This window comes from Etheostoma spectabile, unplaced genomic scaffold, assembly GCF_008692095.1.
Source record: "Etheostoma spectabile isolate EspeVRDwgs_2016 unplaced genomic scaffold, UIUC_Espe_1.0 scaffold00018490, whole genome shotgun sequence".
Classification (NCBI taxonomy): domain Eukaryota; kingdom Metazoa; phylum Chordata; class Actinopteri; order Perciformes; family Percidae; genus Etheostoma; species Etheostoma spectabile.
Window position 1 is genome coordinate 19,129 of NW_022604285.1, and position 72,089 is coordinate 91,217.

General features: G+C 41.8%; 1 protein-coding gene, 1 long non-coding RNA gene and 8 other non-coding genes across 10 annotated transcripts; 5 read left to right on the forward strand and 5 right to left on the reverse strand.

The window, feature by feature from the left end:
* Positions 1–16,465: 16,465 nt before the first annotated feature.
* On the reverse strand, positions 16,466–16,537 carry trnae-uuc (transfer RNA glutamic acid (anticodon UUC)). The gene has a single exon. It is a non-coding gene; the product is annotated as a tRNA-Glu (tRNA).
* Positions 16,538–17,651: 1,114 nt separating this feature from the next.
* On the reverse strand, positions 17,652–17,723 carry trnae-uuc (transfer RNA glutamic acid (anticodon UUC)). Its single transcript has one exon. It is a non-coding gene; the product is annotated as a tRNA-Glu (tRNA).
* Positions 17,724–19,307: 1,584 nt separating this feature from the next.
* Positions 19,308–19,379, reverse strand: trnac-gca (transfer RNA cysteine (anticodon GCA)). Its single transcript has one exon. It is a non-coding gene; the product is annotated as a tRNA-Cys (tRNA).
* Positions 19,380–30,194: 10,815 nt separating this feature from the next.
* Positions 30,195–52,576, forward strand: LOC116680796 (uncharacterized). The gene is made up of 3 exons (XM_032509531.1): positions 30,195–30,279; positions 30,401–30,765; positions 52,297–52,576. The coding sequence occupies exons 1-3, from the start codon at positions 30,205–30,207 to the stop codon at positions 52,574–52,576; spliced, it is 720 nt and encodes a 239-aa protein (XP_032365422.1). The 5' UTR covers positions 30,195–30,204.
* trnac-gca (transfer RNA cysteine (anticodon GCA)) lies at positions 31,147–31,218 on the forward strand. Its single transcript has one exon. It is a non-coding gene; the product is annotated as a tRNA-Cys (tRNA).
* trnae-uuc (transfer RNA glutamic acid (anticodon UUC)) lies at positions 32,805–32,876 on the forward strand. The gene has a single exon. It is a non-coding gene; the product is annotated as a tRNA-Glu (tRNA).
* Positions 33,975–34,046, forward strand: trnae-uuc (transfer RNA glutamic acid (anticodon UUC)). Its single transcript has one exon. It is a non-coding gene; the product is annotated as a tRNA-Glu (tRNA).
* Positions 52,577–53,011: 435 nt separating the features above from the next.
* Positions 53,012–53,508, reverse strand: LOC116680794 (uncharacterized). Its single transcript, XR_004329907.1, has 2 exons — positions 53,405–53,508; positions 53,012–53,265 (listed from the first exon to the last, which is right to left on the reverse strand). It is a non-coding gene; the product is annotated as an uncharacterized LOC116680794 (long non-coding RNA).
* A 5,895-nt stretch (positions 53,509–59,403) lies between these two features.
* trnas-aga (transfer RNA serine (anticodon AGA)) lies at positions 59,404–59,485 on the reverse strand. Its single transcript has one exon. It is a non-coding gene; the product is annotated as a tRNA-Ser (tRNA).
* A 12,332-nt stretch (positions 59,486–71,817) lies between these two features.
* On the forward strand, positions 71,818–71,900 carry trnal-cag (transfer RNA leucine (anticodon CAG)). Its single transcript has one exon. It is a non-coding gene; the product is annotated as a tRNA-Leu (tRNA).
* The last annotated feature ends 189 nt before the right edge of the window (positions 71,901–72,089 follow it).

A 72,089-nucleotide genomic window follows, 5' to 3' on the forward strand; every position in this document is an offset into this window, starting at 1 on the left:
CTTATTGGTCTACTGTTTGATCCAGAGAAAGGCATTTTCTTATTCTTTGGTATTGGCATAACTTTACATATCTTCCATGCTTGCAGACATATTTTCCATAAAACACATTAATTATATGAGCAATAGTAGGAGCAATGATTGAAACTATTGGCTTAATCCACTTATATTCAAGATAGTCCACACCAGGTGGTTTGTTTTACAATTCATCAGAAGTCATTTTACTTTCAAAACACTTACACTCTTAAATTTAAAACATGTTTTACTTTCCACAATCTTATTTATCAATGATTTTGACAAAGCCGTGTTGTGTAGCGGTGTAGTATTTTTAAGATTATTTATTTTATTGATAAAATAATCCTTGAGACACTTTGCTATATCACTTAATTTTTCTAACTAAAGGTCTATCTCTGTAGGGATCCATCCCATAATGTTGTCACACACTTAGAATAATAATCTGAGTCTTTCAGCACTTTTAGTGGATGGAAACGTTCTCTTATCAAGGAGTTTAAACACAGAAACGGCAGGAAGGATAAATCCACCAAATCAAGTCACAAATAATCAGCACGAGGCCTCGTTTTATTTCTTTTATTTTGTATTAAATTGTTCCACATTGCAAAACATTTAAAACAATTCAATCATTGATGTTATTTTACAAGTTTGCTTTCTATTTTCTGATTTTGTAAAACATCATCAGTGTCTTTTCTTTCAGTCTGAACAGACATCAACAGATTTAAAACCCCATTCAGTCACAGAAAATATGAAATGTCAGACAAAGATTATTAAATGAAATTCCACAAAGTAGGGAAACATGTTAAACTACAAAACATTAACTTGAGAGCGTACAATTAAAAATGGCCGACTTCTAGTATGTTGGTAATGATGAGAGGACCAATTTACACAAATATTGAATTTGCTCTTATTAAACTCACAATGCTCAAAGGTTAGAGTTTTTACCAACTTTTGGGAGTTTAGAAATATATAAGGGTAACAAAAATGTATTCCTGAAATGAAAATTACACTGACTCCCTGTCAACTAACATTTTTTTATTAAGTTTCTAGAGATGAGAAGAAAGTTTTTACGAAATAAAAAAAGTTTCAATCATGTCTACGTTTTTCAACCAAAATATCTCTAAACGTCTTAATGTTTCTCCTTTGGGCCTCCTCCTTCCCACTGGGGGTACATTGTGGTTAGGGTTTGGTACCGAAACCCGGTGCTAGTACGGCACCGGTGCCTTAACACCCGGTATCTATCGGACCGAATAGTAACGGGGATTTGGGGGCCTCATTTCGGTGCTACTGAAACACCAGCGCTGTCTTTTCCATCTAGTGGTTGTTTTTGTCATTTAGCAGCAATTTACTGGAGAAATATTACATTTTTTTTTACATTTAATTTAGACCATATAGTAATAAAGAAGCCGTTCTTAAATGTTGCTGTCTTTTTGTGCTCGTTAAAAAAATATATATATACATTTAAAAAAATGTATTTTTAAAAGGATGGGTTCAGGCACCGATTCTGGTGCCTAAATGATAAAGGGTTCTGAGGAAAGACAGAAAACAGTCCAGCTGATCCACAATAACATACATGCTGCTCAGAAGATAAAGTTACTGCTGGTCAGCCTTCAATGTGGAGAGAAGATCAGAATATAACAACACAGCTATCAGGGCATGAGGAGGAGGAAACAGCTTGGCTCTGAAACATGTTCACAACGAGGCAGTGTGAATGCGCTGGTGTCTTTTAAGGCTACTACTCTGAGAAAAGGTTCCCCCACATTGTTCACACCAGTACGGCTTCTCTCCAGTGTGAATGCGCTGGTGAGTTTTAAGGTGATGTGATGGGAAAATTACATGGACAATGATTCTCTACATAGGCAAGGACTGCTTATCTCTGTGTTTATTCATTTCCTACGCATTCGTAAAAGTAGATCTGTGTTTTAGGTTAAATCACCACAATGCCTCTTAACATGTGTATTTCACCCTTGCCTTATAAACAACGTGTCTGCTTCCTATGACACCTCCTGTTTTAGGGCCCTCAGTCCCCAGGGACAGCAAAAAGTGTGACTCTGTTTATCACCGGAATAAACAAATGGCAAACAGATCCAGGCGCCCAGGAGGTTGGTCAGGTCAGGTTGCCCAAACTCTAGGTCAGAAACGGAACTAATCTATGGAAAAGATAAATCTCTGAACTTCTAAGATAGAACGACAGCGACAGCCATCTGTTGACGCAATAACCATAAGGACAGAGACAACGACTGGCTCCGTCAAGTCTGAAGAATAAGATGAAGTGTTTTGTTTAGAATCAAAGGGTTTTTTGTCCAATCATGATAGAGCTTTCCTGTTGGGGCAGGAGAGAATATAAGGGGTGGTTTAGGGATACACGGACACCAGAATTGTGGTGTCACTCTGTTACTCTGTTTCATTGTGAACTGCCATTCTCGTCATTTTGTTTGATTGTTCTCTCGAGAAAATAATTAAACTCTTTCACCGAATATTTAAACTTTTTACCCAGTCTTCAGCCTGTCTTTATTTTTGTTTCAACAAGGTCTCTTCTTCATTCACAAATTCCTCCCTCGCTGAACAGAAACTTCCACAACAAACTTGGCGTTGTCGGCAGGATTTCAAGGAGGGATCAGAACGGGACTCCGCTGGTGACTGATGACAGCTAGCATCCAGGGATCTGAGGATCACCTGCCTCTAAACCTCGCCAAAACATCTTTGAGAGACAGAGGGTCAGAACCGCGGAGGGCTCGCTGATTCCACTATGAAATCCAAACGAAAAGGAAGCAATTTCAAACAGCGGGGGTAAGTTAGAATTTCAATTTTAAACAATTTGAATTGGATACCGAGACACCGTGTGAGACAAAGACTGACCAAGGTTTTCACTGGGATTATTTGGTGAAAGTTTTATCTTTTGTTTTGGGAAATTTTAGGTTTTTACAAAAACAAGAGAAAAAGGGTTTTATTCGTGGGTTTAAACATCCAGGTTGTTGAACAGAATAAACCACTAATTTGACATCATCTCATCAAACAAGGGAGTAGGACGGGGTGAAGGATAGATTTTGAAATCATACAGATAAACAGTCATCGTAGCTGCCTATCTGGATTTTCATCGAGCTAAAATCTATCACAGATAAACAGTCATTGTAGCTTAAATTAAGTTACAGCTGTTTTCAGGTTTTTTCGCAAAGTTTACCGAGAGACTAAACTGGGCCGTATAGTGACGATTATACGAAAAAGAAGTACTTCAATTAGCCTGCTCATTTCATATTTAGACATGGGCAATAAAGGCACAAAATCACACGTTCCTTCAGGCCCGTTGGTTGATGAGATGGTGAAACGATATGGTCCACAAACCTTAGATTGTTTGGTTTATTGGACCACTAAGCATGGCTTCCCTGAGAATGGCTCTTTGAGCACAGGGAAGCTTAGGATGCTAAAGCAAGATTTAGAAGAAGAAGAAAAATTATTGAGAGGGGGTAAAACAATAAGCACCCAGGATTTAATCCAAATAGAGAAAAACAAAGAATGTTTTAGTCAGTGGATGGAAGAAGCCACTTGTAGGGAAAGAAAACAGATAATGCTGTTGAAACACAGAAAGGAGAAATGAACACTGTCACTAATGCATTTTCCCTCTATCCGAGTCTTAAAGATGGCGATCAGCTGCTCAAACCACCACCCTACCCTCCTCCAGACATCCAGGCCGAAGGGAGAAACACCGTCCGTGTCTCCCCCAGAAGCAAGCACCAGGAGCGGACCAGATCCCACACAGCCCCCACCTCGCTGCACTCTCTCTCTACAAGCAGCCACGGCCTCTCCCCCACCTACATCTGACAATAACAGCAGCATCGGGTACCGTCATCCAATGCTACAAATCAGCCGAACAGGCTGACAAGAAGAGAAACAGAAGAAAAATAACTTTGACAGTGTCAACGTTGGCTGAAGAGGGGGGGGGCAGAAGCAAAGGCAGAGAGCTAGGTGGAGGGCAGGGGCCAGCAGTGGACCGAGACACATGTTTCAACTGTGGAGGAAGAGGTCACTGGGCAGACAAATGCCCATCCCCAAAACAAGAAGGGGAACGACAGCCGAGGGGTCCCCCAGCAGGGGATCGCACCTACAGCCAGCAACGGGTGGATGAAAGGGAGGAGGGGAACGGGAGTGGTGGGGAGTCTGAGCCAGTCTGCACCGGATAAGGGAAGTAAAAATGCAAAACACACACTAACTAACCTGCTTGCAAAGAAGTAAATGCTTTCACACGCTACAGCCCATAAACATCACACTCTTCCTCACACGATAGGGATAATTCTAGACGCAATATTGTCACCTAGAACAAAAAACATTTAGAAGGTATTCCTACTTATGTAATGTTTTTATCTGAGGTGTATAAATTGGCTGCTACAATTTTAAAAGGTGCATGGAAGGGATGTAGAGTTGGTTTAGGGGCATAATCTGTGGTTTGGGTTTGTGTTTAGAGTGTATGTAGTTGGGTTTTTTAGGTGCAATAAATTATGTGCTTCAAAAATCTTTATTTTTGAATCAAAAACTTTCTGGTGGAATTGTTCTGTGCAGGAGCGCAAGTGGAGCAGTTGTCCCAGAAAGATTTTCAACCTCATGATGTGTGTATATAGGGATCTAAATGATTCGGAGCAGGAGAGAAGGGCAACATGTTCGTTTTTGCTCTTTCCTGGGTCCTGTGAATTTGTTAGGTAGAGATCTAATGTTCGGCATAGGAGTTATCTCAAACTTCTACAGGTCTCAAGGTTGTGAGACTAGAAGTCACAGCCAGCCTGACTTATTGTTTTCACACACACACATCTCAGCTGATTTTTTCAGTGGTGGATCTCTCTCTGGGTCATGCTGCAAGCCTGCTGCATGAGGCCAGAGATGTGATTTAACCCCTTGCTGACTTCATGTCAGAACTAAACCTACATGGCACTTATTTTGTCTTATCAGGAAAAGATGACATGTTTGTTGAAGATTTTTTTTTTTTCCCAATGAAGAAGCAGATGAGCTTGAGTGTATTTACTTATACTGGCATGAAAACAAATGTGCAGTAGCTGTAAACTTGACTGAAAAACAGAGAGTGTTTTTCAGAGTTCGACATTCACGTGCTCATATTTCTTTGTCCAAATCTCCTACAGATCAGTGGAGAAACTTGGGACCATGTGTCCTAGACTGTGACCAGCTGACTGACTGACTTTGCTGGAACCGTGGAAGGGAACGTGTACACCTCCCCCTCCACGGGAGCTTATCGGAAGCTCCTGTCGCATCGGGTGACAGCCACACGCAGTGTGTTCCAGCGGAAAGAAGCTGAAACACACACACGCACGTTTTTTTTTGAATAATTCTGTGATTTTTTCACCCTCAGATATCTCTCCGTTGCTGTCCCAAGTGCCGAATCACCTGTGGGCAGCGCATAAGTATGACGTGGGGCTCATAAAAAATTGTCAGCCTGTCGTCATCACTCCTCGCTCAGACTTCAGGCCCAAAAAAACATCAGTACCCACTGAAACAAGAAGCAATTAATGGAATCAGGCCGGTTTTTAACTCTCTTTTGAAAGCAGGTGTTATTGTTCCGTGCCCTGATTCACCCGTTCGCACGCCTATTTTCCCTGTCAAGAAAATTTGTGATAAGGGAAAACCGGTCGAATGGCGTTTTGTTCAGGACCTCAAAGCAGTAAATGCAGCGGTCCACGCACGTGCTCCCAATGTGCCAAACCGTACACTAAATTCAAGGAATTCCAGTGTGGGGGGGGCACAATAATGTTCTGTTGTTTATTTGTCTAACGCTTTTTTTCAGTTGTCCGGTGAACAAAGACAGCCTTTCTGGGTTGCCTTCTTATGTGATGGTAAGGCCTACACATTCACACGTTTAGAATAAGGATGTTTTATTGACAGCCCAACTGTCTACAACAAAGCACTGAGAGAGAGCCTTGAAAGATTAACTATTACACTATTGCACTGTTGTGCCACCTGGCAGCAGAAGGGCACAAAGCTAGTTTAGCTAGACTGCAATTTGTGAATAAAGGAGTGCATTTTTTGGGTCAGGACATTTCAGCGTCAGGGAAAACATTGTCCTCATCTCGAATTGAGAAATAGTTTTTCTCCCAAAACTTGAAACAAGGAAACTAATTATGTCATTTCTAGGGATGTGTTCCTATTGTTATGTTTCATCCCAAATTATGCTTAGTTAGTTCAGCCTTCAGCTGACCTAATACATGGTAACAACTTGTCTTCAGATGACCATGTCACGTGGACGACCAAGGGGGACTAGGCGTTTGTAAGTCTTAACAAAGCTTTTCAAAGCCCTCCAACCTTAGGTTTGCCAAACCCTAAACTTCCATTCACTCAGACAGTGGGTGGACATTTGGGCTGCATGACGTTTGTTCTCTTGCAGCCTCACGGTGACAGGCTTAGGCCTGTGGCCTATTTTTGCTTCATTAACATTGTTAGTGCCACATGTAGTTTCTCTGATCCTTTTGGAGAACGACCTTCACATTTGTCTGCAGCACGATATCCATGGTATCACACATGTCTGCTTGATATGCCTAATGTCACTGTTAAACATTTTACAGTGCTTAACCCTGCTTCTCTTATGCCTATGCCAGGAAAGGGAAAGCCGCATGACTGTTTGGCTGAGTTGCAACACACCTGTGCTCCGCGCACAGATCTGACTGACACACCGGTGCCAAACTCAGATCTGGTTTTGTATGTGGATGGGTCAGCCTCACGCTGCCCTGACACCGGACAGGGACAGGTAGGGTTTGCTGTAGTATTAGACTTAGAGACCTTAATTACAAAATCTCTTCCCAAACACTTCTCTATGCAGGCTGCTGAACTCATTGCTCTCACTGAAGCATGTAAACTGGCTGAAGGTTCGTCTGTTACGACCTACACAGACTCCAGGTACGCCTTTTGGGGTTGTACATGATTTTGGGGCATTGTGGAAACACCGAAACTTCCTAAAGTCTTATGGTAAGCCCATTTTGCATCACCAATTGATCAGTGATCTTATTTCCATCTTAGCTAGGCTAATACAAATGTTCTGCACACACACAGTGCAGCTGACTGATCTTTCACTTGCAGAATCAGTAGCTGCCGAATACAGTGGAAAAGGGCAGAGTGCACCTTTAAAGAGGATGTCTGGCAGGGGCCGGATCCAACACCTTGCCTTCCACACCATTTGTTCACACATTTTGCAGAGTTGGCACATGGGCCCATGGGACCATGTGTCAAAGGGGCGAGTGCTATTATTGTTAAAGAAAACATGGTACACATGGTACACAAAGGGCTTCACATCATTTGCAGAAAAGGAAAATTTTGTAAAGCGGGCATTTGAACAGATCATGATGGAATTTGTTGATTTCACACCGTCACAGAAAAAAAAAAAAAAAAAAAAAAAAAAAAAAAGTTTTGTTTGGTGATGGTTGATCAAAATGGGTGGAGGTGTTTCCCGCTTCAAAACAAACTGCTTCAGTGTTAGCAAAAGCTCTAAATGACAGAAATTATTATTAATTATATAATTATATAATTTAAATTATATATAAGTCGGTTGTCAAGTGATAACGGCACGTTAAGAACAAAACTATGTACATGTGAATGAGGGTAAGAACGCGCAGTAACCTCAGTCCTTTTGAAATTCTCTTCGGCAGACCACCCAGTGTGGGGGTTAGAAGCTTCTAGAGCACCCCTTCCCTCATCAGCTCTGTGTGAGCATGATATGTCAGGGTAGGGTGTACAACTGTCTTCTGCTCTCTCTGCCATAAGAATCCAGGTTTCTGCTGCCCTGCCCCACCCAGCTGAAGGACCACTCCACACGCTGCAGTCAGGAGATTTCGTGGTCGTAACAAAACTACAGGAGGGAGAACTGACAATCCAAACGCTGGCAAGGTCTCTTCCAGGTTCTTCTGGTCACCCACAGCAGTGAAGGTTGCTGAGAGGGCTCCGTGGACCCACGCACCACACTGCAAGAGGGTTCCAGGACCAGGGGACAAGCCAGTCCCGCCAGACGCCCGGAAGTCCGTGGCCTGACAGACTAAGTTCTGTGCCACCAACGCTGTAACACAACTCACCAGAAACGAGGCAGTGGTAAAGACTGACTCCGACGGTGTGTCACGTGCTAGTGGACGAACCTCTGACACCGGAAGAAATCCACGGCACCAGAAGCAAGACTGCCTGATCTACAGCCCGGTACTGCATCGCCCAGCCACCCACACACACAGCACACCCTGAAGGGCGCAGCACTCGCTGTGACGATGGAAGAACACAGGAAGAGACAGACATGGTGTATGACACAAATGTATTCTTGTTCTCTGTTTTCTGTCTGTGTTTGTGGGGGTAGTATTTTTGTTGTTAGACAGATATGATAGAGATAAATCTGACATAATTTATTCTAACACCACTTCTTCTCCCATTAATGTTACTACAGACGTATTGATGCACAATACACACGCACACTCAGTTTTCAGTCATCAAAGGGTTAAAATGAGCAGAGCGCTCTCCACCTTTCTCTAAATAGTATTGGAAACAGGGGTAAACTTATATAAACAAATATATATATATGTTTATATTAAATATTATATATAAATATAAACAAAGCAATAACCTTAAGACAACAGACTTCATGGTAGTAGCTGATGCATCAACTACCTTTCTGTTGCAACCATGCGATTACTTTCAGTCCGAAAATGACAAAATCAACTAAAATGATTAACATTGTGTAAAATAAATGAGTTCTTTCTTCTGACAAAGACAATGCATTCATATTCCAACGTATGACTAGGTTCAATCAGCAAATTTACACGCGATGTAGGGATCAATGATTAATGTTGATTAATGATTAATTGTTTCCCCACTCACAGAAACGGGCTTCACCCATAAAACCACTCGTGCTAAACCTAATTAACTATTTGTACATTGACTGCATTTTACTTTAAGAGCTTAATGTAAAATGATGAGTTACAGTAGCAAATTTGTTTCAGGAATTCTTCCGTGGTAGGGTTTAGTTAATAACGCACATGATATTGATAAGATACATGAAAGTTTGGAAAATCTGACCGCCGTCATGTTTGCGGGGTTCAGCGATTTTCCTAAAGCCTTGTGAGCTATGCGTAACATGTTACTTTAGCACCAGATGGGTCTAGATTTACTGTTAGCAGCTCAGGCTCTGTCATGTATTAGGTGATCAATGCTGCACATTAATCCCAGACATTGCAGGTAACCTCACTGACACCGTCCATCAGCTAAACCAACTCGCCACTAGTCTTAGGGCTCAAGATGTCCCTCACACTTATTCTGGGGGGGATTGGGGCACTTGGATAATTGGGGAGGGGTCGAAGGCTTGGATGGGGAATATTGTGATTCCAGTAATCTCTGTGATCTGTTTCTGTTTTTGAAGTATTTGTTGTATTATCCCATTAATATGAATGATTATTTTCTTTGTTTTCTCTTAAGAAGGTTCAGTATCAAGCCTTACAACTCAAAGATGATGGTCCTGAATTGTTTCATTTGCCCTCTGACCATGAGGACGGTTGCAACTCGGACTCAGCTTCCGACTTTGAGTAGTTCCTGATTCATAGAATCCATTTGACTCCTCATCTTTCTTTTAGACTAGATGTAGTGGTAGCTTTTGCCCAGAGGCTTAAATCCCTCACAGAAAAGTGTTTTCCTTTTCTTTTTATTGCATGTATGCTTTTGGTAATTTTCAAATGTATGATGATTAAGGTTGTAATCAAAAGTGGGGAATGTGATGGGAAAATTACATGGACAATGATTCTCTACATAGGCAAGGACTGCTTATCTCTGTGTTTATTCATTTCCTACGCATTCGTAAAAGTAGATCTGTGTTTTAGGTTAAATCACCACAATGCCTCTTAACATGTGTATTTCACCCTTGCCTTATAAACAACGTGTCTGCTTCCTATGACACCTCCTGTTTTAGGGCCCTCAGTCCCCAGGGACAGCAAAAAGTGTGACTCTGTTTATCACCGGAATAAACAAATGGCAAACAGATCCAGGCGCCCAGGAGGTTGGTCAGGTCAGGTTGCCCAAACTCTAGGTCAGAAACGGAACTAATCTATGGAAAAGATAAATCTCTGAACTTCTAAGATAGAACGACAGCGACAGCCATCTGTTGACGCAATAACCATAAGGACAGAGACAACGACTGGCTCCGTCAAGTCTGAAGAATAAGATGAAGTGTTTTGTTTAGAATCAAAGGGTTTTTTGTCCAATCATGATAGAGCTTTCCTGTTGGGGCAGGAGAGAATATAAGGGGTGGTTTAGGGATACACGGACACCAGAATTGTGGTGTCACTCTGTTACTCTGTTTCATTGTGAACTGCCATTCTCGTCATTTTGTTTGATTGTTCTCTCGAGAAAATAATTAAACTCTTTCACCGAATATTTAAACTTTTTACCCAGTCTTCAGCCTGTCTTTATTTTTGTTTCAACAAGGTCTCTTCTTCATTCACAAATTCCTCCCTCGCTGAACAGAAACTTCCACAACAGTGACTACTATTAGTAAAGGTTTCCCCACATCGTTCACAGCTGTACGGCTTCTCTCCAGTGTGAATGCGCTGGTGTTTCTTAAGGTTACCACTATTAGAAAACGTTTCCCCACATTGTTCACACCAGTACGGCTTCTCTCCAGTGTGTATACGCTGGTGAGTTTTAAGGTTACCACTATGAGAAAAGGTATCCCCACATTGTTCACAGCTGTACGGCTTCTCTCCAGTGTGAATGCGCTGGTGTCTTTTAAGGTTACCATGCTGAGAAAAAGCTGCCCCACATTGTTCACAGCTGTACAGTTTCTCTCCAGTATGAACTCTCTGATGAATCTTTAAATATCCTGATGATGTGAAGGATTTGTCACACTGCTGACAGCGGTGACATTTGACTCCTCTTCCTCTCCGTTTCTATCAACAGAGAAAAACCAAGAGAGTGAGTTAGTGAGGTGCCATGCTGTAGAGCTCTATCTTAAACTAGAACCAACATATAGAGCTATGGAACATTGTTTGACCTTTCTTAATTATCTGCCAACATCACTATTATGGAGTTGCATTATGGGAAATGTAACATCCAGTGTTGGTTAGTTTGTGATAAATGAACTACTTTTGATCAATTTATGTGTGGCCTCCATTTTGTTGCCAGCCTTTTAGCCAGCTGTTTAGTAACAAATGGGGGATCATCCAGGATTTTTGTGCCGGGAAAGTTGTAAATGTAACATTTTACCACAGATTTTTAGCTTTCACTGGTATTAGTAGGGGTTACTGTGTTGTCTTCATGTTGCTGGAACAGCTCTACTCCAGTAAAGTAAATTGGAACAATTGTCCCTGATAGGCATTAGCAATTAAGTAATATGGTAGTATAATGTGGTATTGTCCACACAAGCTCCATTTCCTCAAGCCTTTGTGAAACTCATAAATCATATTTTTTCGTAAAAGTGATATTTCTACATGGCAAGTCATTTACTAGTAAGTGTTGTAGAGTCCTAGAAAACCAACAGTCATGACACGCATGCTGCTCATTCTGTGGAATTTAATCTGTAATTGAAAGGAGCATGTTCAAATTAATAGTTGTGTTGTGGTCAATTAGTGAGCTGATTGATTCTGTGAAGAAACAGGTGTCAGTTATGGCCCAAAATCAATCTATATACTGTATAAATATACATATTTAAGGAATGAAGGAAGCACATGTTGTGCATGTGGGTTATAGTGCATTTCACACAGAAATACTCTGCAAAATGGCTCGTTCGAGACATTGCTCTGAGCAACAGAGGACTTTCATTAAAAAGTTGATATGAGAGGGAAAAAAAACATTTAAAGAACTGCAGAAGATTATAAGCCGCTCTGCCAAAATGATTTAAAATGCCTTGAAATGGCATCCAAAGCCTGACCGACGTGGGAAACAACCTGAGGACACATTGACTGGCCAACGGAGAAATGGAACAACAATCTGGGGACGGATGAGAGGGAAACTGTTCTTTTTGGGTCTAGGAGCCACAGACAGTTTGTCCTCCGATACCCCTGCACTGAAATCAAGCCCCAGGCCACTGTGAAGACAGTAAAGCATGCTGGTTATGGGATGTTTCTCATACTGTGGTGTTGGGCCTGTTTATCACATACCAGGGATCATGGATCAGTTCCAATACATCAGAATACTTGAAGAGGTCACGTTGCCTTATGCTGAGGAGGAAATGCCTTTGAAACGGGTCTTTCAACAAGACAAGGACCCAAACACACCAGGAAGGAGCAAAGTCTTGGTTCCAGATGAACCTTATGGATGTTATGGAGCGGCCAGCCCAACCCTGAACCTCAATCCCAGAGAACACTTGTAGGGTGACATCATAAATGCTGTTTCTGAGGCCAAACCCAGTAATGCAGAGGAATTATGGGATGTAGTTCAATGGTCCTGGGCTGGAATACCTGTTCACAGGTGACTCCATGTAACACAGATATGAAGCAGTTCTCAGAAATAATGGTTATGCAACTAAATATTAGTGCAGGGATTAAAACCCTGACACATTTGTCAGTTTATACAGTAAACATTTGAGTTTGTAAAGAAAAATGCAAATACTGCTAATATTCCATTTTCTTAATTTCCTGTAAAGGTAGAACACAGACTTGATTCATGTTGGTCATGTTCTGATTTGGAAATGAACGGCCAGTGCTCCCATTGCATTGGTATTATGGAATTAAAAGCTATTCTAAGGATTTTGAGCACTATTCACTTCTTTAAAAACACAGCTCTTATTCTGAACACAACTGTATGTAAAGGTTTTGGATACAAAGATCTATTGATTGGTCGAAAGGGGGGTTGCCTCATGCACCCCCCCAACAACACATGCATGTCCATTGATCTGTGTTTGCATATCAACAGACAGAGTGAGTGAGTTAGTAAGGCGCCATGGTGTAGTAAGCTAAGTAAAACCAGAAGCATCGTTCACAGCATGTCTGTGTCTAAGTTCCACTGCTGCATAACCATGGTTACGCTCTGTGTGTGTGTTAATAAAGTTTGGGTTGATATATCTGTGTGGCCTTTTTGTTGGCGGCCTTGAGCCAGGCGGTAACAACCGGGGGATGGTCTGGGATTGGTAGTGCTGGAAACTTTTCTTTGTGGGAGTGTTTGACTCCCAGTTGAACTTGATCTAGTATCTGTAGGCTCATCAGCCTCTCCGACTCAGGGGATTGGTTGGCACTCTTTGTTTCTTAATTAGATCAAAAATCTAAATTTGATCAAAAAAAATAATACTCTACATGAGAACCATAATCCAGAAAAACAAAGCATGAATATATTGTTGAATCTGTTAAGTTAAATTGGTAGAAATGTACATTACGATAAACGTGACTGCACATTATATGAAAGGCACCGAGGAGATTATCCACACTGATTTTTCCCGGCCTTTATTTATCCATGTTGCCCCCCCGGCCACTATCAGAGGGACGCGGTTTAATTGACTACCGGTTTTTCTTTGAGGAATTACGGTATGATATATAAATCCTAAAAGACATTTGTGAAACCCTCTGTGTGTATTCATTAGTATTGAGATTAGATTTTTGGGACTCTTCAGTCTGGAGTACCCTCTTTCCTTCACTCACCTCCTCCTCCCTGACACCTTTCCTCTTGCCCTCCTTCTTCTTCTCCTCCGTCTCCTTGTGTTTCTGCATGTACTCGGTGATAAGGTCCAGGTCCAGGTTGTCTTGTGGCTCCCATGTGTTCTCCTCACTGGAAAGGTGAGTGCAGACAGAAGAACATCTCCTCACACTTTGTTTTTAGACAATCCATTCTCACTCTAATTATCATTCCTATTATTCCTTTTTCTATTGCCATCTTGTAAGGTTATTTGTGGGTCTGCAACCTAGTGTCATAATACCAAACCTTCAACTTTGAGGACATGATACCATGCTGACACCTATTTGCAATATGTATATATATATATATATATCTCAGGACCAAGAACACCAAGCATTAATATTATAGACTCATACTTACTCTGAGAACCCCTTCCATTTCAGCAGAAACTCTACTCTTCCCTTCACCACTCTGCGGTCCAAAACCTTCTCCACCACATACTCCTCCTCTTCCTCCTCCTCCTTCTTGCCCTTCTTTCCTGCTCTGGTCGCCAGCTTGCCGTCTGCTGAAGGTGCCTTTAGTAGACCCGAAGGGGGGGGGGGACATGCAGAGATAATGATACAAGGGTTAGAAGACAAGGCAGGCCTGGTCTCTTCTTTAAGGGAATACAGTGGGGTCCATTTGGGGCAAGTTTGAGGTGATCACAATTTTGGCTTCCCACGATGAAATTTGAGTAATCAAGCAATTTTTTTTTCATTTCATAGAACGCCCCGGGTTTTGGCAAAAGCCCATCTACCGCTCCGTAAACCACTGTCTGCTCATGAGTCAGTCAGAGTAGTTCCCCGCACCGCGCAGCTTAGTTTCTAGATGGAGACAGTCAGAGAGGACAGAGTAACGGGAGGAAAACTCCACAGATAACAGTCGGCTATACGGCGGTCTCAAGGTTTTCCAGTTTACCAGTAAACGCAACATTTTGTCCCATCTTTGTTATTCAGAGAACAGCAGTGACCAGTGCTAGTTGGTGCTAGTTAGTGTCTGTTAGCTCACAGATCTCTAGGGTGCTACTTAGTGTCTGTTAGCTCACAGATCTCTAGGGTGCTAGTTAGTGTCTATTAGCTTACACGGCTCTTGGGTGCTAGTTAGTGTCTGTTAGCTCACAGGGCTCTAGGGTGCTAGTTAGTGTCTGTTAGCTCACAGAGCTCTAGGGTGCTAGTTAGTGTCTGTTAGCTCACAGGGCTCTAGGGTGCTAGTTAGTGTCTGTTAGCTCACAGAGCTCTAGGGTAAGGCTGCACAATTAATCAATTTTTAATAGCGATCACGATTTTGACTTCCCACGATCAAATTTGCGTGATCGAGCGATTTTTTTTAAAGGCGTCATTTCATAGAACGTTTCGGGTTTTTTGCATAATCTCTTGATGCATCACCCTTTCAGAGTGTCTTCCATTGTGTCACCAGCAAAACCAAGTTAGCAGAGGATGGTATTGATCCATCGACCACTGGGTTATGAACCCATCATGCTTCCACTGCAGCACTCTGCTGAGAAACTCCCCAGACGGGACATAAACCCACAATCCCTGGCTTAGGAGGCCAGTGCCTTATCCAGTTCAGAGATATTGCATTCACAAGAATTGGATGGACAGACATGAGGATACAGTCACTTTGACATTGAACCTTTGACCTCCAAAATCTCATCAATGGATTTTGGTTCGCGAGTTCATGTGAATGTGTTTGCAAAATTTGAAGAAAGTCCCTCCAGGGGGTCCTGTGTTATCACATTCACAAGAATGGGAAGTGCATACGTATGTAGAGATGGTCGGACAACCCAAAAGCAAAATACTTCTAGCAACAGCTGGCGCCGAGACACAACAACAGACAAAAGATGTGGAATAATGCCAAGTGTGACCAGAAGAATTGGAAAAAAAACTAGAACTATAAAGGAAAAACATGTCTTAAAGAAGACTTTATTGTGCTCACATGGGCCCTCATTTATGAAACGTGTGTACGACCTAAAACAGGTGTGGGACGGGCGTACACCGCAGCTCTGGCGAGTCATTCCCCAGTGTCTTTTGTTCTTTTTTCCCCAGCATGTTTCCTTGGATCAGGGAGGCTCCAAAATCATGCTTGCAGCTGTCGCCGTGGTCCTAATACGAATCATGCAATGCCCTGTTACATCCTGCTACGCTCTGCTTTGCCTTGTGATACCGTGAAGTACCCGGCTTTGCCATGAACTACTACAAACTACTATTTCTATGGCAGGTCATTCCCCTGAGTCCTTATGTTCTTTTTCCCCCTGCGATCAATAAAGTAATTGGATGTCATTGTAATCACATTTGGATCGTGTCAAATGGAGACACTGATGATTACTGTGTTCATAAGTGCTTCTCTTTGGGGTTGTCTTGGTAGTGAGTTCATCATCAGACATATCTCTGAACAAAATGCAGAGACAATCTATTTCACAATTCTTCCCAACACTAGTAAAATGCATTCATCTGGCACCAGAACTACCCAAACACAAGCACTGACTTGAGTTTTGTATGCAGTAAGTGCTACTTGTTGGGGTAGTTTTGCTGACCTCTGAAGTCCAGGATTTCCACCATAAAGAAATGTTTTAAAAGGATATTCTCCATTACTGGTTGAACAATTCTGAAAATTTATTTTATAAAGATATTTTATTTTTCCATTTCATTTCTATGCTTCTATAACATGAACTAACAATACTGCTGTGGTTTTCCAGCAGACCATTGCAAATAAAAAAAAATACAGTAAATCACTGTAAATGAAATGTTACTACCCATAAGGCAATGTTCATGACAGTAATGAACTGGAAAAGAAAAACTGAACTGGAAAGAGTCAGAGATCATACAGGTCTTTCTGCAGACCTTCACCAGCTAAATACCAATTCCCATACCGGGAGTTGAACCCGGGCCACCTGGGTGAAAACCAGGAATCCTAACCGCTAGACCATATGGGAATGGCTACATATTAATAACAGGGATTTCATGAATCAATTCATAGTCTGGCTGGAAACAGGCCTTCTCTTGAACGTGAATGAAGAAGCTTCTTAAGTAAGTTTTATCTTGAAGCTTTTGAGTGTTCTTTAGGTTTTTATCTGCTTTAACTATTACCGGACAGCGGGGGCACGGAGCAGAGCGGAGCGGCCGTTAGGGAGGAATCCTCCTCCATGTTCAGCTCCATTTTGAATAATGTGGTCATTAATGTAATCAGAAGGAGCTTCAAATTTGACAGTATTGACTGGAAGTGATAGGCTTTGAGTTACATGGGGGATACACACTTTGAATTCAGTCTCGTAATCATCATAAAAATTAGGTATCACTGAAATCTGAACTTGTGTTGCTGCAGTCAGAGTATACACTATATATATATATATATATATATATATATATATATATATATATATGTATAAATATATAAGTTGTGGGTTCAACTCCCGGTATGAGAATCAACATTCAGCTGGCAAAGACGGACTCTAGTCCTGCATGAATAAAAACTGTCCTTCTCTGCCAGTGCAGGTTCTCCCAGCAAACAACCTGCTCTAACTCCATGTTATCTGCCATTGGTCCACGGTTCTCCTTACTATTAGAAGTCTTTAGGAGCAGCACCCAAGACCTTTTGGGCACCACTTAGGCCAAATGATTGTAAAACCAACCTAACTGAAAGCTTTCTCAGATCTACTGATTGTAGTCCCCAGAGGACTCCTTAATAATGTGTGTAAAGGTTATCTAGGCAGAATCCAGACTGCTAGACCCTATGGGACTGACACGTTGAATAATAACAGTGATTTTATGAATACATAAATATATATGATATGCCAGGAACAGGGTACATAAATATATACATCACTTGTTGATAAAACACAGCAATATGTCCAGTCTAGCAGTAAGGATTCAAGTTTTCACCGCCAACCTGTCCAGTTATAGTTTTATGATGTTTGATTATAGAGATGCATATCATGTCTAGTTATTAGCATTACATGGTTTTTGACACATGCTTATCAGGGCATAGGGCAACTACAGCTCTGATTATACAGTACTGACCTTGCTGCAGATCTTATAGCTAAATACCAATTCCCATACCGGGAGTTGAACCCGGGCCACCTGGGTGAAAACCAGGAATCCTAACCGCTAGACCATATGGGACTGACTAGATATTAATAACAGGGATTTCATGAATCAATTCATAGTCTGGCTGGAAACAGGCCTTCTCTTGAACGTGAATGAAGAAGCTTCTTAAGTAAGTTTTATCTTGAAGCTTTTGAGTGTTCTTTAGGTTTTTATCTGCTTTAACTATTACCGGACAGCGGGGGCACGGAGCAGAGCAGAGCGGCCGTTAGGGAGGAATCCTCCTCTGTGTTCAGCTCCATTTTGAACTGGCGGTAAAAAACTTAACGTCGGAACTTTATGACGAATAGAAATGTTGGCAGGTTGATTTCTGTTAATAACAAACACAACTATAGTCAATAGAAAAAGAAAATATATATGAAAAATGGTTCATCTTTCCACTGTTCCTCCAATCACCACTCTGGTCTGGTTGGAAACTAAAGGATCTAAACTAAAAGGATGTTCCTCTTTAACTAAAAGGTCTATCTCTGTAGGGATCCATCCCATAATGTTGTCACACACTTAGAATAATAATCTGAGTCTGTCAGCAGCAACAACACAACCTTTAGTGGACGCTGACTTTACCTTTAAATTAGGAGTTTAAACAGAGACACAACAGGAAGAATAAATCCATCAAATCAAGTCCCCAATAATCAGCATGTGGCCTTGTTTTATTTCAGGTAGTCAGCATGGAGCTGTTCCACATTCCCAGACATTTAAAACAAGTCAATCATTGGCGTTATTCTACGAGTCAGATGAATAAATCAGCTGTTTGCTATTTGAGCTGCTCTGTTTCCTGCTGCTCCGTCGTTCTTTAGTGTCCTCTGGAAACAGGTTGCTGTCCTTTATGTTTCTTTTGGATGACATCATCAGTGTCTTTGCTTTAGTCTGAAGAAACTCCAACAGATTTAAAACCACATGCAGTCACAGAAAATACAAACAGGGAATAGAAAATGTCAGACAAAGAATATGAAATGAAAAGTCCCCAAAGTAGGAAAATATAATGTTAATCTACCAAACAGCAATAACTGGAGAGCATCCAATTAAACATGGCCGACTTAGAGTATGTCAACTTCAGAGTCAGAGAGACGTCAGAACCAGTCCAACCTGTTCCCAGAGCCAGTCAGTGTGAGAGAAGTCCCCCATCAGATGATGGAGTTCTACTATCTGTCCACTAGATGGAGCTAACTGACCATCTAATGAGCTAAAGATCAGCAACTTGTACAGCAGCAGATATTCAATTCCATTTCAATTTTATTTATAGTATCAATTCATAACAAGAGTTATCTTGAGACACGTTACAGATAGAGTAGGTCTAGACACACTTCAGAATTTACAAGGACCCAACAGTTCTAGTAGTTTCCTCCAGAGCAAGCAACAGTCCTTGCGATCCTTGAAATTTGCTTTATGTGGGAATTAAAGGATTTATTTTGCACCATTGTGCATTGCTTAATATGTCCACACACACTTTTATAGATTATGCTTCTGCCTTAATTTTAAGCTGTTAATTGTTTAACTAACCTGAACCAGCCCTCTTCACCAACACAAATGTACAACCTTGATGCTGGCAGGTAGGAATCAATGACAACTATCATAAAGACAATAACCTACACACATCTTTGCAGGGGGCACCCAGATTTGAACTAGGGACCTCTTGATCTGCAGTCAAATGCTCTACCACTGAGCTATAGCCCCACATACTCTATGTTGGATATGCTCATGGTGCAGCAAAACAATGGCTGGGCCTCCACCATGTGGTTACCTTCACAGTCTGAGAAAGTATCCAAATCTCATCTACTGTATGAAAGGGAGTTACAGTTTTTTACAATTGCTATGACAGATTTTTCAATACATTTAACAAGTTTGTGTTTTGCACATGCATTTTATTTCTTTTTTTGAAGAAATTCAATACAACAAATGAATGACCGTCTCAGAGTAGCTTTATAGAATCTACAGTTTATGAAAAAAAAGACATAGACAGAATTTCTGCAGTAAAGACTTTACTTGCAGAAGGACATTACTGCAAGATATACAAACAGAAAGAACACCAGAATAATAATTTAAAAAAAAGTCAAACCAGGCTGGGATCGTACGGGGATGGTGGAATGCCACATTGTCCCATGTGATCACATATATTGGCAAATGGTCTCCCACCTGCCTCCTTTCTACCTCTGGCACCAGTCTTTGGTGCAGGTCTTCTAAAAACAGAAGAAGGCGGTCGGTGTTGTAAGGGCCAATCTCACATTTATGCAGGAGTGCACCATTGTCGGAGATTGCGGTGCACATGGTGATGTTACCTCCTCTCTGGCCCGGCACGGTAACTGTGGCCCTTTTTCCAATTATGTTTCTCCCACGGCAACACCTTTTTACCAAGTTGAAGCCAGCCTCGTCAACACAGATAATTTCACGTGGGACTTGATTGGCCTCCAACTCCATGACTCTCTGATAGTAATTAGACACAGTGTATGTAACTGCTGTGCTGTACTGTATATCTACTGTATGTCCTCATGTACTGCAGGTTTATAGAGTAGTTTACAGTAATGACTGTATTGCATAACCTTACCTGGACGTATTGGTGACGGAGGTCTTTGATGCGTTCACTGTTCCTTTCAAAAGCAACTTTGTATAGTGGTTTCATGCGGACTCTGTGTTTAGCTAGAGTCCGAGAAATGGATGTTGTGCCGATTGCTGCAATGTTCCCAAAGACAAGGTTGTCACTCTAATACTGTAAATGTTAATTTTACAGCATTTACACTTTGCTGTAGGAGAAGCAATATCCTACCTGTTGGTTTCTCTGACAATACGGACAATAGATACAACTGTGTCCTGGCTGATATTTGGCTGTACTTGTTCACCAGCCTCTCTGTATGATGGCCCGTGGTTAATGACATGGCCAATGATAGTAGCTCTATTTGATCAGTTACCTTAGCTCTGGTCCTTCTTTGAGCGCCACTACGCATTCTACAGTTTTTTCCAATTGCTAACACACTAAAATGACATGCACAGCACAATTATTTAAACTGACACACAGAGAGCAAAACTTCCTCTCCAGTCTCCAAAAGTCTAAACACATTTTCTGCTTTACACACATTTTGCATTTCAAAATGGCACTTTTTAAATGCACTGAACACAGTTTCCTGCATAAGACACAACAATCTGACATAAAGTCACATGTTTGCCATTTCAAAACACGGCCATTCAAAATGACACTACATGAGCTACACTGTAAAAAAATATTTGTTGACTCAACTTAAACATATGTGTAACCTGGTTGCCTTAGAATTCTAAGTTGTTTGGAAATCAGATGTTTAGTTGACACAAAGAGACAATCAGTTCTCTCAACTAAAAGTTGGAAGTTCACTTAACTAATGACATGTTCAGTCAACTAAGGTTTGTTGGTAAACACAACTTTCAATTTAGTGGATCCAACTTCTAATTATGTATTATATGGACTAATGATTGTGTGGAGTCAACTCCAATTTACATCACTTCAACAACATTATATAGTGGGGCTAATGTGCATTTTGAAGTTATCTTGACTAAGCTTTTTATTTGTTTTGACTTTATTATGTTTGTTGAATTACAGTATTTCTGAGTTGCTAAAACACTAAAATCCATTCGCAAAACCAAAGTTGCAAGTGTACAAACCACTTTATTGATTGAAGCACACAGTTTGTAGAACTTTAAACACTTCTCATGTGGTTAGACACAGCTAGCAAATCGGAATCGCTCTTTGTGCAAAACTGTAAACACATTGTCATTCAAACAGCACATGTAGCATTTTGGTGCACTTCAACTCAGAATGGCACAACACAGCCCCAAAAGTGAAATACAAGTAACACACTGTTGTCGTCGGTAACACACAAGCACTCAAAATTTAACACACCTGTTTCAAATCAGTAATGTGTTGCACCCAATCAGTAATGGGGATATAAAGCCAGGTCAAATCCAAATGGGATGTGTGATTTTCACAATGGAGGGCAGGAGAGAAGGTGGAAGTAGAAGTGGAAGTGGACGTGGACGTGGAAGAGAAGGAAGAGGAAGAGGAGGAGGAGGAGAAAGAGACAGAGGAGGAAGAGACAGAGGAGGAGGAGGAAGAAGAGACGGAGGAGGAGGAGGAGGAAGAAGAGACGGAGGAGGAAGAGGAGGAGGAGGAGGAGGAAGAGGAGGAGGAGGAGGAGGAAGAACAAGAGCCATAATTTCCAATGAAATTAGAGCAACAATCATACACCATGTTCTGGTTCATGGAATGAGTATGAGGGAAGCAGGACTACGTGTTCAACCAAATATAAGCAGGTTCTCTGTGGCCTCCATTGTCAGGACATTCAGAGAACACAACCGGTAAGTGTACTATCATTTGTGGTCCCTCAAACTTACAGTACAGTATGTACAGTTGTGGAATGTCTCAGTAAATTACTGTAACATCTCTAAAAATTGGCCCTTTTCTTGCAGTATTACAGTAAAACTAATAATAGTATTACATAAAAATATATATTTTATGTATTTTACATATTTGGTTACATTGCATTAGGTCTGTCTGTACAATTCTAACAAGATGTTTTATTTGCTAGAATTGAAAGACTGCCACATGCCGGTGGAAGGAGAGGTATAGTCTCACAAGAGCAGGAGACCATTATTGTCAATATGGTCCTTCAAAATAATCTCATTCGTCTGCGAGAAATACAACAGCGAGTTGAGGAAGACAACGAGAACTTTGAAGGAATCAACAGTGTGAGTCTCTCCACAATTGACCGTGTCCTGAAACGCAACCTGATAAGTCTCAAACAAGTCTACAGAGTACCATTTGAGAGAAATTCTGAGAGGGTAAAAGAGCTACGATATCAATATGTACAAGTAAGTAATACGTAATGTCCAGAGATTATAAAGCACTATTGAGTTACTGTACATCTTTACTGTGTTGAATGTAATGCAGCACATGTGTACAGAGTCATGAAGCCTGGAATGCTATGTCATTTACGTTATATCAAAAATGAACTTTTTCTCATTTCTATAGAGAATGTTTCAACTGGATTCCATGGAGAGGCCTCATGAGTGCATCTTCTTGGATGAAGCTGGCTTCAATCTCACCAAGAGGAGAAGGAGAGGCCACAATATTATTGGTCAACGAGCCATTGTAGAGTTGCCAGGGCAGCGTGGTGGCAACGTGACCACATTCTGCCGCTCCTCGGACATGGAATGCCCTCCCTGACCATCTAAGGGCACCACAGACTTTGGAGACTTTTAAAAAAGGACTAAAAACTTTTCTTTTTAGCAGAACTTATGAGTTTTAACCTTGCACAAAAATGTTGTTGCACTATTTATAGATATTTTACATTGATGTTTTTACCTTGCTTTTATGACCTTGAATGTAGCACTTTGAGATTTGTTTAAATGTAAAGTGCATTACAAATAAAATTTATTATTATTATTATTATTATATGTGCTGCCATCAGCAGCTACGGGTTATTCACCGCCATGTGACTTTAGGACCTTACAACACTGCCCATCTTATAACGTTTCTGTATGCTCTACAGGAGGCATTACTGAGACGTGAAGAGAGAGGTGATGAGCAGGCAGAGCATCCCATGTACGTGGTAATCTGGGACAATGTGAACTTTCACCGTGGTCCTAGAATCCGTGAGTGGTTTGAAAATAACCCACGTTTTATAAATGTGTGCCTCCCACCATACTCGCCCTTCCTTAATCCCATTGAAGAATTTTTTTCTGCATGGAGGTGGAAGGTCTATGACAGAACTCCTTATGCACAGGAAAATCTCCTTCAGTCAATGGATGCAGCATGTGACAACATTGGAGTGGAATCGATTCAAGGTTGGATTCGTCATGCTAAAGGATTCTTTCCCCGTTGTTTAGCAAGGGACAGGATTGCCTGTGACGTTGATGAGGTCCTGTGGCCTGACCATGCCCAGAGGCATGATGCTGAGGCAGAATGATTCCAAGACATTGCTATCGATCTGCTGCATATTTTGTTTGTGACTATTTGTGTGCAGGATTGTGCAAGCACTTCATAATATATCAAATTTTTCCCCTGCTCTGCTTTGAGTGCAGTGTTTTGCATTTATCTCTGTAGTGTGTAATGACTGCTGTGTAGTGTTTATACATTAGCTGGATGTGTGTGATATCTGAAAACAGTGTTTGGTTTTGGGTAAAGATAACATAGTTCTGAAGCAATTGTTTGATATAGCAAGACAAGTCAAAGGTTTTGACAGTGTAGCTTAAGTTTGGTGATTTGTGTTTAAGGTTTTGGGAAAGCGAGAGAAATGTTCAAAAAATGTGTTTTAGCAACTCAGAAATACTGTAATATTATGGCAAGGCATAGTAAAGATGAGGGTGCTTTTCATTATGCCCAACAGTGTGTAGTTGGTTAGGCAAAACTCTGGTAATATGAATGAAGTGTGTGCCATTTCATGCAAAAGTTTGATTTTGATAATGATATGTGTGGTTTTGGTTGCAGTGCTTCATTTTGCAGGATATATGAGGTGTTTTGCAGTTTGGGTGTGTGGTTTTGTGAATTGTGTTATGTATTTTGATAAAACCAGACTAGTTTGCAAAACTGTGTGTAAGCAATAGGAAAAAACTGTAAATCCCATCGAGGAGTTCTTCTCTGCCTGGCGCTGGAAAGTGTACGACCGTCATCCTCATCAACAGGTAGCCCTTTTACAGGCATCATGTCAGGCCTGGATACGGCATTCAAGGAGATATTTTCCCCGGTGCCTTGGACTGGAGGATATCGCATGCGATGTGGACGAAATTTTGTGGCCGGACCCAGAAAGACGACATGATTTAGGCTGATTGTTGTTGTTTTTTTGTGAAATTACTATTTTGTGTTGTGACTTTGTCTTGGTTTTGATGAGTGTGAATAAACACCAATACTTGAAGTTTGGATCCTTGTATGTTTCCATGACACTATGACAAAAGTATGACCCTCAAATTGACATCTGTACACAGAGAAAGAGAAAGCCAGATGTGTGTTGTATTCATACCATCAGTGTGTAGTTGGCACATTGTGTGCTTAGTAGATGATGGCTTGTGTTTACTGTTTGATACGAAAACACCATTTTTACGAAGGTGTGAAGAGTTAATCTAGCTGTGTTTGCTTTTGAAAGAGAACTACAATGTTTTGATAATTGGGTGAAAGGTTTTCTTATTTGTGTGTAGAGTTTTGCAAAAATAGCCAATAGTTACAAAAAATGTGCTTAAGCAATCAGACAAAACTGTAATGCTTTGTTACAGCGCAGTGGTCAATACATATATTCCCCGTTACTAATGCTGGATTAGCATGCATCAAGCTGTTACCTCATAATCAAGCAGATCATCTTCCTGATCACTAAATCTTAGTGTTCCTTGTTTTGACTGACCTGGTGGCTGATCCATGGTGGAGAGACGCGAGCAATTTACGGTATGATGGGCGGAGAAAGGCGCTGATCTACGACGTGTGTGTGTGTATGTGTGTGTGGGTGCGTGTGACTATGTGTGTATGTGTTTCTGTGTGTGTGTGAACATGTATGTTTGTGTGAGTGTGTGTGTGTGTGTGTGGAAGTGTGTGGAAGTGCGTGTGTGTGTCTGTGTGTGTGTCTGTGTCTGTCTGTGTGTGTGTCTGTGTGTGTGAGAACGTATGTGTCTGTGTGTGTGTGTGTGTGTGTGTTGTATATGTTTGTTTGTTTGTTTGTTTTATTTGGATCCCCATTAGCTTCAGCATTCACTAAAAGCTATTCTTCCTGGGGTCCTACAATCTTTCCTTTGACAATACTCATTATGACATTTCATTACACACACACACACACACACACACACACACACACACACACACACACACACATACATACATGCATTTGAAAATACAAATCATAAGTAAATCTTACAGTTAACACAATTAATAGAAGAAATGAAATGTGTGTCTGTGTGTGAACATGTTTGTGTATGTGTGTATGTGTTTGTGTCTGTGTGTGTGGGTGTGTGAACATGTGTGTGTCTATGTGTGTCTGTGTGTGTGAGAACATGTGTGTGTCTGTGTGTGTGTGTGTGTGTGTGTGTGTGTGTGTGTGTGTGTGTGTGTGTGTGTGTGTGTGTGTGTGTGTGTGTTCCTACCTGTGTGTGTGTCAGCTGTATGATGCAGTGCAGGTGAAGCAGCTACATGAAGTGACATTTTCATGCCATGGGACCTTTAACCTCTCCTTGAGAGAGAGTCTGCGTGTAGGTTTATGTTTGTATTGTACAGCTAAAATTGCCTAAATGTTTAATAAGGTCAATAAAGTGCAATTTGTTTACCTTTTATGAGTGCAAGCCTTTTTCTCAGCTAAAAGAAAACAAGGTGCTCTTCTGAAAATGCCAAAATCTAAATCAGTTCATCTGTCATGTTGTCGTCCTTCCTGGTCTTGGTGTAGCTATGTATGTTTTCAAAAACTGGCAGATGATCACTGACTTCATTTGTTATTAGTCCACTTTCAACTTTATAGACAGTGACGTTAGTAAATATATTATCAATCAGTGTAGCACTATTGGTTGTAATTCTGGTTGGTCGAGTGATTGAGGGATACAAACCGGGACTGTACACCAGATTAATGAACTCTGTCGTTTTGTTGTGGTCTTGTGGGTTGAGCAAGTTAATATTAAAATCTCTGCAGATAAAAAACATTTTGTTATCGCGCTTACTGAATATTTCTGTGATTATTTCCTTAAACGTGTCATTATTCGATCCCGGTTTTCTATACATGCAGCTAATTAGAATGTTTTTTGATTTTTCCATTTCAATGTGTACTGTGATGCATTCCATGATTGTATCTAAAACAAAAGACATTTTAGTAACTATTTGACATTACAGTATTTCTGAGTTGCTAAAACACATTTTTTGAACATTTCTCTCGCTTTCCCAAAACCTTAAACACAAATCACCAAACTTAAGCTACACTGTCAAAACCTTTGACTTGTCTTGCTATATCAAACAATTGCTTCAGAACTATGTTATCTTTACCCAAAACCAAACACTGTTTTCAGATATCACACACATCCAGCTAATGTATAAACACTACACAGCAGTCATTACACACTACAGAGATAAATGCAAAACACTGCACTCAAAGCAGAGCAGGGGAAAAATTTGATATATTATGAAGTGCTTGCACAATCCTGCACACAAATAGTCACAAACAAAATATGCAGCAGATCGATAGCAATGTCTTGGAATCATTCTGCCTCAGCATCATGCCTCTGGGCATGGTCAGGCCACAGGACCTCATCAACGTCACAGGCAATCCTGTCCCTTGCTAAACAACGGGGAAAGAATCCTTTAGCATGACGAATCCAACCTTGAATCGATTCCACTCCAATGTTGTCACATGCTGCATCCATTGACTGAAGGAGATTTTCCTGTGCATAAGGAGTTCTGTCATAGACCTTCCACCTCCATGCAGAAAAAAATTCTTCAATGGGATTAAGGAAGGGCGAGTATGGTGGGAGGCACACATTTATAAAACGTGGGTTATTTTCAAACCACTCACGGATTCTAGGACCACGGTGAAAGTTCACATTGTCCCAGATTACCACGTACATGGGATGCTCTGCCTGCTCATCACCTCTCTCTTCACGTCTCAGTAATGCCTCCTGTAGAGCATACAGAAACGTTATAAGATGGGCAGTGTTGTAAGGTCCTAAAGTCACATGGCGGTGAATAACCCCGTAGCTGCTGATGGCAGCACATATAATAATAATAATAATAATAAATTTTATTTGTAATGCACTTTACATTTAAACAAATCTCAAAGTGCTACATTCAAGGTCATAAAAGCAAGGTAAAAACATCAATGTAAAATATCTATAAATAGTGCAACAACATTTTTGTGCAAGGTTAAAACTCATAAGTTCTGCTAAAAAGAAAAGTTTTTAGTCCTTTTTTAAAAGTCTCCAAAGTCTGTGGTGCCCTTAGATGGTCAGGGAGGGCATTCCATGTCCGAGGAGCGGCAGAATGTGGTCACGTTGCCACCACGCTGCCCTGGCAACTCTACAATGGCTCGTTGACCAATAATATTGTGGCCTCTCCTTCTCCTCTTGGTGAGATTGAAGCCAGCTTCATCCAAGAAGATGCACTCATGAGGCCTCTCCATGGAATCCAGTTGAAACATTCTCTATAGAAATGAGAAAAAGTTCATTTTTGATATAACGTAAATGACATAGCATTCCAGGCTTCATGACTCTGTACACATGTGCTGCATTACATTCAACACAGTAAAGATGTACAGTAACTCAATAGTGCTTTATAATCTCTGGACATTACGTATTACTTACTTGTACATATTGATATCGTAGCTCTTTTACCCTCTCAGAATTTCTCTCAAATGGTACTCTGTAGACTTGTTTGAGACTTATCAGGTTGCGTTTCAGGACACGGTCAATTGTGGAGAGACTCACACTGTTGATTCCTTCAAAGTTCTCGTTGTCTTCCTCAACTCGCTGTTGTATTTCTCGCAGACGAATGAGATTATTTTGAAGGACCATATTGACAATAATGGTCTCCTGCTCTTGTGAGACTATACCTCTCCTTCCACCGGCATGTGGCAGTCTTTCAATTCTAGCAAATAAAACATCTTGTTAGAATTGTACAGACAGACCTAATGCAATGTAACCAAATATGTAAAATACATAAAATATATATTTTTATGTAATACTATTATTAGTTTTACTGTAATACTGCAAGAAAAGGGCCAATTTTTAGAGATGTTACAGTAATTTACTGAGACATTCCACAACTGTACATACTGTACTGTAAGTTTGAGGGACCACAAATGATAGTACACTTACCGGTTGTGTTCTCTGAATGTCCTGACAATGGAGGCCACAGAGAACCTGCTTATATTTGGTTGAACACGTAGTCCTGCTTCCCTCATACTCATTCCATGAACCAGAACATGGTGTATGATTGTTGCTCTAATTTCATTGGAAATTATGGCTCTTGTTCTTCCTCCTCCTCCTCCTCCTCTTCCTCCTCCTCCTCCTCCTCTTCCTCCTCCGTCTCTTCTTCCTCCTCCTCCTCCTCCGTCTCTTCTTCCTCCTCCTCCTCTGTCTCTTCCTCCTCTGTCTCTTTCTCCTCCTCCTCCTCTTCCTCTTCCTTCTCTTCCACGTCCACGTCCACTTCCACTTCTACTTCTACTTCCACCTTCTCTCCTGCCCTCCATTGTGAAAATCACACATCCCATTTGGATTTGACCTGGCTTTATATCCCCATTACTGATTGGGTGCAACACATTACTGATTTGAAACAGGTGTGTTAAATTTTGAGTGCTTGTGTGTTACCGACGACAACAGTGTGTTACTTGTATTTCACTTTTGGGGCTGTGTTGTGCCATTCTGAGTTGAAATGCACCAAAATGCTACATGTGCTGTTTGAATGACAATGTGTTTACAGTTTTGCACAAAGAGCGATTCCGATTTGCTAGCTGTGTCTAACCACATGAGAAGTGTTTAAAGTTCTACAAACTGTGTGCTTCAATCAATAAAGTGGTTTGTACACTTGCAACTTTGGTTTTGCGAATGGATTTTAGTGTTTTAGCAACTCAGAAATACTGTAATTCAACAAACATAATAAAGTCAAAACAAATAAAAAGCTTAGTCAAGATAACTTCAAAATGCACATTAGCCCCACTATATAATGTTGTTGAAGTGATGTAAATTGGAGTTGACTCCACACAATCATTAGTCCATATAATACATAATTAGAAGTTGGATCCACTAAATTGAAAGTTGTGTTTACCAACAAACCTTAGTTGACTGAACATGTCATTAGTTAAGTGAACTTCCAACTTTTAGTTGAGAGAACTGATTGTCTCTTTGTGTCAACTAAACATCTGATTTCCAAACAACTTAGAATTCTAAGGCAACCAGGTTACACATATGTTTAAGTTGAGTCAACAAATATTTTTTACAGTGTAGCTCATGTAGTGTCATTTTGAATGGCCGTGTTTTGAAATGGCAAACATGTGACTTTATGTCAGATTGTTGTGTCTTATGCAGGAAACTGTGTTCAGTGCATTTAAAAAGTGCCATTTTGAAATGCAAAATGTGTGTAAAGCAGAAAATGTGTTTAGACTTTTGGAGACTGGAGAGGAAGTTTTGCTCTCTGTGTGTCAGTTTAAATAATTGTGCTGTGCATGTCATTTTAGTGTGTTAGCAATTGGAAAAAACTGTAGAATGCGTAGTGGCGCTCAAAGAAGGACCAGAGCTAAGGTAACTGATCAAATAGAGCTACTATCATTGGCCATGTCATTAACCACGGGCCATCATACAGAGAGGCTGGTGAACAAGTACAGCCAAATATCAGCCAGGACACAGTTGTATCTATTGTCCGTATTGTCAGAGAAACCAACAGGTAGGATATTGCTTCTCCTACAGCAAAGTGTAAATGCTGTAAAATTAACATTTACAGTATTAGAGTGACAACCTTGTCTTTGGGAACATTGCAGCAATCGGCACAACATCCATTTCTCGGACTCTAGCTAAACACAGAGTCCGCATGAAACCACTATACAAAGTTGCTTTTGAAAGGAACAGTGAACGCATCAAAGACCTCCGTCACCAATACGTCCAGGTAAGGTTATGCAATACAGTCATTACTGTAAACTACTCTATAAACCTGCAGTACATGAGGACATACAGTAGATATACAGTACAGCACAGCAGTTACATACACTGTGTCTAATTACTATCAGAGAGTCATGGAGTTGGAGGCCAATCAAGTCCCACGTGAAATTATCTGTGTTGACGAGGCTGGCTTCAACTTGGTAAAAAGGTGTTGCCGTGGGAGAAACATAATTGGAAAAAGGGCCACAGTTACCGTGCCGGGCCAGAGAGGAGGTAACATCACCATGTGCACCGCAATCTCCGACAATGGTGCACTCCTGCATAAATGTGAGATTGGCCCTTACAACACCGACCGCCTTCTTCTGTTTTTAGAAGACCTGCACCAAAGACTGGTGCCAGAGGTAGAAAGGAGGCAGGTGGGAGACCATTTGCCAATATATGTGATCACATGGGACAATGTGGCATTCCACCATCCCCGTACGATCCCAGCCTGGTTTGACTTTTTTTTAAATTATTATTCTGGTGTTCTTTCTGTTTGTATATCTTGCAGTAATGTCCTTCTGCAAGTAAAGTCTTTACTGCAGAAATTCTGTCTATGTCTTTTTTTTCATAAACTGTAGATTCTATAAAGCTACTCTGAGACGGTCATTCATTTGTTGTATTGAATTTCTTCAAAAAAAGAAATAAAATGCATGTGCAAAACACAAACTTGTTAAATGTATTGAAAAATCTGTCATAGCAATTGTAAAAAACTGTAACTCCCTTTCATACAGTAGATGAGATTTGGATACTTTCTCAGACTGTGAAGGTAACCACATGGTGGAGGCCCAGCCATTGTTTTGCTGCACCATGAGCATATCCAACATAGAGTATGTGGGGTATAGCTCAGTGGTAGAGCATTTGACTGCAGATCAAGAGGTCCCTAGTTCAAATCTGGGTGCCCCCTGCAAAGATGTGTGTAGGTTATTGTCTTTATGATAGTTGTCATTGATTCCTACCTGCCAGCATCAAGGTTGTACATTTGTGTTGGTGAAGAGGGCTGGTTCAGGTTAGTTAAACAATTAACAGCTTAAAATTAAGGCAGAAGCATAATCTATAAAAGTGTGTGTGGACATATTAAGCAATGCACAATGGTGCAAAATAAATCCTTTAATTCCCACATAAAGCAAATTTCAAGGATCGCAAGGACTGTTGCTTGCTCTGGAGGAAACTACTAGAACTGTTGGGTCCTTGTAAATTCTGAAGTGTGTCTAGACCTACTCTATCTGTAACGTGTCTCAAGATAACTCTTGTTATGAATTGATACTATAAATAAAATTGAAATGGAATTGAATATCTGCTGCTGTACAAGTTGCTGATCTTTAGCTCATTAGATGGTCAGTTAGCTCCATCTAGTGGACAGATAGTAGAACTCCATCATCTGATGGGGGACTTCTCTCACACTGACTGGCTCTGGGAACAGGTTGGACTGGTTCTGACGTCTCTCTGACTCTGAAGTTGACATACTCTAAGTCGGCCATGTTTAATTGGATGCTCTCCAGTTATTGCTGTTTGGTAGATTAACATTATATTTTCCTACTTTGGGGACTTTTCATTTCATATTCTTTGTCTGACATTTTCTATTCCCTGTTTGTATTTTCTGTGACTGCATGTGGTTTTAAATCTGTTGGAGTTTCTTCAGACTAAAGCAAAGACACTGATGATGTCATCCAAAAGAAACATAAAGGACAGCAACCTGTTTCCAGAGGACACTAAAGAACGACGGAGCAGCAGGAAACAGAGCAGCTCAAATAGCAAACAGCTGATTTATTCATCTGACTCGTAGAATAACGCCAATGATTGACTTGTTTTAAATGTCTGGGAATGTGGAACAGCTCCATGCTGACTACCTGAAATAAAACAAGGCCACATGCTGATTATTGGGGACTTGATTTGATGGATTTATTCTTCCTGTTGTGTCTCTGTTTAAACTCCTAATTTAAAGGTAAAGTCAGCGTCCACTAAAGGTTGTGTTGTTGCTGCTGACAGACTCAGATTATTATTCTAAGTGTGTGACAACATTATGGGATGGATCCCTACAGAGATAGACCTTTTAGTTAAAGAGGAACATCCTTTTAGTTTAGATCCTTTAGTTTCCAACCAGACCAGAGTGGTGATTGGAGGAACAGTGGAAAGATGAACCATTTTTCATATATATATTTTCTTTTTCTATTGACTATAGTTGTGTTTGTTATTAACAGAAATCAACCTGCCAACATTTCTATTCGTCATAAAGTTCCGACGTTAAGTTTTTTACCGCCAGTTCAAAATGGAGCTGAACACAGAGGAGGATTCCTCCCTAACGGCCGCTCTGCTCTGCTCCGTGCCCCCGCTGTCCGGTAATAGTTAAAGCAGATAAAAACCTAAAGAACACTCAAAAGCTTCAAGATAAAACTTACTTAAGAAGCTTCTTCATTCACGTTCAAGAGAAGGCCTGTTTCCAGCCAGACTATGAATTGATTCATGAAATCCCTGTTATTGATATCTAGTCAGTCCCATATGGTCTAGCGGTTAGGATTCCTGGTTTTCACCCAGGTGGCCCGGGTTCAACTCCCGGTATGGGAATTGGTATTTAGCTATAAGATCTGCAGCAAGGTCAGTACTGTATAATCAGAGCTGTAGTTGCCCTATGCCCTGATAAGCATGTGTCAAAAACCATGTAATGCTAATAACTAGACATGATATGCATCTCTATAATCAAACATCATAAAACTATAACTGGACAGGTTGGCCGTGAAAACTTGAATCCTTACTGCTAGACTGGACATATTGCTGTGTTTTATCAACAAGTGATGTATATATTTATGTACCCTGTTCCTGGCATATCATATATATTTATGTATTCATAAAATCACTGTTATTATTCAACGTGTCAGTCCCATAGGGTCTAGCAGTCTGGATTCTGCCTAGATAACCTTTACACACATTATTAAGGAGTCCTCTGGGGACTACAATCAGTAGATCTGAGAAAGCTTTCAGTTAGGTTGGTTTTACAATCATTTGGCCTAAGTGGTGCCCAAAAGGTCTTGGGTGCTGCTCCTAAAGACTTCTAATAGTAAGGAGAACCGTGGACCAATGGCAGATAACATGGAGTTAGAGCAGGTTGTTTGCTGGGAGAACCTGCACTGGCAGAGAAGGACAGTTTTTATTCATGCAGGACTAGAGTCCGTCTTTGCCAGCTGAATGTTGATTCTCATACCGGGAGTTGAACCCACAACTTATATATTTATACATATATATATATATATATATATATATATAGTGTATACTCTGACTGCAGCAACACAAGTTCAGATTTCAGTGATACCTAATTTTTATGATGATTACGAGACTGAATTCAAAGTGTGTATCCCCCATGTAACTCAAAGCCTATCACTTCCAGTCAATACTGTCAAATTTGAAGCTCCTTCTGATTACATTAATGACCACATTATTCAAAATGGAGCTGAACATGGAGGAGGATTCCTCCCTAACGGCCGCTCCGCTCTGCTCCGTGCCCCCGCTGTCCGGTAATAGTTAAAGCAGATAAAAACCTAAAGAACACTCAAAAGCTTCAAGATAAAACTTACTTAAGAAGCTTCTTCATTCACGTTCAAGAGAAGGCCTGTTTCCAGCCAGACTATGAATTGATTCATGAAATCCCTGTTATTAATATGTAGCCATTCCCATATGGTCTAGCGGTTAGGATTCCTGGTTTTCACCCAGGTGGCCCGGGTTCAACTCCCGGTATGGGAATTGGTATTTAGCTGGTGAAGGTCTGCAGAAAGACCTGTATGATCTCTGACTCTTTCCAGTTCAGTTTTTCTTTTCCAGTTCATTACTGTCATGAACATTGCCTTATGGGTAGTAACATTTCATTTACAGTGATTTACTGTATTTTTTTTTATTTGCAATGGTCTGCTGGAAAACCACAGCAGTATTGTTAGTTCATGTTATAGAAGCATAGAAATGAAATGGAAAAATAAAATATCTTTATAAAATAAATTTTCAGAATTGTTCAACCAGTAATGGAGAATATCCTTTTAAAACATTTCTTTATGGTGGAAATCCTGGACTTCAGAGGTCAGCAAAACTACCCCAACAAGTAGCACTTACTGCATACAAAACTCAAGTCAGTGCTTGTGTTTGGGTAGTTCTGGTGCCAGATGAATGCATTTTACTAGTGTTGGGAAGAATTGTGAAATAGATTGTCTCTGCATTTTGTTCAGAGATATGTCTGATGATGAACTCACTACCAAGACAACCCCAAAGAGAAGCACTTATGAACACAGTAATCATCAGTGTCTCCATTTGACACGATCCAAATGTGATTACAATGACATCCAATTACTTTATTGATCGCAGGGGGAAAAAGAACATAAGGACTCAGGGGAATGACCTGCCATAGAAATAGTAGTTTGTAGTAGTTCATGGCAAAGCCGGGTACTTCACGGTATCACAAGGCAAAGCAGAGCGTAGCAGGATGTAACAGGGCATTGCATGATTCGTATTAGGACCACGGCGACAGCTGCAAGCATGATTTTGGAGCCTCCCTGATCCAAGGAAACATGCTGGGGAAAAAAGAACAAAAGACACTGGGGAATGACTCGCCAGAGCTGCGGTGTACGCCCGTCCCACACCTGTTTTAGGTCGTACACACGTTTCATAAATGAGGGCCCATGTGAGCACAATAAAGTCTTCTTTAAGACATGTTTTTCCTTTATAGTTCTAGTTTTTTTTCCAATTCTTCTGGTCACACTTGGCATTATTCCACATCTTTTGTCTGTTGTTGTGTCTCGGCGCCAGCTGTTGCTAGAAGTATTTTGCTTTTGGGTTGTCCGACCATCTCTACATACGTATGCACTTCCCATTCTTGTGAATGTGATAACACAGGACCCCCTGGAGGGACTTTCTTCAAATTTTGCAAACACATTCACATGAACTCGCGAACCAAAATCCATTGATGAGATTTTGGAGGTCAAAGGTTCAATGTCAAAGTGACTGTATCCTCATGTCTGTCCATCCAATTCTTGTGAATGCAATATCTCTGAACTGGATAAGGCACTGGCCTCCTAAGCCAGGGATTGTGGGTTTATGTCCCGTCTGGGGAGTTTCTCAGCAGAGTGCTGCAGTGGAAGCATGATGGGTTCATAACCCAGTGGTCGATGGATCAATACCATCCTCTGCTAACTTGGTTTTGCTGGTGACACAATGGAAGACACTCTGAAAGGGTGATGCATCAAGAGATTATGCAAAAAACCCGAAACGTTCTATGAAATGACGCCTTTAAAAAAAATCGCTCGATCACGCAAATTTGATCGTGGGAAGTCAAAATCGTGATCGCTATTAAAAATTGATTAATTGTGCAGCCTTACCCTAGAGCTCTGTGAGCTAACAGACACTAACTAGCACCCTAGAGCCCTGTGAGCTAACAGACACTAACTAGCACCCTAGAGCTCTGTGAGCTAACAGACACTAACTAGCACCCTAGAGCCCTGTGAGCTAACAGACACTAACTAGCACCCAAGAGCCGTGTAAGCTAATAGACACTAACTAGCACCCTAGAGATCTGTGAGCTAACAGACACTAAGTAGCACCCTAGAGATCTGTGAGCTAACAGACACTAACTAGCACCAACTAGCACTGGTCACTGCTGTTCTCTGAATAACAAAGATGGGACAAAATGTTGCGTTTACTGGTAAACTGGAAAACCTTGAGACCGCCGTATAGCCGACTGTTATCTGTGGAGTTTTCCTCCCGTTACTCTGTCCTCTCTGACTGTCTCCATCTAGAAACTAAGCTGCGCGGTGCGGGGAACTACTCTGACTGACTCATGAGCAGACAGTGGTTTACGGAGCGGTAGATGGGCTTTTGCCAAAAACCCGGGGCGTTCTATGAAATGAAAAAAAAATTGCTTGATTACTCAAATTTCATCGTGGGAAGCCAAAATTGTGATCACCTCAAACTTGCCCCAAATGGACCCCACTGTATTCCCTTAAAGAAGAGACCAGGCCTGCCTTGTCTTCTAACCCTTGTATCATTATCTCTGCATGTCCCCCCCCCCCTTCCGGGTCTACTAAAGGCACCTTCAGCAGACGGCAAGCTGGCGACCAGAGCAGGAAAGAAGGGCAAGAAGGAGGAGGAGGAAGAGGAGGAGTATGTGGTGGAGAAGGTTTTGGACCGCAGAGTGGTGAAGGGAAGAGTAGAGTTTCTGCTGAAATGGAAGGGGTTCTCAGAGTAAGTATGAGTCTATAATATTAATGCTTGGTGTTCTTGGTCCTGAGATATATAATATATATATATACATATTGCAAATAGGTGTCAGCATGGTATCATGTCCTCAAAGTTGAAGGTTTGGTATTATGACACTAGGTTGCAGACCCACAAATAACCTTACAAGATGGCAATAGAAAAAGGAATAATAGGAATGATAATTAGAGTGAGAATGGATTGTCTAAAAACAAAGTGTGAGGAGATGTTCTTCTGTCTGCACTCACCTTTCCAGTGAGGAGAACACATGGGAGCCACAAGACAACCTGGACCTGGACCTTATCACCGAGTACATGCAGAAACACAAGGAGACGGAGGAGAAGAAGAAGGAGGGCAAGAGGAAAGGTGTCAGGGAGGAGGAGGTGAGTGAAGGAAAGAGGGTACTCCAGACTGAAGAGTCCCAAAAATCTAATCTCAATACTAATGAATACACACAGAGGGTTTCACAAATGTCTTTTAGGATTTATATATCATACCGTAATTCCTCAAAGAAAAACCGGTAGTCAATTAAACCGCGGCCCTCTGATAGTGGTCTGGGGGGGGGGCAACATGGATAAATAAAGGCCGGGAAAAATCAGTGTGGATAATCTCCTCGGTGCCTTTCATATAATGTGCAGTCACGTTTATCGTAATGTACATTTCTACCAATTTAACTTAACAGATTCAACAATATATTCATGCTTTGTTTTTCTGGATTATGGTTCTCATGTAGAGTATTATTTTTTTTGATCAAATTTAGATTTTTGATCTAATTAAGAAACAAAGAGTGCCAACCAATCCCCTGAGTCGGAGAGGCTGATGAGCCTACAGATACTAGATCAAGTTCAACTGGGAGTCAAACACTCCCACAAAGAAAAGTTTCCAGCACTACCAATCCCAGACCATCCCCCGGTTGTTACCGCCTGGCTCAAGGCCGCCAACAAAAAGGCCACACAGATATATCAACCCAAACTTTATTAACACACACACAGAGCGTAACCATGGTTATGCAGCAGTGGAACTTAGACACAGACATGCTGTGAACGATGCTTCTGGTTTTACTTAGCTTACTACACCATGGCGCCTTACTAACTCACTCACTCTGTCTGTTGATATGCAAACACAGATCAATGGACATGCATGTGTTGTTGGGGGGGTGCATGAGGCAACCCCCCTTTCGACCAATCAATAGATCTTTGTATCCAAAACCTTTACATACAGTTGTGTTCAGAATAAGAGCTGTGTTTTTAAAGAAGTGAATAGTGCTCAAAATCCTTAGAATAGCTTTTAATTCCATAATACCAATGCAATGGGAGCACTGGTTCATTTCCAAATCAGAACATGACCAACATGAATCAAGTCTGTGTTCTACCTTTACAGGAAATTAAGAAAATGGAATATTAGCAGTATTTGCATTTTTCTTTACAAACTCAAATGTTTACTGTATAAACTGACAAATGTGTCAGGGTTTTAATCCCTGCACTAATATTTAGTTGCATAACCATTATTTCTGAGAACTGCTTCATATCTGTGTTACATGGAGTCACCTGTGAACAGGTATTCCAGCCCAGGACCATTGAACTACATCCCATAATTCCTCTGCATTACTGGGTTTGGCCTCAGAAACAGCATTTATGATGTCACCCTACAAGTGTTCTCTGGGATTGAGGTTCAGGGTTGGGCTGGCCGCTCCATAACATCCATAAGGTTCATCTGGAACCAAGACTTTGCTCCTTCCTGGTGTGTTTGGGTCCTTGTCTTGTTGAAAGACCCGTTTCAAAGGCATTTCCTCCTCAGCATAAGGCAACGTGACCTCTTCAAGTATTCTGATGTATTGGAACTGATCCATGATCCCTGGTATGTGATAAACAGGCCCAACACCACAGTATGAGAAACATCCCATAACCAGCATGCTTTACTGTCTTCACAGTGGCCTGGGGCTTGATTTCAGTGCAGGGGTATCGGAGGACAAACTGTCTGTGGCTCCTAGACCCAAAAGAACAGTTTCCCTCTCATCCGTCCCCAGATTGTTGTTCCATTTCTCCGTTGGCCAGTCAATGTGTCCTCAGGTTGTTTCCCACGTCGGTCAGGCTTTGGATGCCATTTCAAGGCATTTTAAATCATTTTGGCAGAGCGGCTTATAATCTTCTGCAGTTCTTTAAATGTTTTTTTCCCTCTCATATCAACTTTTTAATGAAAGTCCTCTGTTGCTCAGAGCAATGTCTCGAACGAGCCATTTTGCAGAGTATTTCAGTGTGAAATGCACTATAACCCACATGCACAACATGTGCTTCCTTCATTCCTTAAATATGTATATTTATACAGTATATAGATTGATTTTGGGCCATAACTGACACCTGTTTCTTCACAGAATCAATCAGCTCACTAATTGACCACAACACAACTATTAATTTGAACATGCTCCTTTCAATTACAGATTAAATTCCACAGAATGAGCAGCATGCGTGTCATGACTGTTGGTTTTCTAGGACTCTACAACACTTACTAGTAAATGACTTGCCATGTAGAAATATCACTTTTACGAAAAAATATGATTTATGAGTTTCACAAAGGCTTGAGGAAATGGAGCTTGTGTGGACAATACCACATTATACTACCATATTACTTAATTGCTAATGCCTATCAGGGACAATTGTTCCAATTTACTTTACTGGAGTAGAGCTGTTCCAGCAACATGAAGACAACACAGTAACCCCTACTAATACCAGTGAAAGCTAAAAATCTGTGGTAAAATGTTACATTTACAACTTTCCCGGCACAAAAATCCTGGATGATCCCCCATTTGTTACTAAACAGCTGGCTAAAAGGCTGGCAACAAAATGGAGGCCACACATAAATTGATCAAAAGTAGTTCATTTATCACAAACTAACCAACACTGGATGTTACATTTCCCATAATGCAACTCCATAATAGTGATGTTGGCAGATAATTAAGAAAGGTCAAACAATGTTCCATAGCTCTATATGTTGGTTCTAGTTTAAGATAGAGCTCTACAGCATGGCACCTCACTAACTCACTCTCTTGGTTTTTCTCTGTTGATAGAAACGGAGAGGAAGAGGAGTCAAATGTCACCGCTGTCAGCAGTGTGACAAATCCTTCACATCATCAGGATATTTAAAGATTCATCAGAGAGTTCATACTGGAGAGAAACTGTACAGCTGTGAACAATGTGGGGCAGCTTTTTCTCAGCATGGTAACCTTAAAAGACACCAGCGCATTCACACTGGAGAGAAGCCGTACAGCTGTGAACAATGTGGGGATACCTTTTCTCATAGTGGTAACCTTAAAACTCACCAGCGTATTCACACTGGAGAGAAGCCGTACTGGTGTGAACAATGTGGGGAAACGTTTTCTAATAGTGGTAACCTTAAGAAACACCAGCGCATTCACACTGGAGAGAAGCCGTACAGCTGTGAACGATGTGGGGAAACCTTTACTAATAGTAGTCACCTTAAAACTCACCAGCGCATTCACACTGGAGAGAAGCCGTACTGGTGTGAACAATGTGGGGGAACCTTTTCTCAGAGTAGTAGCCTTAAAAGACACCAGCGCATTCACACTGCCTCGTTGTGAACATGTTTCAGAGCCAAGCTGTTTCCTCCTCCTCATGCCCTGATAGCTGTGTTGTTATATTCTGATCTTCTCTCCACATTGAAGGCTGACCAGCAGTAACTTTATCTTCTGAGCAGCATGTATGTTATTGTGGATCAGCTGGACTGTTTTCTGTCTTTCCTCAGAACCCTTTATCATTTAGGCACCAGAATCGGTGCCTGAACCCATCCTTTTAAAAATACATTTTTTTAAATGTATATATATATTTTTTTAACGAGCACAAAAAGACAGCAACATTTAAGAACGGCTTCTTTATTACTATATGGTCTAAATTAAATGTAAAAAAAAATGTAATATTTCTCCAGTAAATTGCTGCTAAATGACAAAAACAACCACTAGATGGAAAAGACAGCGCTGGTGTTTCAGTAGCACCGAAATGAGGCCCCCAAATCCCCGTTACTATTCGGTCCGATAGATACCGGGTGTTAAGGCACCGGTGCCGTACTAGCACCGGGTTTCGGTACCAAACCCTAACCACAATGTACCCCCAGTGGGAAGGAGGAGGCCCAAAGGAGAAACATTAAGACGTTTAGAGATATTTTGGTTGAAAAACGTAGACATGATTGAAACTTTTTTTATTTCGTAAAAACTTTCTTCTCATCTCTAGAAACTTAATAAAAAAATGTTAGTTGACAGGGAGTCAGTGTAATTTTCATTTCAGGAATACATTTTTGTTACCCTTATATATTTCTAAACTCCCAAAAGTTGGTAAAAACTCTAACCTTTGAGCATTGTGAGTTTAATAAGAGCAAATTCAATATTTGTGTAAATTGGTCCTCTCATCATTACCAACATACTAGAAGTCGGCCATTTTTAATTGTACGCTCTCAAGTTAATGTTTTGTAGTTTAACATGTTTCCCTACTTTGTGGAATTTCATTTAATAATCTTTGTCTGACATTTCATATTTTCTGTGACTGAATGGGGTTTTAAATCTGTTGATGTCTGTTCAGACTGAAAGAAAAGACACTGATGATGTTTTACAAAATCAGAAAATAGAAAGCAAACTTGTAAAATAACATCAATGATTGAATTGTTTTAAATGTTTTGCAATGTGGAACAATTTAATACAAAATAAAAGAAATAAAACGAGGCCTCGTGCTGATTATTTGTGACTTGATTTGGTGGATTTATCCTTCCTGCCGTTTCTGTGTTTAAACTCCTTGATAAGAGAACGTTTCCATCCACTAAAAGTGCTGAAAGACTCAGATTATTATTCTAAGTGTGTGACAACATTATGGGATGGATCCCTACAGAGATAGACCTTTAGTTAGAAAAATTAAGTGATATAGCAAAGTGTCTCAAGGATTATTTTATCAATAAAATAAATAATCTTAAAATACTACACCGCTACACAACACGGCTTTGTCAAAATCATTGATAAATAAGATTGTGGAAAGTAAAACATGTTTTAAATTTAAGAGTGTAAGTGTTTTGAAAGTAAAATGACTTCTGATGAATTGTAAAACAAACCACCTGGTGTGGACTATCTTGAATATAAGTGGATTAAGCCAATAGTTTCAATCATTGCTCCTACTATTGCTCATATAATTAATGTGTTTTATGGAAAATATGTCTGCAAGCATGGAAGATATGTAAAGTTATGCCAATACCAAAGAATAAGAAAATGCCTTTCTCTGGATCAAACAGTAGACCAATAAGCTTATTACCAATTCTCTGTAAAATAATGGAAAGAATTGTTTATGAACAGATTCAGTTTTATTTTTTAAATAATATTTTAATTACAGTTTTTCAGCTTGCATACATACAGAGGAAAACACTCAACTGCCACTGCCCTGACTCAGATGGTTGATGACTGGTTTAAGGATATGGACGAGAGGAAAATAATAGGTGTTGTGATGCTTGATTTTACTGCAGCATTTGATATAATTAACCACAACTTACTGTTAAATAAATTGGAATATTATGGTTTTTCACAAACCGCATTATTCTGGAAGGTAAGTCATTGGACTGATAGGAGACAATTAGTTTACTTTAATGGAAGATTTTCAGGCTTGTGGAACATGGAGTTCCTCAAGGAAGTTGTCTTGGGCCACTCCTCTTCACAATTATTACTAACGATTTACCATCTGTTTACTAAACTACAGAGAGAGTTACAGTGGTGGACTGGATCAGAAGTAACAAACTGATCTCAATGGATCTAAAACTACCATTTTAGTGGTTGGAACTCATTTTTTTAATGTTCCAAACCGACACTTGAACTCAGTATAGAGCAAACTTCTGTAGAGCAAAGAGAAGAGGCTAAACTTTTGGGTGTGATAATTGACAAGAGATTGTGTTGGGACAAACATGTTCAGAAGCTGGTAACTAAAATGGGCAACACCTTGTCAGTTATTAAAAGGTGTGCAAACATCTTCACACCACAGATAGGTAAAAAAGTCCTTTTATTTTTTTCACATATGGATTACTGTTCAGTGGTGTGGTCCAGCACTTCAGCAATTATTATGAAAAAATGACAAGTGATTCAGAATAACGCTGCACGTGTGGCTCTCTTGTGAGGGTTTAGATCATATGTTGATAACATGCATGAACAACTCTCATGGTTTAAAGTTAAAAAAAATTTGTGTATTTGCTAATTTTTTTTTTTACATAACGTTATAACAAACAAAATACCTTTTATTTCAAACAGAAAACTATCCTTTAGTACTGCTACACATCATTATCCAACGAGGCGTGCAGTAGGAGGGAGTTTTATTTTACCTAAAGTGAAAACTAAATTAATTTAGCGTTCTGTCGGGTACAGAGCAATGTGTGAATGGAACTCTCTCCCAACGACTATCAAACACAACTCTCAGTATGGTTTAAAAAATCACTTAAGACATATTTATTTCAAAGGAATTAAATATGTAATTTAAAATTAGTTTGTTATAGGGCTTTTGTTATCTTATTTCTTAAATTGATTTATCTTTTCGGAGTACTGTCTTTTATTTTATTTCTTGTATGAATTGCGTTAACTTTAAGATTTAATTATGGTTAGTATTTTCTAATTTATGTCTGTGTGTGTGTAATGAAATGTCACAAAGAGTATTATGGAGTTAGATTCCTGCCAAAAGGCTGAAAAGGTTCAGCATGAACTAAAAGCTTTTCTTCCTGGGGTCCTACAATCTTTTCTTTGACAATACTCTATGGAGTTAGATTCCTGCCAAAAGGTTGTACACAAAAAAATGTGTTGCACACTAAAAAAGTTGTTTGTACATAAAAAAATGTGTTGCACACAAATAAAAGTTCTTTTGCAAACTGTCTTCAAACGTTACACACACATAAAACTTGTTTTACAAACTGTCCCCAAACGTTGCACTCAAAATATCATTTATAAATTGTCCCCGAGTACAAAACGGTCTCTGCTCGCTCAAAACAGCCTCTCCTCGAGTACGAAACAATTCCACACCCCTCTGTGGCAAATTTCTGCCAAAAGTCACATGATCCATTGGGAGTAGTTCTGACTTTGTGACAGCAGGGGGCGCTCTCAAAACAATTGAAACGCCCGGTTTGGCTGAGGAAGACAGACGGCATTTTACAGCTAACACCATGAGCACCCCACAGGGGAGTTTCCTAACTTTCACGGTGAAAAATTAATATCTGACTATGCCATAACTATGCAGATAGAGCATTTACAATTTCAGTTAAAGGCACCGCTATGTCACGGCAAGGGACCATGTTACTTTTCAAATCAAATATTGTTGTAGGCTTCAAGTGCCTATACAATAGACAGTTATTTTTTTGTTAAAAAACAACAACATAAAACCCGAATTATGATCTGTTAACAATGCCTTTATCTTGGTATCCACTCTGGTTCTATCTATTTAAAATACCACAATAAAGGGAGAAGCTAACCAGAGGGTCAGATATTAATATTTCACCGTGAAAGTTTGGAAACTCCCCTGTGGGTGCTCATGGTGTTAGCTGTGAAAGAGCGCTCCCTGCTGTCACAAAGTCAGAACTACTCCCAATGGATCATGTGACTTTTGGCAGAAATTTGCCACAGAGGGGTGTGGAATTGTTTCGTACTCGAGGAGAGGCTGTTTTGAGCGAGCAGAGACCGTTTTGTACTCGGGGACAATTTATAAATGATATTTTGAGTGCAACGTTTGGGGACAGTTTGTAAAACAAGTTTTATGTGTGTGTAACGTTTGAAGACAGTTTGCAAAAGAACTTTTATTTGTGTGCAACACATTTTTTTATGTACAAACAACTTTTATTTGTGTGAAACACATTTTTTTGTGTACAACCTTTTGGCAGGAATCTAACTCCACAATACTCTTTGTGACATTTCATTACACCCACTCAGACATAAATTAGAAAATACAAACCATAATTAAATCTTAAAGTTAACGCAATTTATACAAGAAATAAAATAAAAGACACTACTCTGAAAAGATAAATCAATTTAAGAAATAAGATAACAAAAGCCCTATAACAAACTAATTTTAAATTACATATTTAATTCCTTTGAAATAAATATGTCTTAAGTGATTTTTTAAACCATACTGAGGGTTGTGTTTGATCGTTGTTGGGAGAGAGTTCCATTCACACATCGCTCTGTACCTGACTGAACGTTGAATTGATTTAGTTTTCACTTTAGGTAAAATAAAACTCCCTCCTACTGCACGCCTCGTTGGATAATGATGTGTAGCAGTACTAAAGGATAGTTTTCTGTTTGAAATAAAAGGTGTTTTGTTTGTAATAACGTTATGTAAAAAAGAATTAGCAAATACACAATGTATTTTTAACTTTAAACCATGAGAGTTGTTCATGCATGTTATCAACATTTGATCCAAACCCACACGAGAGAGCCACACGTGCGGCTTTATTCTGAATCACTTGTAATTTTTTCATATTAATTGCTGAAGTGTTGGACCACACCACTGAGCAGTAATCCGCATGTGAAAAAAAACAAAACCTGAAGGACTTTTTTACCTATCTGTGGTGTGAAGATGTTTGCACACCTTTTAATAACTGACAAGGTGTTGCCCATTTTAGTTACCAGCTTCTGAATGTTTGTCCCAACACAATCTATTGTTAATCATCACACCCAAAAGTTTAGCCTCTTCTCTTTGCTCTATAGAAGTTTGCTCTATGCAAAGTTCAAGTTTCGGTTTGGAACATTAAAAAAAAACGGGTTACAACCACTAAACTAGTAGTTTTAGATCCATTGAGATCAGTTTGTTACTCCTGATCCAGTCCATCACTGACTGTAGCTCTATCTGTAGTTTAGTATTTAGATCACCAATATCAGTTCCTGATAAATATATAGTAGAATCATCAGCAAACATGGAAATGCTCGCTTTATCTAAAACAGATGGTAAATCATTAGTAAAGATTGTGTATAGGAGTGGCTCGAGACAACTTCCTTGAGGAACTCCATGTTCCACAAGCCTGAAAAACTTCTATTAAAGTAAAAAAATTGTCTCCTATCAGTCAAGTAACTTTCCATCCATAATAATGCGGTTTGTGAAAAAACATAATATTCCAATTTTTTTAACAGAAAGTTGTGGTCAGTTATATCAAATGCTGCAGTAAAATCAAGCATCACAACACCTATTATTTTTCTCTCGTCCATATCCTTAAACCAGTCATCAACCATCTGAGTCAGGGCAGTGGCAGTTGAGTGTTTTCCTCTGTATGTATGCAAGCTGAAAAACTGTAATTAAATTATTTAAAAAATAAAACTGAATCTGTTCATAAACAATTCTTTCCATTATTTTACAGATAATTGGTAATAAGCTTATCTACTGTTTGATCCAGAGAAAGGTATTTTCTTATTCTTTGGTATTGGCACAACTTTACATATCTTCCATGCTTGCAGACATATATCTTCCATAAAACAAATATTAATTATATGAGCAATAGTGGGAACAATGATTGAAACTATTGGCTTAATCCACTTATATTCAAAATAGTCCCCACCAGGTGGTTTGTTTTACAATTCATCAGAAGCTACATGTTTTACTTTCCATGGTCTTATTTATCAATGTTTTTGACAAATCCGTGTTGTGTAATTGTGTAGTATTTTAAGATTTATTTTATTTATGAAATAATCATTGACACAATTTGCTATATCACTTGGTTTAGTAAGAAAATCACCTTCATTTTTCTATCTAAAAGGTCTATCTCTGTAGGGATCCATCCCATAATGTTGTCACACACTTAGAATAATAAACTGAGTCTTTCAGCACTTTTAGTGGATGGAAACGTTCTCTTGTCAAGGAGTTTAACACAGAAACGGCAGGAAGGATAAATCCACCATATCAAGTCACAAATAATCAGCATGAGACCTCGTTTAATTTATTTTATTTAACTACAAAACAATAACTTGAGAGTGAACAATTAAAAATGGCCAACTTCTAGTTTGTTGGTAATAATGAGAGGACCAATTTACACAAATATTTCTAAACCCACGATATAAGGGTGACAAAAATGTATTCCTAAAATAAAAATTACAATGACTTTCTGTCAGCCAAAAAAAAGTATGTTTCTAGAGATGAGAAGAAAGTTTTTACAAAATCAAAAAGTTTCAAACATGTCTACGTTTTCCAACCAAAACATCTTTAAACGTCTTAATGTTTCTCCTTTGGGCCTTCTCCTTCCCACGGTGGGTACATTGTGGTTAGGGTTGGGTACCGAAACCCGGTGCTAGTACGGCACCGGTGCCTTAACACCCGGTATCTATCGGACCAAATAGTAACGGGGATTTTGGGGCCTCATTTCGGTGCTACTGAAACACCAGCGCTGCCTTTTTCCATCTAGTGGTTGTTTTTGTCATTTGGCAGCAATTTACTGGAGAAATGTGTTATTACATTTTTTTTAACATTTAATTTGGACCATATAGAAATAAACAAGCGGTTCTTAAATGTTACTGGCTGTCTTGTTGTGCTCCTTTTTTTTTTTTTTTTTACATGGAGAGAAGATCAGGATATAACAACACAGCTATCAGGACATGAGGAGGAGGAAACAGCTTGGCTCTGAAACATGTTCACAACGAGGCAGTGTGAATGCGCTGGTGTTTTTTAAGGGTACTACTCTGAGAAAAGGTTTTCCCACATTGTTCACACCAGTACGGCTTCTCTCCAGTGTGAATGAGCTGGTGAGTTTTAAGATGACTACTCTGAGAAAACGTTTTTCCGCATTGTTCACACCAGTACGGCTTCTCTCCAGTGTGAGTGCGCTGGTGAGTTTTAAAGCTACCACTATGAGAAAAAGTTTCCCCACATTGTTCACAGCTGTACGGCTTCTCTCCAGTGTGAATGAGCTGGTGAGATTTAAGGGCATCACCACGAGAAAAAGTTTCCCCACATTGTTCACAGCTGTACGGCTTCTCTCCAGTGTGAATGTGTTGATGTCTTTTCAGGGCACTCTGTTGTGTGAAAGCTGCCCCACATTGATCACAGCTGTAAGGCTTCTCTCCAGTGTGAACTCTCTGATGAATCTTTAAATATCCTGATGTGAAGGATTTGTCACACTGCTGACAGCAGTGACGTCTGACTCCTCTTCCTCTATGTTTCTATCAACAGAGAAAAACCAAGAGAGTGAGTTAGTGAGGTGCCATGCTGTAGAGCTCTATCTTAAACTAGAAACAACATTTAGAGCATGTCTATGGAACATTGTTTGACTGACGCAATACTTCTCTTAATTATCTGCCAACATCACTATTATGGAGTTGCATTATGGGAAATGTAACATCCAGTGTTGGTTAGTTAGTAGATAAATGAACTACTTTTGATCAATTTATGTGTGGCTTCCATTTTGTTGCCAGCCTTTTAGCCAGCTGTTTAGTAACAATTGGGGGATCACCCAGGATTTTTTGTGCGGAGAAAGTTGTAAATGTAACATTTTCCCACAGATTTTTAGATTTCACTGGTATCTGTAGGGGTTACCGTGTTGTCTTCCTGTTGCTGGAACAGCTCTACTCCAGTAAAGTAAATTGGAACCATTGTCCCTGATAGGCATTAGCAATGAGGGGCACCAGTTGACCTTTGACCTTTTGTTTTAGGTTGTCGTTTTTGCTAAATCAAACTTGTATAGCCAGCAGTATTGCAGCATCACTGATGCTTATGACAAACACAGGCCAAACCAACAGTCCTGACATACATGCGGCTCATTCTGTGGAATTGAATCTGTAATTGAAAGGAGCATGTTCAAATTAATAGCAGTGTTGTGTTCAATTAGTGAGCTGATTGATTCTGTGAAGAAACAGGTGCCAGTTATGGTCCATATTTAATCTATATACTGTATATATACATATTTAAGGAAGGAAGCACATATTGTGCATGGTGGTTATAGTGCATTTCACACTAAATTACTAAAATGGCTCGTTCCAGACATTGCTCTGAGGAACAGAGGACTTTGATTAAAAAATTTGTATGAGAGGGGAAAACAGATAAATAAGTTCAGAAGATTATAAGCTGCTCTGCCAAAATCTTTTCAAATGCCTTGAAATGGCATCCAAAGCCTGACCGACGTGGGAAACAACCAAAGGACACATTGACTGGCCAACGGAGAAATGGAGCAACATTCTGGGGACTGATGAGAGGGAAACTGTTCTTTTTGGGTCTAGGAGCCGCAGACAGTTTGTCCTCCGACCCCCCTGCACTGAAATCAAGCCCCAGTCCACTGTGAAGACAGTAAAGCATGCTGGTTATGGGATGTTTCTCATACTGTGGTGTTGGGCCTGTTTATCACATACCAGGGATCATGGATCAGTTTCAATACATCAGAATACTTGAAGAGGTCACGTTGCCTTATGCTGAAGAGGAAATGCCTTTGAAACGGGTCTTTCAACAAGAAAAGGACCCAAACACACCAGGAAGGAGCAAAGTCTTGGTTCCAGATGAACCAGATTGATGTTATGGAGGGGCCAGCGCAATCCCCGGACCTCAATCCCAGAGAACACTTGTAGGGGGACATCATAAATGCTGTTTCTGAGCCCAAACCCAGTAATGCAGAGGAATTATGGGATGTAGTTCAATGGTCCTGGGCTGGAATACCTGTTCACAGGTGACTCCATGCAACACAGATATGAAGCAGTTCTCAGAAATAATGGTTATATAACTAACTATTAGTGCAGGGATTCAAACCCTGACACATTTTTCAGTTTATACAGTAAACATTTGAGTTTGTAAAGAAAAATGCAAATACTGCTAATATTCCTTTTTCTTCACTTCCTGTAAAGGTAGAACACAGACTTGATCCATGTTGGTCATGTTCTGATTTGGAAATGAATGGGCAGTGTTCCCAATGCATTGGTATTATAGAATTAAAAGCTATTCTAAGGATTTTGAGCATTATTCACTTCTTTAAAAACACAGCTGTTATTCTGAGCACAACTGTATGTAAAGGTTTTACATACAAAGGTGTAATGATTGGTTGAAAGGGGGGTGGCCTAAAACCGGTCCGGTCTAGACCTGCTCTTTATCTTTATGGAAAGCTAAAAGAGAAAACTGATGTTGTGATTTAGCGCTATATAAATAAAACACAATTGAACTTGGACTCTTCAGTCTGGAGTACCCTCTTTCCTTCACCCACCTCCTCCTCCCTGACACCTTTCCTCTTGCCCTCCTTCTTCTTCTTTTCCTCCTCCTCGTGTTTCTGCATGTACTCTGTGATAAGGTCCAGGTCCAGGTTGTCTTGTGGCTCCCATGTGTTATCCTCACTGGAAAGGTGAGTGCAGACAGAAGAACATCTCCTCACACTTTGTTTTTTAGGAAATACATTCTCACTCTAATTATCATTCCTAAGTCAAATGAACAAAAGCCAGAGTCAAATTACAAAACTTTCAACTCTCAGTGCATGATACCATGCTGACACTTATTTGCAATATGTAAATATATTAAATATATCAGGACCAAGAACACCAAGCATTAATATTCTAGACTCATACTTACTCTGAGAACCCCTTCCATTTCAGCAGAAACTCTACTCTTCCCTTCACCACTCTGCGGTCCAAAACCTTCTCCACCACATACTCCTCCTCCTCCTTCACTGCTGCTTCAGGCTGCTCCTCCTTTCCTGCTCTGGTCGCCACCTTACTGTCTGCTGAGGACGCCTTTGGTAGACCCAACGGGGTGGGGGGGGAAACATGCAGAGATAATGATACAAGGGTTAGAAGAACTAATGGGAGGTGTGAGTGAATTCTAGCTTACCATGTTTTGCTGTGTTCAAATCAAAAGTTTTCTTCATGACAACACAGAACGTGTGTGTGTGTTTTTTAAATACAAAAAAAGTTATTGCATTTTCTGACATTTTTGTCACTTTCTCAATGTAGTGGGTCCTTTTTAATGTTTTTTCCAATGTTGTTTGTTACTTCTGATGATGACATTTTCAGCTTATTTTGAAGGCCCATTTTTTGTGATGAAAAAACTGAAAATGGGTCGAATTTGACCCGAGGACAACATGAGGGTTAAATGTTTTCTATATTGGACATGACATCCTAAAACATTTTTGCATTTTATTTTGGGATGTTACATGTTATGTTTGAGAACCTGTGAATGAAACATTTCCATTTTAAGGACTAAAATAAATGTCTAAAGTTCACTTATTTGTTTGCCTTTTTTTTCTTTCAGGAGTTAAAAAGGAACTTTTTTGCAACTAAAAGGTACAAAATGGCTTTGTCACTGGGGCGGTACCTTAATGGGACAACATGGTACCTTTTCTAAAGGTACTTTGTTGTTCCTTGGTTTAAAGGTACATTATTGATCCTCAAAGGTATAATGTTGTCCCTTAGAAGGAACAAACAGGTAAGGTACAAATTTGATCCTCTTATTCAAGGTACAACTACGTACCTTTGAGGGTACCACCCCAGTGACGAGCTTTTGTTCCTTTAAAAAAGGTATTGTTTTGTACTTTTTATTTTGACAGTGCAAATGCTCGTATTTTGCAGACAAAATGTGAGTGTGCATCTGAATTTTACATCCAGTCGCACATGTGACACCAGTAAATTTGCCCTCCCACCGACATTATCATTTTTTTTTACACATTAAACATGGAAGCAGCAGCATCAAGTTAGAATTCAGTACATGACATCTATGTTATTTCGTCTGGGTTGGGAAAGTAATGTGTAGTTAGGAGTTAGGTGCCTTCAGTCTCTTCCACATGGTGAAGGATGGTATAAGGTGGAAGGTCTACAGTTCATTATTAATTAACAACGGTATCGGGTATCAACAGATACACAAAGCCCAGGCATTGGGACCGGGGCTGAAAGAGTCAGATCAGTGCATCCCTAAATAAAACTGGCAACAACCTGGTCGCATCAGCTGATTTGCAGCAGACATTTCATTTTCAGAGTCAAATTCCAGCAGGAGTCCTCTCAGGACAGATCTAGTAGGTCTAAGCCACATTATCTACTTTACAAAGAGACAACCATTGGACACAAGCAAGCATTTGGTGGAACAGTGGAGACACCAGGGCCAAGCCAGTAAGGTTATATGATAGAAGAACACTGACCTGAACATGGCTGCTATCAGAGGCCCAGTCTGCTGCTGGTCTTCTGGGGACCTCGTTGCTCCGCTGCTCCTGGTCCTGGTTGTCCTCCTCCATTCGTCTCTGGTCCTGAAGTCCAGCAGCTCTCCACTGTGGCGGCTTACACTGGGAAGAAATCTAAAGGGAAAACATGGACTTTGGAGTTAACACACACAACTTTATTAGGTCATTTCCCCTCACACTGCTACGGTTCAACACACACACACTGCTACGGTTCAAAACACACATACAAAATATACAACACACACACACAAGCTGGAAGAGCTGACGGCGCTGACCCAACTGGAGAGGGAGTACCGGGAATGCAGCCTCATGTGCTTCAACAAGACGTGGCTGTGTGAACTTTCTCCCGACACACACGTCACCCTGGAGGGTTCCAGACTTTTGTGAGCAGACAGGAAAGCAGCGGAGAGCGGTAAGAAGAAGGGGGGGGGTCGCTGTGTTTGGGAATGATAGGTGGGGCCACCCGGGACACATCAGTGTGAAGGAGCAACTCTGCACCAGAGACTTGGAGCTGTTAGCGGTTAGCATGCGGCCGGCACCCCCATTCCCTTCTCCTCACCTCCGGGGACTTCCCTGTCCTCTGCTCTCCCCCCCCCTTCACCCAGTATGTTAAATGCCACCCCAGGGGCGTCACAACTTTGGATTTACTGTATGCAGACATCAAAGATGAATACATCTCATCCCTCCTCCCCCCACTCGGCCGCTCAGATCACAACCTGGTCCACCTGGTCCCAGACTACCCCCCTGTGGGGACCAAACAACAGCCTGTGGAGAGGCTTGTGAAGCAGTGGTCTGAGGAGGTCAGTGATAGGCTCAGAGACTGCTTTGAAACTACAGACTGGGAAGCACTCTGCACCCCCCACGGCACCGACACAGACAGCATGACCAAATGCATCACAGACTAGTGGCGGTTTTCCACTGCGTGGTATCTACTCGACTCGCCACGGCTCTACTCGCTTTTTTTGGTTTTCCATTACAAAAAAAAAGTCCCTGGGACCTGCTACCAGGTACTTTTTGTAGTACTACCTCAGTCGAGGTTCCAAGCGAGCCGAGGCGATACCAAAAGGTGACGTGGTTACCTGCAGACTGCTGGTTGGTCGGAGAGAATCGTCACTCATGACTGCGTTGTTAGCAAACAAGAGTGCGGAGTGTGTGTCCAGAACAAACGGGACATTTAAAACAAATCTAGCCGGACACCGACAGATTATCCACTCTCTGCACTATTCTCACTTTTCAACTGTTCGGGCTACTAGCGGCTTCATGTCGTTTCCAATATTGCACACTGTTACTTTAAAAAACAAGACAATATATATATATATATATATATATATATATATATATATAACAAAAGTTTTTATTTAGCTTTTCAAGTAGTGCATCAAACCCTCCCAAACATCCCAGTCTTCTTCCTCTGCACCCTGTGACAGTGTCCCCCCCGGCTCTGCTGTCCCAGATGCATCCCAGTCGTTGTCATAAGACTGTCCGTGACTCTCATACAGATTATAGAAGCCCAGTAGTCAGAACCAGAGGTTTCACCGGTCGGACATCGCCCACCTGACGGTCTGCGGCGGCGATTTTACAAAGCGGGAATGCTCTAAAACACAAACAGTCCACATCAGTCATGTTGGTGTGTAATCATGGTTGTTCATGTACTTTATAGCGTCTAGTAAATACTGACTGCGACGCTGAACACATGCAAATGTTAGCCAACGTTACCAGGAAACTTAACTTACCCTGTTGTGTCGGCGAACAACCGTCATGTCGACGTCTGAACTCCGTCAGAATTCCCAAACTCCCGTTTTTTTAGCGGTGATTTTTGTTGCTTCCTTCAGCTTCTTTTGAAACAAAACATATCTTCTGGCTGCGGCGAGTAGCCGACGTTTTTTTTATTTTTATTTTTTTTTTTGCGAGTAGCCGACGTGCTGTTGTGAGTCACGCTGAAAATTACGTCATCACGCGTTGCTATAGTGACCAGCCACGCTCAGGCATTACGCAATCTGCAATGGAAAACGAACATAGAATGGGCCGAGGCGAGCCGAGCCATGCCGAGCCAAGCCGAGCCGTTACCAGCAGTGGAAAAACGCCATAGATGAACTTCTGTGTGGAGAACACTGGGCCCTCCAAGTTGGTCCAGTGTTTTCCCAACAACAACACCTGGGGGACCTCTGAGATTAAGGCCCTGCTGAATGAGAAGAAGAGGGTCTTTGCATCAGGGGACAGAGAAGAGCTGCGCAGAGTCCAGCAGGAACTCTGGCTCAGGATCAGGTCATCATCTATGGGAGGACATTAGAAAAGAGTCTGGAACAGAACAAGGCCAGGGACCTCTGGAGAGGGCTGCAGAACATCTCAGACCACAGCAGAGGTGGGGGGGGACCCAAGCCAGCGGAGACCAGGACTGGGCAGATGAGCTGAATCTGGTTTTAACAGATTGGACTCTGCCTCCTCGCCCTCTTCACCCCCCCCCCCCCTCTTTCACACCTCCCCTAACCAACTCCCCCCCAGCCTGCCACCTTCAACAACCCTCAACATCAATTACAATAAGCCCACCAGCCCCTCCTCCACCCTCGCCCTGCTCAACACACACACACAAAAGCTACAACACACACACACAAAAGCTACAACACACACTTACACACAAGCTACAACACACACACAAAAGCTCTACATTACTGCCTTGCCTTGCATCACACACACAAATGCTACAACACACTCACACAAAAGCTACAACACACACACAAAGCTACAACACACACACACACACACAAGCTACAACACACACACACACACAAGCTACAACACACACACACACACACAAGCTACAACACACACACACACACACACACACAAACGCTACAACACACACACACACACACACACACACACACACACACACACACACACACACACAAACGCTACAACACACACACACAAACGCTACAACACACACACAAGCTACAACACACACACACAAGCTACAACACACACACAAACGCTACATCACACACAAAAACGCTACAACACACACACACACAAACGCTACAACACACACACAAACGCTACAACACACACACAAAAGCTACAACACACACACAAAAGCTCGAAAACACTTGCGTGTAAAGAGCAGTTGTTGAAGAGTTTACCTGAGTGTGTGCGGGTTCACCTGGAGCTCTGTCTTCTTAAAACTCACTAATAACAAAGAACACAGCTATCCCGCCGCCAGCCCGAGATCACAGTGAAGCAACGAGACTTCCGGTTTCTTCCAAGTCAGGGTTTTTCAGATTAAAGTTCAAAATGAAAGAAGGTCGCCGCCTGGAGGCCAGGAGGGGAACAACAGCTCCACATTCACTTAATGAATCAGTTAGAGGTGGACTGGGACTGAGGACATTTACTCAAGTACTGGACTTAAAGCCCATGTTGCAAGTTAACCACCACTGTTGATTATTGGGTACAAAAAGCACTCAAGATATGTTTATCATTTTTAAAAATGTCTCCAAATAGTGTTAAAAGTTAGTTTTTGGTCATTTTTGGTATTCGCGGGTTTATGAAGTCAATTGTGCGATGACGTCACACTGGGGAGAGAAGTCTCAGCCTGGCACTAGAACCGCGACGACTGACTGGGATGAGGAAGAGGAGGAAAGGCCAGCAGCAGAATAATTACCAACCTGACAGACGTGAGAGGGCAAATGAGGAATTGACAGGATTTTGGGGAAGTCTCCTTCATTTATCTCCTTTATTTAGCAACGCAGCAGTGCATACAATGACTTTACTTTTTACTGTCAGTGAATAGCAGCGAGTGAACGTCAACGTTTTCTTTCGATCTAGTGACAGGGATCATGTCGTTAGTTCAGATAAGTACTGGTACACTTATCTAGATATAGGAATAGAAGGCATCCCCGAGTGTTATTTCTAAGTCTTTACCTCTAACCTCCGGTGAAAACGTGTCGCTGTTTGGCCGGTGCTGTGTGTGTGGTGGTGAAGCTGCGGTGGAGAGCGGGTGGTGTAGGGGAGGAAGAGGGTGGAGAGCGGCTGTTGCAGGCGAGTGAGCCTCCGGTCGGGAAGCTCATACCGCGCACACTCGGGCTACTCTTCATTTATTTTTAACGTCATAAATGAAAATAATGTCCAGGATCTCAGGGGAAAGAAACGATATGCGTGTCTCTATTTCAAACATCACTGCAGGTTGATTGTGGGCGACAACGCTGTCGTGGTTAGCTTACCGAAACTGTACTGCCGAAGGTGATGGCTACACACCGTCAACCCGCTAGCATCCGTACAGGCTAACTATAGCCAGTTAGCTTTGTGTGTAAAGTAACAAAAACCCACCCATCTCGTAAAAGCGATGCTTACTATTCCATTCAATACAATTATGGTACAAACGGTGCACTAATGCCAAATGTATGATGTTGACAACATGGACGCGTATATAGGCAACACCAAAGGCAGTCCTAATATTTACCTAACGCTGGTGTGCTAACGTTCGGCGCCGTAGAGTTAGCTAGCTCTAAACTTGTGAAAAGCCGAACAACATCCCCCGTCTAAGCTGTGTTTCACTTTCAGATCTTTGAATTCTTGGTTACGTCCCTCTTTGAAAAATCTGCCCGCCTAACACGGACAAATTGTACCTGCCTTCCTACCGAGCTAGCTAACCTACAGCTAGCTAGCTCGCTAGCTATACCGGTATGCTAGCTATAGCTATCTATCTCTCTCTCTCTCTCTCTAAATATATCTATCAATACTGTCTATCTGTCTATATGTCTAGCTATATATATAGGCTATCTATGTATATGTATGCATTATCTATAATCTGTTTATGAACACTCTTTATTTCACTGTTGTCTTCTATCTCTCGTAACTCTCAATGGTCTCTCTAAGCCTGCTGGCCTATCGTCTCCATTGCGTGACGTCATGCAATGCATTGTGGGAGAAAAGCAAACCACTAAAATATTACCTACTTTTTTGTGTTATTTTATGTTTTGTGATACTTTTCAATATCATATACAGTGGATAACTGTTTGAATGTTTATTACCAACGATCAATAAGTGCAAATTCGTTGGAAAATTAAACCTGCAACACGGGCTTTAAAGGTTGGATTTTTCCTTTTTATTAAATCAAGGCATTAAGATCAATTTCCAAACAATGATTTTTTAAATTCCTCTTTGTAGCAGAGATGGCAAAAGTACTCACTGCCCGTACTCAAGTAGAAGTACAGAAAATTGTGTTAACAAATACTCTGGTAAAAGTAGAAGTACTGATTTAACTTCTTTACTCAAGTAAAAGTAACAAAGTAGAGGCTTAGAAATTTACTTAAAGTATAAAAGTAAAAGTAGCCTTATGAATGACAAAGCTACCTGGACCAGACAGAGCACGCTGAGAAACTACAGTGGACATGGAGAAAATAATCTTTATTCTTTATTCTTTATATGCCATTGGCTACATTTTAACTGGCTGTCTGCCAATAGCCCTACAACATATATAAACATATAGCCTATTTATTGTGACGGAGACTGGGACTCCAGGTTAATAAGATTCAGAACGAGTAAAAAGATATGAATTGAGTTGTGATTTTGTGAGAATTCCGTGAATTTTACCATCCAGTTAGATTCAATTTCGTATTGATGATGCACAAATAATAACTAACTCCAGTGACATTATTTGAAATTAAGGGAGGACTAGATTAGGACTGGGTTTAAAGCTTATTCTGGTTTCCAACTTGGCCCCAGGTGTGTCTGTTAACACACAGACGGAGACAACTTCTCTCTGTTGATGCTTCATCACAATCAAGCATCAGTATGAACATGGGGGGGTAGCTCTGCTATGGCTGTGTGTGTGGTATTAAAAGAAATAAATAACATTGTAAAGGCTACCATACACAATGCATAGGAATCATATATGCTAGTAAATAAAAATAAACCCACTATTATTTACATTATCTTAATGAGCCAGGACGTTCACCAATCACCATTATATCGAATCAACAGCCAGGTGTAACCTAGGTAACAGGTGAAGAACACAGACAAGCTAACTTTTAAATGTGCCAGAACTACAGACCAACACAACAACAGGTTTAAATGAACTGACAACATCAGGTACATGACTTACAGTTCTCAAGGACGCACACGATCTCAACTGATTATCCTCCGGACAGATATTAACGATATTCATGTTAAAATGTAAGGAGTAAAAGTAAAAAGAATTAAATAGTAAAGTAAAAATATCTGAAAAATCTACTTGAGTAGAGTAACAAAGTATTTGTACTTTGTTACTTCCCATCTCTGATGACCTTAAAGATTAATATGTATATGGTTTGCAGAACTGTACCTTCTAATAGACGTAAGGCCACTCAGGTTATCTTTAAACTGCTCTATGGTCTTCTGTAGAAGAATAAATCCCAGAGTTGGCTCACTCCAGGTTGTTTAAGCAACAAACATCACTGGGTGGACTTGAACCACCATCCTTTCAGTTAACAGCTGACTGCGCTGACCTATTGCGCCACAGAGACTGCTCTTGTCTGCACTTTTATGAGCAGGAGCTCGATCTTTAAGTCACAAGCATTTGCTTTATGGCTTTTTGAGGTTGAGCTGCACATGTATGCTTATCAGGCTATTTTCCTGTTACTCAGAAATTGGGGAAGCTGACTCATGCGTAAATGGAGAAGCTGGACGTGCATTGTATTTTTCTTACATGTCAATTGGATTCTGACTTTGAATTCAAATATTTGGCATCCAAGAAAATTCCGGAACTGATGATGTATCAGTCATTTTGCTGGTGGTTTCTTGGTCACAGCAACAAGCTTGATCATTGATATACAGTTGCATGCCACTTGGGTGTTGGCAGTGAGTACTTTTACCATCTCTGACAGTCATTGGTATGCAGGTCACTTGATGTTAAAAGTATTAAATAACAATCTAGGTTTGTGGCAATTGCTAGCTATGACAGAAGAGAGATGCTGCATCTTCACCACCTTCACAGCATTCTGGGATGTGATAGACTGTCCCTTAATACACCCAGTGACACATGTAGATTGTCTTTCCATCTTCGTTCAGCTTGTCTGCAGTGTTGCCTAAGGGCCCTTGTGGTGTCATTTAGCCAGGGGTCCACCTTAGGTTTAACAGCTTTAATCCGATAAGGGGCAATGGAGTCTAGGATTTCAGTGCATGTGGAATGGAACACAGAGAGAATGTTATCTGGGGAAGAGGGAGAGACCAGACCATTCTCGGCATAAAACTGTGAGCTCACAAACGCAGATGCAAACTCTCCAGCTGAAGAGGAGGTGATGCAGCGGCGTCTAGAAGCTGAGGAGACAGGTTTAATTGCGGGTGGTGGAACATGTCTATGTCTGTGGATCCTCATGGAGGCAGCTTGATTGATTGTTATGTTCCCTTATTTGTGCGATATAACAGAGATCTAGTGTTTTATCAAACCGGGTTGGGAGAGTAACCTTTCTGGTTACTTTTTGACAAATGAAGCAAGTTACGTCACTCAAAGAAAGTTACTGGCTGGGAATCAAAGACACATCAACTGCTTGGAAGGCAGCTATGCTCACCACTATACCACCATCGCTGGACAATACAACGTTCACTGCAAATCTTTCAACACATCTGGGCATTGAGACTGAAAATAAATGCTGAGAAATGCATTAGTGGCTTCTGGTGATTATTGTATATTACAACATTGTCCATGAAGGCACATCTGCTACAAAGGGATGGGTGACCACCTTTGAATTACTACTTTCGTTGTCGGCAGGACTCTAACCTGCGATGGGAGACCCCAATGGATTTCTAGTCCATCGCCTTAACCACTCGGCCACAACAACCTGAAAAGCAGTACAATACTGATTTGCACTAATATTTGCACTGACTCACGAAAAAAACACGAGTAAAATAAAAAAATACTGCGTAAACTTTGCTACCGTGTGTTTATTTAAATATGGGTACACTTCACATGTAGGTGTATACTTTACTGCAAATTAAACTGAGATGTCAGGGTTTCAATCTCCACCTCTGAAAAGTGCTGCTTCTTAGCCGGATTACATCTGGCCATGTCGTAAATAGTAGGGGCAACGCCTCAAAACCAAGAATATATTGGGGCGTGATATTTTAATTGTTGTGATTGTTGTGTGCCTTTAATATCACACATGTGGATATTAAGAAAGAAACTGCCTAGAAGACCCTTGCAACACTTTTAAAGGTTCCATGGTGTAATGGTTAGCACTCTGGACTGTGAATCCACCAATCTAAGTTCAAATCTCGGTGGAACCTGCTTTAAGCCACAGTATAGGTGAAAAAAATCAACCTTGCAAACTTTCCACATCTTGTTTAAAGTAAGCTTACAGGTTTAATGTCCTTGGCCATTTAGACTGAAAACAGTATGTTGGTGGGGGCATGTTGAGGAGTCATCTGGTTGTTAATATAACTTGAAGAAGCTCCAAATTTGACAGTATTGACTGGAAGTGATAGGCTTTGAGTTACATGGGGGATACACACTTTGCATTCAGTCTCGTTATCACCATAAAAATTAGGTATCACTGAAATCTGAACTTGTGTTGCTGCAGTCAGAGTATACAGTGCTCATCCTGAGTGGGCCAGTATAGTGCATCAGAACTGCTTGTTGAGTGGTCTATTAGCTTTGGAACCCCCCTTTCCCCACAGCTTTCAATTGTCAGATATGGGTGGGGGAGTGGGCACTGTGTCCAACCCTTTCTGTGTAAAAAAATAACTAAAGTAGTCTCTTGGATAAGAGACAAAACTTCTGCGGAGGACCTTTTACCAAGTCCTGTTGCCCTTCAAGGTTCAAGGAGTCTTTATTATCCCCGGGGGGCAATTTGTTGTGCAGCAGCATGTAACATAAATAACACACAGGTTATACAACACAACAGTAATACATCTAGAAACAAAATACATATGTACTACATGGAAGTCCACACCTCACATTGACTTATTAAAAAAGCCTGTAGCAGCAGGGACAAAAGAGTTTTTGTGTCTGTTTGTCCTGCATTTAGGCTTCAGACTGAATCTGCGTCCAGACGGCAACAAGATGAAGCAGCTGTTCAGGGGGGGACTCGGGTCGGCCAGGACTTATTGGGCCTTCTTGAGGGACCTTGTCTCATGTACAGAGTTTAAGTCAGTCAGAGGGTTGTGAGAAATCTTGCCACACACCTTAACTACATATTGCAGCCTGTTCTTGTTTTTAAGCATTGGGACAACGTTATTAAAAACGGACAGCTCCTCACTAAAATCATAAATATTAAAACAATTATAAAAAGTGTTCAGCTCATTTGAGAGGGCAAGGTGTGACATGCCATTGAGGGAGATCAGACACTTCTTAGTTTGCATCCCCATCAACGCTTTCACACCCTCCCATGCAGGACGTGAGTTGCCTGTGCTCAGCATGTTCTCAACTTTGTCCTTATAATTAAGTTTTGCAAGCTTAAGTTCCTTTTTAGCTTGTCTTTGAAGTACTCTGTATTACGTCATGTTACCTTGGTTGAAGCTAATATTTCGTTGATTAATTATGCTTTTTGGAGAGATTTGGAGACCCATGGTTTATTATTTGGACATATGGAGATGGATTTACGAGGGATGACTAAGTCCTCACAGAAGGTGATGTATGCAGAAACAGTCTCTTTGAGCTCATCAAGGTCCTTATATTTTTTTCTGAATAGATCCCAGTCAGGGTAGCAGTAGCATTCCTGTAGACACTGGATTTAGTCCTCTGACCAAACCGGAACGAAGTTTCGTTTTGGCTTGTTTCTCTTCAGGGCTGGTTTGTTAGACGGAACCAAATGAACAGAGTTGTGGCCAGACATGCCGAGTGGAGCTTTGCTGTAGGACTTATAAGCATCTTTGACGGATCCATAAAAAATTGCCACCCTGGTGACTTTCTTCTATGTCTCCATGAACGCCCATATATTTGGGCTGATAGTTGAGAAACCTTCCCTTGTTAACTATGACCTGGATGACTGAGAACCTACTATATCATGGCAATATTTGAGGCGTTTAGACCATAAAGACAGTTATGAGTTTATTTCCCATCTGGCAGGTATATTTGTGGACTCAGTTGGACATTATGAAGAGAATTGCACAATGTTGACCCAATTGTCAGTCTATTTCCCATCTGGCAGGGACATTTCTGGATTCAAGTGGACATTGTTGACAGAAACATTGGTGGATCTTGATTCCCACCATAAGATTTGGCCTGTATTGCACATTCCCTTCACATCCCGTGCTATGTATTACCATTGTCAAGCACATTGCCACTCTGGTGACTTTCTTCCATGTCTCCATGGACGCCCATATATTTGGGCTGACAGCTGAGAAACCTTCCCTTGTTAACTATGACATGGATTACTAAGAAACTACTATATCACGACGTGTTTAATTTACTATATTATAATTTTTGAGACAGGTCCTACTGAACATCTGTTGGATCAGTCAGGATGGCCGAGCGGTCTAAGGTGCTGCGTTCAGGTCCCAGTCTCCACTGGAGGCGTGGGTTCAAATCTCACTTCTGACAACTAATGTTTTCATTTAGAACTAATGTCTGAGATATGATATTGGGAATAAAGAACTTAGCAGTTCTTTGTATTTAAGAGGACATGAATGTCCGCAAGAAACTCAATGGCAAGTACATCGTTTTGTGAGCATCTTTATTGTCAACACATGTAAAGGTACCATGTGTTTGTACACAGTAGACATATCTACTGCTGTATTCACTGTCTGTGGCAAGTCCTTTAAAACCTGTTCTTGACTTGCTTTTTCCCACATCCTCTGAATGATTAGCTAACTAAATGACTTAAGTTGGCCAATCATTTTTGCTTTTTCATCTTAGTTGTGATTGTTGTGTGCATTTAATGTCATACATGTGGATATTATGAAAGAAACTGCCTAGCAAACCCTTGCAAACTTTTTGAAGGTTCCATGGTGTAATGGTTAGCACTCTGGACTCTGAGTCCAGCGATCTGAGTTCAAATCTCACTGGAACCTGTTTTTAAGTTGCATGTATGGATTAGCTTAAGTTAAGTTTAATGTCTTGTTTGTGTTGTAGTATCTATAGAGATTTGTGGTGTAGTATGGAACCATTGTCCTTTTTTTTTATGTATTATGAAACTTATTGCCGCCTGTCTTGGCAGGACTCCCTGGAAGAAGATTTACTGTAGCTCAATGGGATTGTTCCTGGTTAAATAAAGGTCTGTAATATGTCCAAACATTCCTCTCTTCATTACCGACATACTGGAAGTCGGCCATGTTTAATTGGATGCTCTCCAGTTATTGTTGTTTGGTAGATTAACATTATATTTTCCTACTTTGGGGACTTTTCATTTCACATTCTTTGTCTTAAATTTTCTATTCCCTGTTTGTATTTTCTGTGACTGCAAGTGGTTTTAAATCTGTTGGAGTTTCTTCAGACTAAAGCAAAGACACTGATGATGTCATCCAAAAGACACATAAAGGACAGCAACCTGTTTCCAGAGGACACTAAAGAATGACGGAGCAGCAGGAAACAGAGCAGCTCAAATAGCAAACAGCTGATTTATTCATCTGACTCGTAGAATAACGCCAATGATTGACTTGTTTTAAATGTCTGGGAATGTGGAACAGCTCCATGCTGACTACCTGAAATAAAACAAGGCCACATGCTGATTATTGGGGACTTGATTTGATGGATTTATTCTTCCTGTTGTGTCTCTGTTTAAACTCCTAATTTAAAGGTAAAGTCAGCGTCCACTAAAGGTTGTGTTGTTGCTGCTGACAGACTCAGATCATTATTCTAAGTGTGTGACAACATTATGGGATGGATCCCTACAGAGATAGACCTTTTAGTTAAAGAGGAACATCCTTTTAGTTTAGATCCTTTAGTTTCCAACCAGACCAGAGTGGTGATTGTAGGAACAGTGGAAAGATGAACCAAGACGGCTTTTCATAAATATTTATTCTTTTTCTATTGACTATAGTTGTGTTTGTTATTAACAGAAATCATCCTGTCAACATTTCTATTCGTTATAAAGTTCCAACGTTACGTTTTTTACCGCCAGTTCAAAATGGAGCTGAACACGGAGGAGGATTCCTCCCTAACGGCCGCTCTGCTCTGCTCCGTGCCCCCGCTGTCCGGTAATAGTTAAAGCAGATAAAAACCTAAAGAACACTCAAAAGCTTCAAGATAAAACTTACTTAAGAAGCGTCTTCATTCACGCTCAAGAGAAGCCCTGTTTCCAGCCAGACTATGACTTGATTCATGAAATCCCTGTTATTAATAGGTGGTCAGTCCCATATGGTCTAGCGGTTAGGATTCCTGGTTTTCACCCAGGTGGCCAAGTTTCAACTCCCGGTATGGGAATTGATATTTAGCTGGTGAAAGTCTGCAGAAAGAGCTTTACGATCTCCGACATTGGTCCTGTATTAAATCAAAGCTGTAGTTACGTAAGTACCCTACACTGTTAGACTTTACTTTATATCTACAGTTACTTACCACAAAATGCACAGTAAAATACCTTGATTTTCTTTTCCGGTTCGTAACTGTAACATGCATTGCATTGTGGGTAGTAACATTTCATTTACAGTGAGATACTAATTCCCATTTTTCATAGGCTGAATCTCAACTAGCACTGACTCTGCAGAGAGAGCCAATCAGAGCTGATCAGCAACAGCTGTGCTACCTGCATGATGGTTTTTAACCTGGCATGTAGCACAGGAACCAGTTTCTCTTGGTGACTGGAGTGATGGGAGCTGTTTGGGTCTTTGTTGTTTGTGTGCTGACTGTTTGGATTAACACAGGTTGTTACATTTCTTCTGTTTGAAGCTTGTATTCAAAGATGTAGTGGAGCATAGCAAATGTAAAGAGTAGGGTAAATTACTCACTAACTGAAATTAAATTTACTTGGACCAAGGTCATGAAATGTGCTGTCAAAACAGAAACATTTGACTAACAACAATTGCATTGTCCTTAGGCTTGAGTTTGCCAGTTGGCGGCACAAATGAAAGACATGATGATGAGCTGCAGAGGAGAATGATTAGAGGTAAGAGCGTTAGTGACAGAATCTTTCAAGAGCTACTTACGGACACTAACTGAATTTCTTTTGCTCTCCCAATGATATCTCCATGAAGAGGGCCTTTGCGCTTCTGATGTCAATGGAGTCCAAGTTGATCCAAGCCGCTAAAGAAGGTGAGCAGGTTCTATGAAACCATATTGGGAAAATGGTGCAATTGTATTTACAGCTGAGGTTCTTTGTGGCACAATGTAGTAAATTAAGGTTAAGTCGTCTGGCTTTTGGATTAGGGATTCAAACCCATGTTTAATTTAAGCTATATTGACCATGCAATGTTAGTATAAAACTGGCTTCTCAAATTATTCAGACATTTATATAGTCAGTCAGCCAACTTAAGGTAAGGTAGCTCTGTAGGGATCGTGGAAGTTCCCCAAAAAAGTGAATGCAGCACATGAACACAACTGCTGTGCTAGCTAAATCTAAATACAGATTCTGTAATGTAAACAAACTCCACTGGCCTAATTACCAATTAAATGTTTTGGAGAGGTCAAGTCTTAAAAGGAAGTCTTAATACTTGCTTTATTGTTCAATCAAAAACAAAGAAGCCTTAATGGTAAATTCTTTACAGTATTAATGTCAAGGGTAGTTGGGACTTAACGATTTCTACATATTTTTCAGCACAACTGGAAACCAATGAAGTGGAAGCTGAGGCAGCTATTCAAAAACTTGCAGATGTTCAATTGCCCCTGAACGGACCAAAACTGCTCAAAACCAACCAGATGCTGGGCGACCAGGCTGCCAACCAGACGCTGGGCGACCAGGCTGCCAACCAGACGCTGGGCGACCAGGCTGCCAACCAGACGCTGGGCGACCAGGCTGCCAACCAGACGCTGGGCGACCAGGCTGCCAACCAGACGCTGGGCGACCAGGCTGCCAACCAGACGCTGGGCGACCAGGCTGCCAACCAGACGCTGGGCGACCAGGCTGCCAACCAGACGCTGGGCGACCAGGCTGCCAACCAGACGCTGGGCGACCAGGCTGCCAACCAGACGCTGGGCGACCAGGCTGCCAACCAGACGCTGGGCGACCAGGCTGCCAACCAGACGCTGGGCGACCAGGCTGCCAACCAGACGCTGGGCGACCAGGCTGCCAACCAGACGCTGGGCGACCAGGCTGCCAACCAGACGCTGGGCGACCAGGCTGCCAACCAGACGCTGGGCGACCAGGCTGCCAACCAGACGCTGGGCGACCAGGCTGCCAACCAGACGCTGGGCGACCAGGCTGCCAACCAGACGCTGGGCGACCAGGCTGCCAACCAGACGCTGGGCGACCAGGCTGCCAACCAGACGCTGGGCGACCAGGCTGCCAACCAGACGCTGGGCGACCAGGCTGCCAACCAGACGCTGGGCGACCAGGCTGCCAACCAGACGCTGGGCGACCAGGCTGCCAACCAGACGCTGGGCGACCAGGCTGCCAACCAGACGCTGGGCGACCAGGCTGCCAACCAGACGCTGGGCGACCAGGCTGCCAACCAGACGCTGGGCGACCAGGCTGCCAACCAGACGCTGGGCGACCAGGCTGCCAACCAGACGCTGGGCGACCAGGCTGCCAACCAGACGCTGGGCGACCAGGCTGCCAACCAGACGCTGGGCGACCAGGCTGCCAACCAGACGCTGGGCGACCAGGCTGCCAACCAGACGCTGGGCGACCAGGCTGCCAACCAGACGCTGGGCGACCAGGCTGCCAACCAGACGCTGGGCGACCAGGCTGCCAACCAGACGCTGGGCGACCAGGCTGCCAACCAGACGCTGGGCGACCAGGCTGCCAACCAGACGCTGGGCGACCAGGCTGCCAACCAGACGCTGGGCGACCAGGCTGCCAACCAGACGCTGGGCGACCAGGCTGCCAACCAGACGCTGGGCGACCAGGCTGCCAACCAGACGCTGGGCGACCAGGCTGCCAACCAGACGCTGGGCGACCAGGCTGCCAACCAGACGCTGGGCGACCAGGCTGCCAACCAGACGCTGGGCGACCAGGCTGCCAACCAGACGCTGGGCGACCAGGCTGCCAACCAGACGCTGGGCGACCAGGCTGCCAACCAGACGCTGGGCGACCAGGCTGCCAACCAGACGCTGGGCGACCAGGCTGCCAACCAGACGCTGGGCGACCAGGCTGCCAACCAGACGCTGGGCGACCAGGCTGCCAACCAGACGCTGGGCGACCAGGCTGCCAACCAGACGCTGGGCGACCAGGCTGCCAACCAGACGCTGGGCGACCAGGCTGCCAACCAGACGCTGGGCGACCAGGCTGCCAACCAGACGCTGGGCGACCAGGCTGCCAACCAGACGCTGGGCGACCAGGCTGCCAACCAGACGCTGGGCGACCAGGCTGCCAACCAGACGCTGGGCGACCAGGCTGCCAACCAGACGCTGGGCGACCAGGCTGCCAACCAGACGCTGGGCGACCAGGCTGCCAACCAGACGCTGGGCGACCAGGCTGCCAACCAGACGCTGGGCGACCAGGCTGCCAACCAGACGCTGGGCGACCAGGCTGCCAACCAGACGCTGGGCGACCAGGCTGCCAACCAGACGCTGGGCGACCAGGCTGCCAACCAGACGCTGGGCGACCAGGCTGCCAACCAGACGCTGGGCGACCAGGCTGCCAACCAGACGCTGGGCGACCAGGCTGCCAACCAGACGCTGGGCGACCAGGCTGCCAACCAGACGCTGGGCGACCAGGCTGCCAACCAGACGCTGGGCGACCAGGCTGCCAACCAGACGCTGGGCGACCAGGCTGCCAACCAGACGCTGGGCGACCAGGCTGCCAACCAGACGCTGGGCGACCAGGCTGCCAACCAGACGCTGGGCGACCAGGCTGCCAACCAGACGCTGGGCGACCAGGCTGCCAACCAGACGCTGGGCGACCAGGCTGCCAACCAGACGCTGGGCGACCAGGCTGCCAACCAGACGCTGGGCGACCAGGCTGCCAACCAGACGCTGGGCGACCAGGCTGCCAACCAGACGCTGGGCGACCAGGCTGCCAACCAGACGCTGGGCGACCAGGCTGCCAACCAGACGCTGGGCGACCAGGCTGCCAACCAGACGCTGGGCGACCAGGCTGCCAACCAGACGCTGGGCGACCAGGCTGCCAACCAGACGCCGGGCGACCAGGCTGCCAACCAGACGCCGGGCGACCAGGCTGCCAACCAGACGCCGGGCGACCAGGCTGCCAACCAGACGCCGGGCGACCAGGCTGCCAACCAGACGCCGGGCGACCAGGCCGCCAACCAGACGCGCCTTTGACATGTTTCTGCATGTACCTACTTATATCTGTGCTGATATTAAACTGAACTGATTTTACCATACTTCTCTGATAAATTCTAAGCTATGAATGATTTAATCTGCCAGGAAGCACAATGGTTTCCCTTTGCCATTACTTTAAGCATATCTCCAAACTAAAATCAATTGCAGGAAAAGGTGATCACTTTGGGATTAACACTGTTGCGATTAACTAAAACAGTCAGCATAGCAACTACCCACTAATAGGCTTGAGTCTATCAGTTTAAAACTTGTCACTTAGTGTTTAAGTCAAATTTGACTTGGGTTAAGTTTCTTTATCAGAAATGAGTTTTTATTAACCAAAAATAACATGGATGGTCATTTATCTTTGCTAGTAAATTTACTGATTTCATTTAATTTTAGGGTTTTAAATACATAGTGTTTGGTTTTCCTAGGTCAATTTTGACCTGGTGGTCCAATGGAGCACTATTGTGCTTTACAGCAGATGAGCACATGTAAAGACCCACTAAAACACCTGCACACATACACGGCCCCACACAAACACAAAATCATACAACCAGCAGCTGCAAACTACCTCATGTAATGGTAACATTGAACTTTCCAACACATGGAAATGCACAGTACCAGAGACCTGCAAAAGATCACATTGTGCTCTCCAGCATAAAGATGCGCGTGCGCACACACCTGGGGAACGGGTTATATATTGTACTTTTCAGCAGATGGAGACATCGGTCCCTCCAGAATTTGTTCTTTTCTTGCAAGTATTGCAGTCCAAAATGCAAGATTTTTGCAGGAGCTTTTGTAAAAAGCTTTTTTGTCTTGCTAGAAAAGCAGCGATTTCTGTTTTTTTAAGGTTTAAAAAAAAAAAACTTTTCAGGAAAATAAAATTACTCTAGGCTAAGGTTATGTACTAACCTTCTGAAAAAGGCTCAGGATACTGCAAATGTTGGTGTAATAAACTGGCTGGAGGATTTAAAACAAGTTGTTGAATTAATCAACTTTGAACATATGTGTCTGTGGCTTGTTTATCTTTACATTGTTAATTCCTCACCTGGCCTCAGACACATTCCTATGGTTTGGTAAAGTATTTGACTTTAACGTATCATTGCACTTATGATTGTAGCTGTTCTCAGTCTCATCTCCAGTTTTTCCTGCATCCCCCATGTGTGTCATACTGAGACAAAGACTGGCACGTGGGATTGCTCGGATTAGTTGAAGTCAAGGTAGACTCCGGATATTTACGGAAAAGTTGCAGTGATTGGACAAAATTGGGGGTCGCACCAAAGTCACGGTGATTGTGTGAATTGTACAATTACGACATTGCAAAATGCTGGAGGGACTGACACACGTAGAGTTGTGTTCAGAATAATAGTGAATAAAACAGTGAATAATGCTCTAAATCATCCTTAGAATGGCTTTTAATTCTATAACATAAATACACTAGGAACACTGTACATTCAATTCCAAATCACACTTATGACCTCAATAGTGTGTGTGTGTGTGTGTGTGTGTGTGTGTGTATATGTTTCTGTGTGTGTGTGTAACATGGTCGCCAGGAAGTCCTCCTGGTGTTCTGATACTGTCAAGATAAGCCTCTTTAAACCATATTCTTTTTACCCTGCTGCCTTGTGGTTCAAGTTCCAAAAGACGAGCTCCAATAAGCTGCGGGTCTCTTCTAATGACGGCTGTATATATGAATGATGTGTACTTATATATATATATACGTGTATGTGTGGGTCTCTTCTAATGACGGCTGGTGTCTTCTACTCAGGAAACCAAGGTGGTGTAGTGCAAGTGTAGTTCTGTCCAGCAGGAGTTTTTCCATGCTCTGCTTTACTGAGGAATCTGATGTAGAACTGGATTGGTCTGTGGCTGGGGTGGATCAGTGGGTAGAGCGGGCGCAAGTGTATTTTGAGGGTTATGCCTCGACGCAGAGACTGGCCCGAGGTCCCGTGCTTTGCGATACCAGTCCCCTGATGGGATAACTGGTAGAGCGGCCATCTTTAATTGGTGCCTGTTCTTGTGGATCTGTCTTTTTATTTTGTTTTTGTTTTATTAGACAGGAGTCTAATAATAAAGGCTAAATATAGTGTAATCAGCTTCTACAATCATATCAGCACCATGGCAACAGCTGCGTGATCTCTATGGAGCTTGGACATCACGCCTTAGGTTGTTGCCCTCAGGCAGCGAGAATTATGAAGACACACAGACCCAGACAGACACAGACAGACACACACACAGACAGACACACACACACATACACATACACACACAGACACACGCACAGACACACAAACACAAAAAAACAGACACACACACACAGACAAACACAGACAGAGACACACAGACATACACACAGACACACACACCTTCAGAATAGCGCGTGGATGTAGAGCCTCTGTGGTTGTAGTCTGGTGTAAAGACGTTGATTCTGGGTAGAGAGCTGACACTGCAACGCTTCCTCTGATGAGGAGTAAAGACGTCATGGTTGGTAAGAGAAGATACAGATCAGCTGATGGGGGGCGGGGTGTAGAGTGTATCTGAGCTGAAAGGTGTTGGGGGGGGGGGGGGGGGGGGGGGGGGTGTAGAGTGTATCTGAGCTACGTGACTGACAGTGGTGTCAGTGGTCCTGGACCTCGGAGCAGAATGGCTGCAGTCCCAGAGCTCTCCTTCCTGCTGGTCTCTCTCATCAGCAGCATCCACGCAGGAGAACACCTCATCATCAGAGAGGAAGGAGACGACTACACCTTCACCCCCCCTGATCCATATTGTTACCCCAAAAGTTCACAACTAGGCCAAAGGCAACTGGAGAAGTTTGGTCTCTCATCCAAGAGACTTCTGATTTTCTACTTTACGTCTTTTAGCTTTTGGAATCCCCCTTTCCCCACAGCTTTCAATTGTCAGATATGGGTAGGGGAGTGGGCACTGTGTCCAAAAAAATCACTAAAGAAGTCTCTTGGATGAGAGACAAAACTTCTGCGGAGGACCTTTTACCAAGTCCAGTTGCCTTTGGCCTAGTTGTGAACTTATGGGGTCATAGCATGGATAAGGAACCAAAACGGACACATCTGGACTCAATGTGGGCATTGTACGGCAATATTTGACACGTTTAGACGATGAAAAAAGTTATCAGTTTATTTCCCATCTGGCAGGGACATTTGTGGACTCAGTTGGACATTTTAAAGATAATTGCACAATGTTGACCTGATTTTCAGTCTTTTTCCCCATCTGGCAGGGACATTTCTGGATTCAGGTGGACATTGTGGACAGAGACATTGGTGGATCTTGATTCCCACCATAGGATTTGACCTGTATTGCACATTCCCTTCACATCCCGTGCAACGTATTGCCATTGTGGCGGCTGTGGCTCAGTGGTAGAGCGGTTGCCTCCCAATCGGAAGGTTGGTGTTCGATCCCCGCCCCTGCAGCCATTGTCAAAGTGTCCTTGGGCAAGACACTGAACCCCAAGTTGCCCCCGGTGCTGCGCATCGGAGTGTGAATGTGTGTGAGTGTTTATCTGATGAGCAGGTGGCACCTTGTATGGCAGCCCCGGCCACAGTGTATGAATGTGTGTGAATGTGAATGTATCCTGTAGATATAAAAGCGCTTTGAGCAGTTGTTAAGACTGGAAAAGCGCTATATAAATACAGCACATTTATATTTACATTTACATTGTCAAGCACATTGCCACCCTGGTGACTTTCTTCCATGTCTCCATGAACGCCCATATGTTTGGGCTGACAGTTGAGAAACCTTCCCTTGTTAACTATAACCTGGATGTCTGAGAAACTACTAGATCATGACATGTTTAATTCACTATATTATAATTTTTGAGAAAGGTCCTACTGAACATCTGCTGGATCAGTCAGGATGGCCGAGCGGTCCAAGGTGCTGCGTTCAGGTCGCAGTCTCCATTGGAGGCGTGGGTTCAAATCCCACTTCTGACAACTAGTGTTTTCATCTGGAACTAATGTCTGAGACATGATATTGGATATAAGAGGACATGAAAGTGCACGAGAAACGCAATTACAAGTACAGCATTTTGTGAGCATCTTTATTGTCAACACATGTAAAGTTACTGCTGTGATTTAACTGATGGATTCGGTGAAAGTTATCTTTTGTTTTGTAAAACTATG

Coding starts and splice junctions, on each gene's coding strand:
- LOC116680796 (XM_032509531.1), top strand. CDS start 30,205: ATGAAACCACTATACAAAGTTGCTTTTGAAAGGAACAGTGAACGCATC. Junction 30,280..30,400: donor TCCGTCACCAATACGTCCAG/GTAAGGTTATGC, acceptor AATTACTATCAG/AGAGTCATGGAGTTGGAGGC. Junction 30,766..52,296: donor CCCCGTACGATCCCAGCCTG/GTTTGACTTTTT, acceptor ATGCCACCCCAG/GGGCGTCACAACTTTGGATT.